Raw genomic sequence first — 72,089 nt, forward strand, 5'->3', positions numbered from 1 at the left:
CACAGTGGTGGGGCAGCACGGTAGCACAGTGACCGGGCAGGACGGTAGCACAGTGGTGGGGCAGCACGGTAGCACAGTGGTGGGGCAGCACGGTAGCACAGTGGTGGGGCAGCAGGATAGCACAGTGGTGGGGCAGCAGGATAGCACAGTGGTGGGGCAGCACGGTAGCACAGTGACCGGGCAGCATGGTAGCACAGTGACGGGGCAGCACGGTAGCACAGTGGCGGGGCAGCACGGTAGCACAGTGACCGGGGCAGCACGGTAGCACAGTGACCGGGCAGCACGGTAGCACAGTGGCGGGGCAGCACGTTAGCACAGAGACGGGGCAGCACGGTAGCACAGTGGCGGGGCAGCACGGTAGCCCAGTGGAGGGGCAACACGGTAGCACAGTGGTGGGGCAGCACGGTAGCACAGTGACGGGGCAGCACGGTAGCACAGTGGCGGGGCAGCACGGTAGCACAGTGACGGGGCAGCACGGTAGCCCAGTGGAGGGGCAGCACGGTAGCACAGTGGCGGGGCAGCACGGTAGCACAGTGACCGGGCAGGACGGTAGCACAGTGACGGGGCAGCACGGTAGCCCAGTGGTGGGGCAGCACGGTAGCACAGTGATGGGGCAGCACGGTAGCACAGTGACCGGGCAGCACGGTAGCACAGTGATGGGGCAGCACGGTAGCACAGTGACCGGGCAGCACGGTAGCACAGTGACCGGGCAGCACGGTAGCACAGTGGCGGGGCAGCACGGTAGCCCAGTGGAGGGGCAGCACGGTAGCACAGTGGTGGGGCAGCACGGTAGCACAGTGACGGGGCAGCACGGTAGCACAGTGACGGGGCAGCACGGTAGCACAGTGGCGGGGCAGCACGGTAGCACAGTGGCGGGGCAGCACGGTAGCACAGTGGCGGGGCAGCACGGTAGCACAGTGGTGGGGCAGCACGGTAGCACAGTGACGGGGCAGCACGGTAGCACAGTGGTGGGGCAGCACGGTAGCACAGTGACGGGGCAGCACGGTAGCACAGTGGCGGGGCAGCACGGTAGCACAGTGACCGGGCAGCACAGTAGCACAGTGACGGGGCAGCACGGTAGCACAGCGGTGGGGCAGCACGGTAGCACAGTGATGGGGCAGCACGGTAGCCCAGTGGTGGGGCAGCACGGTAGCACAGTGACCGGGCAGCACGGTAGCACAGTGACGGGGTAGCACGGTAGCACAGTGGCGGGGCAGCACGGTAGCACAGTGGTCGGGCAGCACGGTAGCACAGTGACCGGGCAGCACGGTAGCACAGTGGTGGGGCAGCACGGTAGCACAGTGGCGGGGCAGCACGGTAGCACAGTGACGGGGCAGCACGGTAGCACAGTGGCGTGGCAGCACGGTAGCACAGTGACCGGGCAGCACGGTAGCACAGTGGCGGGGCAGCACGGTAGCACAGTGGTGGGGCAGCAGGGTAGCACAGTGGTGGGGCAGCACGGTAGCACAGTGACCGGGCAGCATGGTAGCACAGTGGGGGGGCAGCACGGTAGCACAGTGGCGGGGCAGCACGGTAGCACAGTGACCGGGCAGCACGGTAGCACAGTGGTGGGGCAGCACGGTAGCACAGTGACCGGGCAGCACGGTAGCACAGTGGTGGGGCAGCACGGTAGCACAGTGACCGGGCAGCACGGTAGCACAGTGACCGGGCAGGACGGTAGCACAGTGGTGGGGCAGCACTGTTGCACAGTGGCGGGGCAGCACGGTAGCACAGTGGTGGGGCAGCAGGGTAGCACAGTGGTGGGGCAGCAGGGTAGCACAGTGACCGGGCAGCACGGTAGCACAGTGGTGGGGCAGCACGGTAGCACAGTGACCGGGCAGCACGGTAGCACAGTGGCGGGGCAGCACGGTAGCACAGTGGTGGGGCAGCACGGTAGCACAGTGGCGGGGCAGCACGGTAGCACAGTGACCGGGCAGCACGGTAGCACAGTGACCGGGCAGCACGGTAGCACAGTGGTGGGGCAGCACGGTAGCACAGTGACCGGGCAGGACGGTAGCACAGTGGTGGGGCAGCACGGTAGCACAGTGGTGGGGCAGCACGGTAGCACAGTGGTGGGGCAGCAGGATAGCACAGTGGTGGGGCAGCAGGATAGCACAGTGGTGGGGCAGCACGGTAGCACAGTGACCGGGCAGCATGGTAGCACAGTGGCGGGGCAGCACGGTAGCACAGTGACCGGGGCAGCACGGTAGCACAGTGACCGGGCAGCACGTTAGCACAGAGACGGGGCAGCACGGTAGCACAGTGACGGGGCAGCACGGTAGCCCAGTGGAGGGGCAGCACGGTAGCACAGTGGTGGGGCAGCACGGTAGCACAGTGACGGGGCAGCACGGTAGCACAGTGGCGGGGCAGCACGGTAGCACAGTGACGGGGCAGCACGGTAGCCCAGTGGAGGGGCAGCACGGTAGCACAGTGGCGGGGCAGCACGGTAGCACAGTGACCGGGCAGGACGGTAGCACAGTGACGGGGCAGCACGGTAGCCCAGTGGAGGGGCAGCACGGTAGCCCAGTGGAGGGGCAGCACGGTAGCACAGTGGAGGGGCAGCACGGTAGCACAGTGACGGGGCAGCACGGTAGCACAGTGATGGGGCAGCACGGTAGCACAGTGACCGGGCAGCACGGTAGCACAGTGACGGGGCAGCACGGTAGCACAGTGACCGGGCAGCACGGTAGCACAGTGACCGGGCAGCACGGTAGCACAGTGACCGGGCAGCACGGTAGCACAGTGGCGGGGCAGCACGTTAGCACAGTGACGGGGCAGCACGGTAGCACAGTGGCGGGGCAGCACGGTAGCACAGTGACGGGGCAGCACGGTAGCCCAGTGGAGGGGCAGCACGGTAGCACAGTGGTGGGGCAGCACGGTAGCACAGTGACGGGGCAGCACGGTAGCACAGTGGCGGGGCAGCACGGTAGCACAGTGACGGGGCAGCACGGTAGCACAGTGACCGGGCAGGACGGTAGCACAGTGACGGGGCAGCACGGTAGCCCAGTGGAGGGGCAGCACGGTAGCCCAGTGGAGGGGCAGCACGGTAGCACAGTGGAGGGGCAGCACGGTAGCACAGTGACGGGGCAGCACGGTAGCACAGTGATGGGGCAGCACGGTAGCACAGTGACCGGGCAGCACGGTAGCACAGTGGCGGGGCAGCATGGTAGCACAGTGGCGGGGCAGCACGGTAGCACAGTGACCGGGCAGCACGGTAGCACAGTGGCGGGGCAGCATGGTAGCACAGTGACGGGGCAGCACGGTAGCACAGTGATGGGGCAGCACGGTAGCACAGTGACGGGGCAGCACTGTAGCACAGTGACCGGGCAGCACGGTAGCACAGTGACCGGGCAGCACGGTAGTACAGTGGCGGGGCAGCACGGTAGCACAGTGACCGGGCAGCACGGTAGCACAGTGACCGGGTAGCACGGTAGCACAGTGGAGGTGCAGCACGGTAGCACAGTGGTGGAGCAGCACGGTAGCACAGTGATGGGGCAGCACGGTAGCACAGTGGTGGGGCAGCACGGTAGCACAGTGGTGGGGCAGCACGGTAGCACAGTGGTGGGGCAGCACGGCAGCACAGTGACCGGGCAGCACGGTAGCACAGTGATGGGGCAGCACGGTAGCACAGTGGTGGGGCAGCACGGTAGCACAGTGACGGGGCAGCACTGTAGCACAGTGACGGGGCAGCACGGTAGCACAGTGACGGGGCAGCACTGTAGCACAGTGACCGGGCAGCACGGTAGCACAGTGACCGGGCAGCACGGTAGCACAGTGGAGGTGCAGCACGGTAGCACAGTGATGGGGCAGCACTGTAGCACAGTGGCGGGGCAGCACGGTAGCACAGTGACCGGGCAGCACGGTAGCACAGTGACGGGGCAGCACGGTAGCACAGTGATGGGGCAGCACGGTAGCACAGTGACCGGGCAGCACGGTAGCACAGTGGAGGTGCAGCACGGTAGCACAGTGACCGGGCAGCACGGTAGCACAGTGGAGGTGCAGCACGGTAGCACAGTGACCGGGCAGCACGGTAGCACAGTGGAGGTGCAGCACGGTAGCACAGTGACCGAGCAGCACGTCTCTGCTGCACAGTGAGGCGCCCTCCTCCTGCCACTGTCCATGGAGAGCTCTCTGCAGATCCCAGTAAATAGTGGGAAAGGTCAAAAGCGAGATGCATGCCGGCGCGAACCAGTTTGCAATTCACCCGCACTGCTCTCAATGACGAGTTCCAGATCTCATCCAAAAACCCTAACCCTAACCCTAAATCATTTCCCCTCATTTGCATTCATTTTAATCTCATAGGAACATAGAAATTAGGAGCAGAAGTAAACAATCCAGCCCTTCGAGCCTGCTCCCATTCAATCAGGTCATAACAGATCTCTTCCTGGCCTCAAATCCACCTCCCTGCCTGTTCCCCATATCCCTTTAACATATTTTTTAAAATCGGAAATATATCTATTTCCTTCTTGAAGCCATTTAACGATTCAGACTCCACCGCACTATGGGGCAGCGAGTTCCACAAATTCACCACCCTCTGCGAGAAGTAGTTCATCCTCATCTCAGTTTTAAATCTACCACCTCTCATCCTATATCTGTGAGCTCTTGTTCACATCGAGACTGAAGTGGAATGCAGCAGAGTATTTGCATAGTTCTTAGCACACCATCTTAGAATGAATATATTAGCTCTGGAAGGAGTGAGACCAGTTTCACCTGAATGGTAGCAGTGCTGGAGGGATTACAGGCTGGATTCACCACCACTGGTAGTGCAGTTCCCGATGTGGCGGAGAATCCAGCATCGGGCAAAACAGAGATTGGTGCTGGGTGCCGATCCCGTTCCAATGCTCCTGTCCCCCACTGGCATTGGCACTGAGGTTCACACCATGCACCAACAACTATAAACCAGGCTGGGCACTAGATTCTCCAAGCATGCATGAATCTGTGGCCCTCTTCAAGTGGGAGAGATTTGGGGCAGGTATTTACAAGTATGGCCATAACCTGATAGGTGTCGCGGTGGGCTAAAGGGGTAACTCTTTAAGGGAGTTGCCCCCAAAGTCCATCGAAAAGCCACCCGCCCTCACAATGCAAATCCTGCCCACCCCCACCAACCCCTCCCATCGCATCCTACCACCAGAGACCCCCATGAGGCAGGCGCCACCAGAAACCCCACCTCTTCATTTCACTTCCTCATTTTCTCTGCAGAAAGCAATTAACGGTCTTTGATGTGGTCCAGGAGCTCTCAATCGTAGCTGGATGTTTATTTTTTATTTTTAAAAAAAATTTAATGTGCCCAATTCCTTTTTTTTTCAATGAAGGTGCAATTTAGCATGGCCAATCCACCTACCCTGCACACCTTTGGATTGTGGGTGTCAGACCCACACAGACATGGAGCAAATGTGCAAACTCCAAACGGCCAGTGACCCAGAGCTGGGATCGAACACAGGTTATCAGTGCCGTGAGCAGCAGTGCTAACCACTGCACCACCTTAGCTGAATGTTTATAAACATTGTGGTTAATTTCACAGCTGACTACTTGAAATCAACTCAAGCTTGAAGGGAGATGAATTAAACAATCCAGCTGGTGGGTATGGAACCTGTCAACCACAGCCTTGTAAAATCAATTTCACATGAATGAAAGGATTACAAGTCAAAGATCTAAGGGCGTTTAAACCCAGTTGGTTTTCGCTTTCCAAGAATTGACAGGTGCTGCTTCTTCTGCCTGAGCCAGCAGGTGTATTGCACAGGTGTGTTTTAAAGCAGTGATTTTTTATTTTTACTGTCTCTGTCTGGACTTCTGTGTAGCTTCCAGGCAGGACTTCTCTTATCAGGGGGTTTGCAGGCAGGAATCTCTTGGAAGGGGCTGGTTTAGCACACTGGGCTAAATCGCTGGCTATTAAAGCAGACCAAGCAGGCCAGCAGCACGGTTCAATTCCCATACCAGCCTCCCCGAACAGGTGCCGGAAGGTGGTGACTAGGGGCTTTTCACAGTAACTTCATTGAAGCCTACTTGTGACAATAAGCGATTTTCATTTTATTTTATAGAAGGACTTCTAGGCAGGAGTCTTTCTCCAGGCAGGGGTTTCTTGTGGGGGTCTCTCTTATGGGAGGGCTTTCTCATGGGTATCTCTGTAATATGGGGGGGGGGGGGGAGGGGTCTTTGTTGGTTTTTAGAATTTTGATATCAATTGCTAGGATAGAGAGAAATAAACAATTTTCAGAGGAGCCCAGGAGAAGGGGATATAACCTCCGAATCAGAGCGAGGCCATTCAGGAGCTAAGTTAAGAAACACCTCTTTGTGAAAAGGATGGCAATAGTGTTACTCTTACACAAAGCAGTAGATCCTAGTTCAGCGAATATTAAATTGAAGACCAATAGATGTAGACCAGGAATATGAAGATAAATGGAGCCAAGTTGGACGAATGGATTGATGCACAATCAATTACTCTCGAGACAAGGAGAGTCATACTAATCGGCTTTAATCAGCTAGAACTGTACCCAGCAGCTTCGATACAGAAAGTGAAGGCTGCTGGGACGGCATTGGTTCTTATACCCCGCCTCTCAGGGCAGAGCTATGTGCGTTAGCCAATGGTAGACTCCTAGGTCTAGCCAATGGGCATCCACCTCTCAGGTACTGCAATACCTGGTATTACTACATTCAGCCTCTGTTAATAAAAGGACCCAGCGGGGTGATGGCCAGTGTTACTATTGCCTTTTGCATGGTAGGAACAGGTATTGCAGGTACCGTGATGTCGAGGGTAACAGAGAAAGTTTTTATTGTTTCATGATGCAGCAATCAGACGATCGGGTGGCCTGGTCGTCCTACTGGAGCGCCTGGGCTTCACCGATGATCTTGGTGGGGGCCCCGGCGGTTGTGGGTCCGGGAATGTGGTGTCTTCCTCCCTGGCAGCTTCGTCACCCCTAGGCGGCGCTGTTGGGGCAAAAAGTGGGCAGGGAGGAGGGGTGTCTGTAGGCGGCGTTGGTGCCTGTTCGGCGCTGAGTAGGGGCGGCGGCAGTACGGTCAGGTGCTGCGGGGAGGGTGGGGGAGGGGGCAATGGTGCGGGTGCACGTGGGGCTCCAGCGGGCGCCAGGTCCCGAAGGGAGACCATGTCTTGGCGGCCGTCGGGGAACGCTACGTAGGCATACTGGGGGTTGGCATGCAGCAGGTGGACCCTCTCGACCAACGGGTCGCCCTCACATGTTTCCGCATCAGGACGGGTCCGGGTGTCGCTAGCCAGGTTGGGAGCGAGGTCCCGGAGGAGGACTTCCTGGGGAAAACAAGGAGACGTTCGTGAGGTGTCTGGTTTGTGGTAGTACAGAGCAGCGACCAAATGGTGTGAAGGGCCACTGGGAGGACTTCTTGCCAGCGGGAGACTGGGAGATTCCTGGACCGAAGAGCCAGCAGGACGGTCTTCCAGACCGTTCCGTTCTCCCTCTCTACCTGCCCGTTTCCCCGGGCGTTGTAACTGGTCGTCCTGCTTGAGGTGATGCCTTTGCTGAGCCGGAATTGACGCAGTTCGTCGCTGATAAAGGAGGACCCCCTATCACTGTGTATGTACGCGGGGAAACCGAACAGTGTAAAAATACTCTGAGGGCCTTGATGACGGTGGTCGCGGTTATGTCCGAGCAGGGGATGGCGAATGGGAACCGGGAGTATTCGTCAATCACGTTCAGGAATTACGTGTTGCGGTCGGTGGATGGGAGGGAGCCCTTGAAATCCATGCTGAGGCGTTCAAAGGGACGGGAAGCCTTTATCAGATGCGCTCTCTCTGGCCGGTAGAAGTGCGGTTTGCACTCCGCGCAGATACGGCAGTCCCTGGTGACTATCCTGACCTCCTCGATGGAGTAGGGAAGGTTGCGGGTCTTAACGTAATGGAAGAAACGAGTGACCCCCGGGTGGCAGAGGTCCTCGTGGAGGGCTCGGAGGCGGTCCACTTGCGCGGTGGCGCAAGTGCCGCGGGACAGGGCATCAGGAGGCTTGTTCAGCTTCCCGGGACGGTACAAGATCTCGTAATTGTAGGTGGAGAGTTCTATCCTCCACCGCAAGATCTTGTCGTTCTTAATCTTGCCCCACTGTGCGTTATCGAACATGAAGGCAACCGACCATTGGTCCGTGAGGAGAGTGAATCTCCTGCCGGCCAGGTAATGCCTCCAGTGTCACACAGCTTCTACTATGGCCTGGGCCTCCTTTTCGACCGAGGAGTGGCGAATTTCGGAGTCATGGAGAGTGCGGGAGAAGAAAGCCACGGGCCTGCCCGCTTGGTTGAGGGTGGCCGCCAGAGCTACGTCGGACGCATCGCTCTCAACCTGGAAGGGGAGGGACTCGTCGATGGCGCGCATCGTGGCTTCTGCGATGTCCGCTTTGATGCGGCAGAAGGCCTGGCGGGCCTCCGTCGACAGGGGGAAGGTTGTGGACTGGATCAGGGGTTGAGCCTTGGCTGCGTAATTAGGGACCCATTGTGCATAATAGCTAAAGAAGCCGAGGCAGCGCTTTAGGGCCTTGGGGCAGTGAGGGAGGGGGAACTCCATGAGGGGGTGCATGCATTCAGGGTCGGGGCCTATGGCTCCATTCCGCACCACGTAGCCTAGGATGACTAGACGGTCAGTGCTAAACACGCATTTATCCTTATTGTAGGTCAGATTAAGGAGGTTCGCGGTCTGGAGAAATTTTCGGAGGTTGGTGTCGTTGTCCTGCTGGTTATGGCCGCAGATGGTGACGTTATCAAGATACGGGAACGTTGCATGTAAGCCGTACCGGTCCACCATTCGGTCCATCTCATGCTGGAAGACCGAGACCCTGTTCGTGACACCGAAGGGAACCCTTAAAAAGTGATAGAGCCGCCCATCTGCTTCGAAGGCAGTGTACTGGCGATCCCCTTGACGGAGGGGCAGCTGGTGGTAGGCAGACTTGAGATCCACCGTGGAGAAGACCTTGTATTGTGCAATCCTGTTTACCAGGTCGGCTATACGGGGGAGAGGGTACGCCTCCAGCTGCGTAAACCTGTTGATGGTCTGACTGTAGTCAATGACCATCCTATGTTTCTCCCCGGTCTTTACCACCACTACTTGAGCCCTCAGGGGCTGTTGCTCGCTTCGATGCCCCCTTCCTTCAGCAGCCTTTGGTGCTCGGACCTGATAAAGATCCGGTCCTGGGCACTGTACCGTCTGCTCCTGGTGGCGACGGGTTTGCAATCCGAGGTGAGGTTCGCAAACAGGGAATGTGGGTCGACCTTAAGGGTCGCGAGGACGCATACGGTGAGGGGGGGTATAGGGCCGCCAAATTTAAAGGTCAGGCTTTGTAGGTGGCACTGGAAATCCAGCCCAAGCAGGGTGGCTGCACAGAGGTGCGGCAGAACGTACAGGCGGAAATTGCAGAATTCCCTGCCTTGGACAGTGAGGTTCGCGAGGCAGAACCCCTTTATCTCCACCGTGTGTGACCTGGAGGCCAGGGAGATACGTTGGTTTATGGGATGGGTGACAAGGGAACAGCGCCTTACCGTGCTCCCGGAATCGATCAGGCACGACGTCACGTGGCCGTTGATGGCGATCGTTGTGGTGGCTTTCGCTAGCGTCCGGGGCCAACTCTGGTCCAGGATCACGGAGGCCAGCTGCAGCAAGGGGAAGGTCTGGTCAGACAGCGTGGAATCGGCGATGCTGGGGGCCTGAGGCCGGTCCCGGGTAACGGAGGCCAGCTGTAGCAAGGAGGAGTTATGGTCAGGCAGCGTGGAGTCGGCGGTGCTGGGGGCTTGAGGCCGGTTCAGGGTAACAGAGGCCAGCTTCAGCAAGGGGGAGTTCTCGTCAGGCAGCGTGGAGTCGGCAGTGCTGGGGGCTTGAGGCCCCATACAAGATGGCGTCAGCCACGGGTCGCACATGGAGTCCGGGGATACAGAAGATGGCGTCGGCGAGGGACAAAATGGCGGCGCCCATCCACCCAGCTTGGTGGCCGGAGGGCAAAATGGCCACGCCCGTGGGTCGCACGTTGCCTGGGGGTAGGAGGGCGGCGGTGGGCCTTGGACGGCCGGGACCTGGAACAAAGGCCGCTGATAGTCGCTGGCGACCGCTGCCTGGCAGACCGCGACATAGTGGCCTTTCTTGCCGCACCCTTTGCAGGTGACGGTGCGGGCAGGGCAGTGCGCGCGAGGATGATTCGCTTTGCCACAGAAGAAGCAGCGTTGGCCGGTGGTGGAAACGGGCCGTCTAGCGGCGCAGGCCTACGGGGTTAGCGAGAAAGTCTGGGTCTCTGCCGCGACGGGGTGCCACGCAGCCCAGGGGGGTGCCGTGCGCCCGGGAGAAAAAGCCAGTGTGTTTTTGTACGCAACGTCCATAGACTCTGCCAGGGCCCGTGCCTCAGTGAGGCCCAGTGTGTCCATTTCAAGGAGCCTTCTGCGGATGTCGGGAGAAGACATACCTGCCACGAAAACGTCCCGAATTAAAAGTTCCGTGTGCTCATTCCCCGTGACTGGTGGGCAGCCGCAGTTCCGGCCCAGCACTAGTAGAGCCCGATAGAAGTCCTCCAGTGTTTCTTCAGGGCTCTGCCTTCTAGTTGCCAACAGGTGACAGGCGTAGACCTGGTTCAGAGGACAGATGTAATGTCCTTCTAGCAGCTTGATAGCTGCAGCATAATTCTCCGCCTCCTCGATCAGAGGGTAGATTGCAGGGCTGACTCGGGAGCGTAGAAGGTGCAGCTTCTGCCTTTCCGTGGGGGTGTCGGCGGCTGTGTCGATGAAGCTCTTAAAACACACTAGCCAGTGCTTGAAAATAGCAGCGCAGTTGTCTGCGTGGGGACTGAGCTGAAGGCACTCCGGCTTGATGCGGAGGTCCATCCTTTCAGAAGTAATAGCTAATTAAATTGATGCACAATCAATTACTCGTGAGACAAGGAGAGTCATACTAATCGCCTTTAATCAGCTAGAACTGTACCCGGCAGCTTCGATACAGAAAGTGAAGGCTGCTGGGACGGCATTGGCTCTTATAACCCGCCTCTCAGGGCAGAGCTATGTGCGTTAGCCAATGGTAGACTCCTAGGTCTAGCCAATGGGCATCCACCTCTCAGGTACTGCAATACCTGGTATTACTACATGGAGTTAAGATTTAAATCAGCCATGATTTTATGAAACAGGTTTGTGGGGCAGAATGGCCTCCTTGTTTCTATATTGCCATTTTCCTAATTGCTTGCTCTTATTTCTAATACGTTCCCTACCTCCTTCATTTCTGTTTGAAGTTCCTCTTGTGTGACTCCTCTATTTTGGGATCAACTTGAAAACACTAAAAACTGTAAAGTAGGCTCCAGATAATTAGGCAACAAGTGCGCTCTTCTCACATTCCTACTCCTTCAGTTAAAACAAACACAGAAATTTGGGATGAAAGGTCACCACAACATAACATCTCTATAGCAACCCCTCATGTGCAAACCAAAATAACTCTAGGTTAGGACATGCAGTGCCAAATTTTGTCAACAGTCTGGAACGTGTAGTGAAATGTGTACCTGTTTAAATAAATTGAGTTACATAGGGCTATGCAATAACTACTTCATAATTGTCTGGCACCTTGATTGGTCTTTTTAGGCTGCCACATTTTTCAGAGAGAAGATTACTCACTGCACAGGCCTCTCCTTGCTTGGTTTCTGTACTGTTCCTGTGGAACTCAATGCAATTTCCAAGGACAACCCCTTACTTTCATTCTGGGCACTCTACAGTCCTTTGACCTGATCATTGACTTCCAGATCTTAACTATAGTTGTTATTTTTTTTAATACTGGGAGAATCAAGTAATATTGAATGGGCCTTTGACCCAACTTCTTGCATTGTGTGTTTTACCACTGCCTTAGCTATTTATGTATTCATTGCTTTGCAATGTCACTTATTTCTTTTGTAACTTTTGTTGTCTGATATAAAGATCACTGGCATGATTCCAAGATCTCCGATCCTTCCCTTAAGGTGGTAAACATTTATTTGACCAACACATCCTCATGTTTTTTTCCTCTTCCCAACCTCTTCGGTCTGATTCTGATAAAACGCTTGTTCGTCATTTGTTTTTTCTCAGTTGTGGTGGAGAGCTGTTTACCTGAAAACTTACCTTATCTATTTTCTACAGAGCTAAAATGAACCTGTTTGACATTTATGCACCAGTTAATCAGCTTGTTGGCTGCCCAAGCAACATTGAAGAATCAGTTATAAAGGTGTTTTGTGTTATTGCTACAGGTAATGGAATCACTTTCTTAAATGGTGAATCTTGCAAAACAATATATTCCTACAAGTCTTAAGGACAGTATTTGCTAGCGGGTCATTAAATCTAATGGAAAATGGGCATTTCATTAAAAACAAGGGAAAATAATTTCCCCCACTTAATAAGTTCAAGGCTTTACTTTACTGAAGCAAACAATACTCCGCAGTAGATGGTAACCTGCAGCGGTTCTTATTGTTGTGTAAACCTTTCTGCTTCTCTAGAAATATATTTGAATCATTACTACAGCTACATGAAAGAGTTGCATTTATATAGTGCCTTTGCAACCTCAGGATGCCCTGAAGCTCTTTATGATCAATTAGGTACCTTCAAAGCCACAGTTGTGATGTAGGGAATATAGTGGCTAATATTGCACCAATAGCTTACTTAACACAATAGTTTATTTTTCATTTTGCCCAATTAAAAGAGGAGCAAGCCTTGTGAGAAATATGGTTGAGTAGCGACAAATTAACCAGGGAATTCGTGAAAGTGACAAATGTAAGATATTCAGGGGGCAGTGACATACTGGTAATGTCACTAGACTAATATCCAGAGGCCTGGTCTAATGTTCTGGATATAGGAGCTCGAATCCCAACATGGCAACTGGGAAATTTAAATTCAACTAATTAATAAATCTCAAATAAAATCTAATCTCATTAATAATGATCTTGAAACCATTGGATTGTTATCGAAATCCAGCTGGTTCGTTAATGTCCTTCAGGGGAGGAAACCTGCAGTCCTTATCCGATCTGGGCTAGACGTGACTCCAGGTCCAGACCCATAGCAACAGCAATCAGCTTGACTCATAATGAGCCTGTGAAATGGCCTACCAAACCACTCGTCTGCATCAAATATCTGAAGAATGCATCGGCGATGTACCCACATAAAATGAAAATAACACCATCACTTTCTTATTGGAAAGTGTGGATGGACAATAAGTGCCCATAATCTGAGAACCAATTTAAAAAATACATCAAGTATAAAAGGGTTCTGAATTACAGTGTAAAAAATAAGCAGACAATTAAATTGAATGAACTGCTATTGAACTGTGAACTTTCAGTTCAAGTTACATTTGTGGCTGCAAAGATGCTTTATTCTTTTGTAGAGGCACTTTGAGCAAGTAAAAATAAAAAAATGTTTTCTGTATCTTAAGTGTGACTATTCCGAGGTGGTTAAATGTGCATATTCTGACTGACTGGGCACAATTCAGCGCACTTGTCTGCTGTCAGATGTGTTTAAAGAACAAAGAACAGTACAGCACAGGAACAGGCCCTTCGGCCCTCCAAGCCTGTACCGGTCATGATACCAACCTTTGTCAAAACCCTCAGCACTTCCTTGTGCCGTATCCCTCTATACCCATGTGTTTGTCAAGATGCCTTTTGAACACCGTTAATGTATCTGCTTCCACAACCTCCCCTGGCAACGCGTTCCAGGCACTCGCCACCCTCTGCATAAGAAACCTGCCTTGCACATCTCCTCTAGATTTTGCGCCATGGACCTTAAACCTATGCCCCCTGGTGACTGACCCCTCCACCCTGGGAAAGAATGCCTGCCCACCCATGCTATTCACGGCCCTCATAATCTTGTAGACCTCTATCAGGTCACCCCTCGACCTCCGTCTTTTTATGAAAACAGTCCAAGTCTATTCAGCCTCTCCACATAGCTGACACCCTCCAGACCAGGCAACATCCTGGTAAACCTCCTCTGCACCCTCTCCAAAGCCTCCACATCCCTCTGGTAGTGTGGCGACCAGAATTATGTGCAATAGTCCAAGTGCGGCCTTACCAAGTTTCGTTACAACTTGCCAGATTTTATACTCAATGCCCCTTCCATTGAAGGCAAGCATTCTGTATGTTTTCTTGACTACCTTGCCCACTTGTGTTGCCATTTTCAAAGATCTGTGGACCCGCACGCCCATATTTCTCTGACTTTCTATATTCCTAAGAGTTTTATCATTTACGGTATATTTTCCCTCTATGTTAGACCTGCCAATATGCATTACCTCACATTTTTCCAAATTAAACTCCATTTGCCATTTCTCTGCCCAAGTCTCCCATCTATCTATGTCCTGCTGTATCTTCTGACAATCCTCAACACTATCTGCCACACCACCAACCTTGATGTAATCCGCAAGCTTACTGATCAGACCAGCTACATTTTCCTCCAAATCATTTATGCATACTACAGACAACAGAGGCCCAAGCACCGATTCCTGTGGAACACCACGGGCGTCATTCTCCGACCCCCCCGCCGGGTCGGAGAATGGCCGTTGGCCGCCGTAAATCCCGCCCCCGCCCCCGCCGAAGTCTCCGCTCCCGGAGATTGGGTGGGGGCGGGAATCCGGCCGCGCCGGTTGGCGGGACCCCCCCGCTCGATTCTCCGGCCCGGATGGGCCGAAGTCCCGCCCAGGAATTGCCTGTCCCGCCGACGTAAATCAAACCTGGTATTTACCGGTGGGACCAGGCGGCGTGGGCGGGCTCCGGGGTCCTGGGGGGGGCGCGGGGCGATCTGACCCCGGGGGGTGCCCCCACGGTGGCCTGGCCCGCGATCGGGGCCCACCGATCCACGGGTGGGCCTGTGCCGTGGGGGCACTCTTTCCCTTCCGCCTCCTTAACGGTCTCCACCATGGCGGAGGCGGAAGAGACTCTCCCCACTGCGCATGCGCGGGAAACTGACAGCGGCCGCTGACGCTCCCGCGCATGCGCTGGGAAACTGACAGCGGCCGCTGACGCTCCCGCGCATGCGCCGCATTTCCGCGCCAGCTGGCGGGGCAACAAACGCCATTTCCGCCAGCTGGCGGGGCGGAAATCCCTCCGGCGTCGGCCTAGCCCCTCAATGTTGGGGCTAGGCCACCAAAGATGCGGAGACTTCCGCACCTTTTTGCCGGCGCGATGCCCGTCTGATTGACGCCGGCTTTGGCGCCAGTCGGGGCATCCCGCCGTTGGGGGAGAATTTCGCCCCACTAGTCACAACCTTCCATTCAGAAAAACACCCTTCTACTGCTACCCTTTGCCTTCTGTGACCGAGCTAGTTCTGTATCCATCTCACCACCTCACCTCTGATCCTGTGTGATTTCACCTTTTGTAGCAATCCGCCATGAGGCACATTGTCAAATGCTTTACTGAAGTCCATGGAAACAACTACCCTCCTCTCATCTTTGTTACCTCCTCAAAAAGCTCAATCAAGTTAGTGAGGCACAAACTCCCCTTCACAAAACCATGCTGTCTGTCGCTTATGATTCCATTTGTTTCCAAATGGGTATACGGGTGAGACGCCAATATTGGAAAAATCCATTGCCCTCGGGCGGGATTCTCCGGTCACCCAGAGAATGTGGGCGGAGAATCCCGCCCATAATTTCCAATTAATTCATGTGCAATTTTGTTGTTTCGAACTTATGTTAAAACAGGCTTGTCCTAGTTTTCTATACGATGTGACACATTTCAAACATTTTCTCACTCAAGCACCAATGGGCAAATTTCAAAAAGAAAAGGCTCAGCGCAACATCAAATTTCAATAAAATGTTGCGGGATGAAGCAAAGAAACAACTTACTGAGTAAAAATAAAAAGATGTCAAAGCAATAAACAGATAATTTTCACACACACACACACTCTTTCTCACACACACACCCTCACACACATACTTGCTTGTACATACATACATTCATTCATTCATGCTCACACACACTTGCTCACACATACATGTACGCACAAAACATTCACTCTCACCCTCACACATGTTCACATATACACACATGCGTTGACACACTCTCAGTAACATGCACACTCGTTCACACACATTCCCATACACATGCTCACACACAATCTCGGTCACACACACACGATCACACACACAAACACACTCACACGCACATAGATCATAGAATTTACAGTGCAGAAGGAGGTCATTCAGCCCATCGAGTCTGCACCGGCTCTTGGAAAGAGCACCCTACCCAAGGTCAACACCTCCACGCTATCCCCATAACCCAGTAACCCCACCCAACACTAAGGGCAATTTTGGGCACCAAGGGCAATTTATCATGGCCAATCCACCTAACCTGCACATCTTTGGACTGTGGGAGGAAACCAGAGCACCCGGAGGACACCCACGCACACACGTGGAGGATGTGCAGACTCCGCACAGACAGTGACCCAAGCCGGAATCGAACCTGGGACCCTGGAGCTGTGAAGCAATTGTGCTATCCACAATGCTACCGTGCTGCCCTATGCTCTCACATGCTCTCACACACACCAGCAGGCAGTTTCTGTCTCCCACCACCACTAGCCAGTTAATCCCCCACTCTTCCCCAATACCAGCCACTTTCTCTCCTCGCCCCCAACCAGCAGCCAGTTTCTCTCTCCGTCCCGAACAGCAGCCAATCGCTACACAACGATCACTCCCCTCTGCCCCATCCCACTTGGCAGCTATATCCCTTCCCCTCCCTATTCCTTGGCAGCCACTTTCTGACCTATCCCTCCCCAACTCCCCAATTCCCATCCCCCTTCTCATTCCTCATCCTCTCCCCCATTCCCCCTTCCCGTCCCCTTTATGGGACTTGAAGGGCAAAATTCTCCTGAAACGGCGCGATGTCCGCCGACGGGCGCCCAAGACGGCGCCAATCAGATGGGCATCGCGATGCCCCAAAGGTGCGGAATGCTCCGCATCTTTGTGGGCCGAGCCCCAACATTGAGGGGCTAGGTCGGCGCGGAGGAATTTCCGCCCCACCAGCTGGCGGAAACGGCCTTTGTTGCCCCGCCAGCTGGCGCGGAAATGACATCCCCGGGCGGCGCATGCACGGGAGCGTCAGCGGCCGCTGACAGTTTCCCACGCATGCGCAGTGGAGGGAGTCTCTTCCGCCTCCGCCATGGTGGAGACCGTGGCGGAGGCGGAAGGGAAAGAGTGCCCCCACGGCACAGGCCCGCCCGCGGATCGGAGGGCCCCGATCGCGGGCCAGGCCACCGTGGGGGCACCCCCTGGGGCCAGATCGCCCCGCGCCCCCCCCCCAAGGACCCCGGAGCCCGCCCACGCCGCCTTGTCCCGCCGTTCAAAAGGTGATTTAATCCACGCCGGCGGGACAGGCAATATATCGGCGGGACTTCGGCCCAACCGGGCCGGAGAATCCAGCGGGGGGGCCCGCCAACCGGCGCGGCCAGATTCCCGCCCCCGACGAATATCCGGTGCCGGAGACTTCGGCAACCGGCGGGGGCGGGGTTCACGGCAGCCCCCGGCGATTCTCCAACCCGGCGGGGGGTCAGAGAATGACGCCCCAGCTCTTTATCACATGTTTGGAGCAAAGCTGTAATGAGGTCAGGAGCTGGGTGGCCCTGGGAGAACCAAAACTGAGGAGCAGGGACAAGGGTTTTTGCTGATTAAGTGCCACTGGATAGCAAATCCAAGAACAGCGTCCATTACTTTGCTGATGATGGAGTGCAGACAGAAGGGACGGAAATTGACTGGTTGAATTTGTCCTGTTTTTTGTGGACACAACAATAGGCAATTTTTCACAATGCTGGGAGATGCCGGTGTTGGAACTGCATTGGAACAGCTGGGCTAGAGACAAAGCTAGTTCTGGAGCACAAGTCCATTGCTGGGCAATAGTCTTTGTAGTGTATCACATGGAGTGAATCAAATTGGCTGAAGACTGGTATCTGTGAAGTGGGGACTGTGATGATATGCGTAAGCAATCATGTAAATATTAACAGATACGACCTCCAACCAGCAGGTGGCAGTAAAGAACAACCGCGTGACACTGTTATCTCAGGGAGTCTGGAGATAGTCGTTGTAGTGGGTAGTCATATTTGTAGTAGTTCTTAGATAATTTAATAATAGTAATTTATAGTTCGTAGATTTTGATAGTTTTCTTATTGTTATTTGACCCACGTTATTGTTTAACAATAAACATTCAACTAGTCACAAACTAGACATTCTCTAGTGCGCTAATTGCAGCCAGCCAAGCACCAGAATGTAACAGGGACCTGGGGAAAGGCCGATGTTTCTGGACTCAACAACCCTAACAGTGGACTCTGAATAACAGATTTGAGGTGCTTCCATAAAGAGAAAGGGCCTTGCAGTTGCTTCATTTCCCTCCAATTCAGTCCAGACATCTGCCTGCTGAAGGTTTTGGTTTTGACCATTGACTGCTCTTCAGGGTTCTTCTGCTGTCTGAAGGATTTATGTTAGATGTTGCTGAATTCTTCTCCTTTGCACAGTGATCTCTCTTTCGATGGCAGATATCCAGCAAGAGACTGCCATGGATACTTCATGATCCCTGGCACAGGAAAATAGGTCACCACAGGAGAAAATGCAGGGAGAATTTTCCCCTCTGGATAACAAATTAAGAAATTAATAGTCCTAAACTACTCCAGGAATTCTTACAATCTCTCCTGCAATTTCAGGAGAGATTAGCAGAACCACTTGAGAAACACCAAAATGGGTGAAACAAACTTACTTGCCAGTTTTCTGGGCTATGCTGATTTCTTGAAGTTATGAACATAATCTGGATTCTTCGATCGCCGATGTCGCGTTCGGCGATCGGCAGGAGAATCCATTTTTATGCCAGAATCTAAGGCAGCATCGTTTTTCCGGTGCTCCGCCCCCTCAAAAACGGCATACTCGAGGAGTACGGCGATCACCGTCGGGACGGCCTCAGGACATCACCTGAGGCCCTCCCCCGATGCTCCGACCACGATGGGCTGAATCCCCGATGGCGTGGAGCGCGTGTCCTCTCATTTTTTGGGGACCTCATGTGGCGGTTGCGGACTGTGTCCAGCACTGCCACAGTTGCGGGGGGTGGGGAAGGGGAGCCCTTCCGCTGGCAGGGGGGGGGGGCTTCAGCGAGGGCTGGGGGGGACTGGTGGGAGGTGGTCTGTGGGAGGCGAGGGAGGTTACAGGGGGCAGCCTTTAACATGCTGGGTCCGCACGTGGCCGGCACCATGTTGTACAGTGCGGCTGTCGCAGGTCATCTTCGTGCGCATGCGCGGCCACGGACCCGGCCATTCTGCGTCCGTATCGGCAGGTAAAGCCAGGCTTCACGTGATGCGGCTGCTAGCCCCCCCCCCCCCCACCGCTGGAGCATCACTGCGGGGGGAGGCGCTGACTTTTTGTTCGTAAGTCCAGACGGATCCTGTGGACATAGTCGCAGATTCGGAGAATCCAGCCCAATGTAATAATGCAACAAAATCATGAAAACTGCTTTGTAAATTTAAAACAACTGCCTATAATCTGTGTAAGCTGTGACCTGGTGCTGATTATGAGACGATAAATATTGAATTATTGACTAACTGAGAGATAGTAAATGTAGGATAGATTGTTGTCTAATTGCCATGCATAATAAATTTGACATCATCTGGAACTGGACTCTAATTATAGACTACTTCATTACCAAACTGTGATAGACTGTAAATATTCAACCATTCATTATCTTGGAAGAGGCAGTTAATATGAAATAACTAAATATCTGAAAGAATAACGTAAACATGAAATAATGTAGGGGCTAAAATACAGAAGGCTTTCAGCATGACTGTGTCAGGAGACCAACAGAAATCTTGGAGAATTTTAGCCTGCGTTATCTAAATGTGACAGACCGTAAGAATGGAATAATAAATCAAACTATAACGGATTTTAATATAGAATAATTAAATATTTGAGTAAACCATTTACCTCAATAACATGTTAAGAAACAAAGGTATTTTTAAGGGATTTATATTTTAATTCGTAAACATTAGAAATAAGGTATAGTTTTAAGTGGGTTTAGTTTAATGTTTCTGTGCCTGGAAAGGTAAAACTTATAGTTAGATTCATGTTGGACAAAGGTTTGTATGTGTGAGGGCTTGGTTAAATTCCAACAGTATTTTTATGGTGTTTAGAGAAGGCTACTGCATGAAGAATAAATAAACCAGCAGTGGTTGCTCAGCAACTGGCGCCTTGTAAAGTAGAGAAGTGTTAACATTTTGTTTAGATCATTTGATTGCAGTTAAAGATAGATTGCAAGAGAGAAGGCAGGTCTCCCAGCTCTGCTAGAAGCAGTTGGTTCAGAGGCGAGGGAACAACTCTCTCAGCTTTTAGCCCGAAAAGTAATGGTTAAGAAAACAAATACAGAGATTGGGTGTGATTCTCCCAAAGGGAGAAAGAGTCCCGACGGTGAAGTGAAAACCGGAGTGTTTCACTCCGGCGTCAGAGCCCACCTCCCAGCCCCCTATTCTCCCGCCCCCGGGGGCTAGGAGCGGGGTTGCGTGTGTTACACGCGCTGGGCCTTGGTACCGCGTAAAAAGTGGCACCGCGTAAATGACGCGGCCGGCGTCGCGTAAATGAAGTCACCCACGCATGTGCGGTTGCCGTCCTCCCGAGGCCGCCCGCAAGAAGATGGCGGATGGATCTTGCGGGGCGGCGGAGGAAAGGAGGTCCTCCTTTAGAGAGGTCGGCCCGCCGATCAGTGGGCCCGATCGTGGGCCAGACCCCACCGAAGGCCCCCCCACCCCGGTGAAGGAACCCCCTCCCCCCCCCCAAAGGCAGCCCCCTCCAGCGTTCCCGCGCAGTTCCTGCTGGCAGCGACGAGGTGTGGATGGCGACGGCGGGAACCTGTCGTGTCGGAGCGGCCACTTGGCCCATCCGGACCGGAGAATAGCGGGGTTACCGGAGAATCGGCGTTGTGAGTGTCGCGGGTGATTCTCCGGCTGGTGCGGCACAGAACTCGACGGGGACGTTCCCGTCGGTTGGGAGAATGGCGGGACGGAGTCGGACCAGCATCGCGCGATATAATGGTGCAGCCAGCGATTCTCCCAACCGGCGCGGTCTAGGAGAATCGTGCCCCTGAAGAGCAGCCAGTTAAGGAAGCTAGTGAAATGAAGAGAGGTTTACAAGAAGTCTGAGGTTACAGGCACTAGGGGCGTCATTCTCCGACCCCCCAGCGGGTCGGAGAATGGCCATTGGCCGCCGTGAATCCCACCCCCGCCGGTTGCCGAAGTCTCCGGCACCGGATATTCGGCGGGAGCGGGAATCGCGCCGCGCCGGTTGGTGGGCCCCCCCGCTGGATTCTCTGGCCCGGATGGGCCGAAGTCCTGCCGATAAATTGCCTGTCCCACCGGCGTGGATTAAACCACCTCTGGAACGGCGGGACAAGGCAGCGTGGGCGGGCTCCGGGGTCCTGGGGGGGGGCGCGGGGTGATCTGACCCCGGGGGGTGCCCCCACGTTGGCCTGGCCCGCGATCGGGGCCCACCGATCCGCGGGCGGGCCTGTGCCGTGGGGGCACTCTTTCCCTTCCGCCTCCGCCACGGTCTCCACCATGGCGGAGGCGGAAGAGACTCCCTCCACTGCACATGCGTGGGAAACTGTCAGCGGCTGCTGACGCTCCCGCGTATGCGCCGCCCCGAGATGTCATTTCCGCGCCAGCTGGCGGGGCAACAAAGGCCGTTTCCGCCAGCTGGCGGGACGGAAATTGCTCCAGCGTCGGCCTAGCCCCTCAATGTTGGGGCTCGGCCCCCAAAGATGCGGAGCATTCCGCACCTTTGGGGCGGCGCGATGCCTGTCTGATTGGCACCGTTTTGGGCGCCAGTCGGCGGACATCGCGCCGTTTCGGGAGAATTTCACCCTAGAATAGAGAACTGGGGCGTCATTCTCCGACCCCCCAGCGGGTCGGAGAATGGCCGTTGGCCGCCGTGAATTCCGTCCCCGCCGCCCGCCGAAGTCTCATAAGGGAGAAAGGTCGGCGGGGCGTTAATGGCGCCGGAGACCTCGGAGAATGGCACGGGTGGGCGCAAGGCAATCGATTTTGGGCCTGCCGATATTCTCCCGTCGGGATGGGCCCAAGTCCCGTCGACGTGATGACGGGTCACGTCGGCGTAAATCAAACCTCCTTTCAATCGGCGTCAACCTGTGCTCAAGGTTTACGCCGACCAGCGTGGAGGTGGGTGACGGCCTGGGGGGTTGGCCGCTGGACAGACGATGGCGTGGCCGCAGTCTGAATGTGTGGGGGAGAGGTGTGTGTAGGGTTTTGTGTGTGTGTGTGCGGCGGGGGTGGGGGGGGGGGGGTTAGAGTGGGCTGGGCTCCGGCGGAGTGCCGGGAGGGGGAATGGGGGGGTCCGTGCTGGGGAGGAGGATGGGGTCCGTGCCGGCGAGGAGGATGGGGGGGGTCCTTGCCGGGGAGGAGGATGGGGGGGTCCGTGCCGGGGAGGAGGATGGGGGGGTCCGTGCCGGGGAGGAGGATGGGGTCCGTGCTGGGGAGGGGTGATGGGGGGGACCGTGCTGGGGAGGAGGATGGGGGGGTCTGTGCCGGGGAGGGGGTTGGGGGGGTCCGTGCCAGGGAGGAGGATGGGGGGGTCCGTGCCGGGGAGGAGGATGGGGTCCGTGCCAGGGAGGAGGATGGGGTCCGTGCCGGGGAGGGGGGATGGGGGGGACCGTGCCGGGGAGGAGGATGGGGGGGTCTGTGCCGGGGAGGGGGGATGGGGGGGTCCGTGCCGGGGAGGAGGATGGGGTCCGTGCCGGGGAGGGGGGATGGGGGGGACCGTGCCGGGGAGGAGGATGGGGGGGGGTCTGTGCCGGGGAGGGGGGATGGGGGGGTCCGTGCCGGGGAGGAGGATGGGGGGGTCTGTGCCGGGGAGGAGGATGGGGGGGTCCGTGCCGGGGAGGAGGATGGGGTCCGTGCTGGGGAGGGGGGATGGGGGGGACCGTGCCGGGGAGGAGGATGGGGGGGTCTGTGCCGGGGAGGGGGGATGGGGGGGTCCGTGCCGGGGAGGAGGATGGGGGGGTCTATGCCGGGGAAGAGGATGGGGTCCGTGCCGGGGAGGAGGATGGGGTCCGTGCCGGGGAGGGGGGATGGGGGGGACCGTGCCGGGGAGGAGGATGGGGGGGTCCGTGCCGGGGAGGGGGGATGGGGGGGTCCGTGCCGGGGAGGAGGATGGGGGGGTCCGTGCCGGGGAGGAGGATGGGGGGGTCCGTGCCGGGGAGGAGGATGGGGTCCGTGCCGGGGTGGAGGATGGGGTCCGTGCCGGGGAGGGGGGATGGGGGGGACCGTGCCGGGGAGGAGGATGGGGGGGTCCGTGCCGGGGAGGGGGGATGGGGGGGTCCGTGCCGGGGAGGAGGATGGGGGGGTCCGTGCCGGGGAGGGGGGATGGGGGGGGACCGTGCCGGGGAGGAGGATGGGGGAGTCCGTGCCGGGGAGGAGGATGTGGGGGACCGTGCCGGGGAGGAGGATGGGGGGGTCCGTGCCGGGGAGGAGGATGGGGGGGTCCGTGCCGGGGAGGAGGATGGGGGGGTCCGTGCCGGGGAGGAGGATGGGGTCCGTGCCGGGGAGGAGGATGGGGGGGTCCGTGCCGGGGAGGAGGATGGGGTCCGTGCCGGGGTGGAGGATGGGGTCCGTGCCGGGGAGGGGGGATGGGGGGGACCGTGCCGGGGAGGAGGATGGGGGGGTCCGTGCCGGGGAGGGGGGATGGGGGGGTCCGTGCCGGGGAGGAGGATGGGGGGGTCCGTGCCGGGGAGGGGGGATGGGGGGGACCGTGCCGGGGAGGAGGATGGGGGAGTCCGTGCCGGGGAGGAGGATGGGGGGGACCGTGCCGGGGAGGAGGATGGGGGGGTCCGTGCCGGGGAGGAGGATGGGGGGGTCCGTGCCGGGGAGGAGGATGGGGGGGTCCGTGCCGGGGAGGAGGATGGGGTCCGTGCCGGGGAGGAGGATGGGGTCCGTGCCGGGGAGGCGGATGAGGTCCGCGCCGGGGAGGGGGGGGTGCGAGGGCAAGTGAGTTAGTCCACCTGGCCAGGTGCCAGCCTCCAACAGTTGGACCCATGCGGTCCATGCCACCTGTCCGGGGGGAGGAGGGGGTATGGGCAATGATGACATGTCGTCGTCGTCCCCCCCCCCCCACCAGGCCGTCATGTTTTCCGATCAGCCAGCGATGTTGGCCGCCGAGGCGGCAGCCGCTAATGTCTATGTTGCCCTGGATGAGGGGAAGTAGGAGGAGAGTGCAAGAGAGGCGGCGCAGGCTGCCGCAGAGGGGCAGGTGGCAGCCGCCCAGGCTGGAGGGACACCTGACCGACAGGACGAGGAGGGGGAGGAGGACGTCGCGGCCCCACGGCAACGGAGGCACCCGAGGGCACCCCGTGTGTACCGGCCCCGGCAGTCATACCAGGACCTCACTGACCGGGAATGCAGGAGGAGACTCCGGATGAGGCGGCATACCGTGGCACACATCTGCCACCTGCTGGCACACCTGTCACTGTGTGGCACTGCCGGGGGACACCCTCCCCCCGTGTCCGTCAAGGTTACGGTGGCCCTGAACCTTTATGCAACGGGGTCATTCCAGGCACCGAGTGGGGACTTGTCCGGCATATCGCAGACATCGGTGCACCGGTGCATCCGGGCAGTGACAGACGCCGAATATGCCATGGCGCACCGCTACATCCGCTTCTCTGTGGACCGGGCCAGCCAAGATGCCCGGGCCATGGGCTTCTCTGCCGTGGCCGGGTTCCCCATGGTCCAGGGCGCGATCGATGGGATGCACGTCGCCGTGCGGCCACCTGCAGATAACAGGGCCATGTTCACCAATAGGAAGGGGACCTATTCGATTAACATACAGGTGGTCTGCGACCAACGCATGATGATCCTGCACGTCTGCGCCCGTTACCCGGGCAGTGTACACGACTCATACGTGTTGTCGCGGTCATACATCACCGGCATGTACGAGGGACGCCATCCCCGGCTGAGGGGCTGGTTGCTGGGCGACAGGGGCTACCCATTGCGATCGTGTCTGATGACGCCTGTACGGAGGCCACGCAATGAGGCGGAGAACTGCTACAATGATGCCCATGTAGCGACAAGGGGAGTGATAGAGGGGTGCTTTGGCGTGCTGAAGATGCGTTTCAGGTGCCTGGACCTCTCTGGGGGCGCCCTCCAGTATCGGTCAGATAGGGTCGGCCGCATCATTGTGGTGCGCTGCGTCCTGCACAATATAGCCCAGGCTATATAGCCAATGTGCCGCAGGCAGAGGAGGGGGGAGTGGAGGAGCAGCAGGAAGAGGCGCAGGCCTCCCCAAATGAGGGGTATGGGGGCAATGTTCAGGGCAGATGGGCTAGACACGGGCGGGTGGCTGTCCACCGTTACCGGCTGGGCCAGCGGGCACGGGACAGGCTGATAGCCGCCCGCTTCACTGACTAGATGGGCGTGGGAATCGGGTAGTATGGCCACAGACCGCACACCATGGCAACAGCCGACCACCCACACCCCCACCCATCCACCCACCCAGCACCCTCACCCCCCTCCCCAACCCCACCCACCCCACCTGCATGCACACCACCCCCCCCATTGCCGATCCACCTGCGGCACAACGGCCGGGCTCACACAGTTGCCGGTGGACGCGTGTCTATTGCAGGCCATGGAGGATGATGACAACCCGCCCTGCGATGAGCTCCTGGCTCCACATCGTTGGACTATGTCTGACCCATGGCCACAGTACCACCATCCACCCGGACCATCCCTGCATGCGGCTGTGACACTGCAGCGCACGGTCCCGTCCTCTGCCCGGGGGATGTTGATGGCGGCCCAGGGGGAAGGAGGCAGACTCAGCTGGGGCTGAGGTAAGACCACCCCTCACACACACACTTGCGCTCAACGTACATGACACCCCCGCATGCTTTGGACAGAGCACAAAGGCAGCTTCTGTAGGTGTAACATTGACTTTAATAACCAAAGGAGTTCATGCACGTGCCCTAGCCCCTAAAACTCATCTGTGCCCTGCACCCGTACCAACTTACTCAATGTCTAATTGTTTTGCCTTACAGGCCCTTTGACTACATCTACGTGGTTCCCCAGACGGCGCAGCAGAACTGGAGGTGGACTCCTGTGATTCCTGCCCTCTGACACGGGATCCCTTTGGCGGCCGTTTCCTCGGGCGTCCTGGCCTAGATGGGCCAGGCTGCGGCCCGGACGACGGGGATGGCGAGCTGCCAACCTGTCCTGCCTGTTGCCCACCCGATGCACCTGGGATGGAAGAGGGGGAGTCCAAGGTGTCGCGGTGTTCCGGGACCTCCCCTACAGGGGGACCCGGGACGGACCACAGCACCTCCTCCTCCCTCGGGGTGCCCGATGGCCCCCAGGCCTCTACATGGGTGGGGGATGCGAACGGACTGGCCATCCGACGCCCCCCCAACATCTGGCACTGCCGGTCCTGGAGGCCCGTGCTGGTATCGACAGGGGTCTGCAGGTTTGCAGCCATGGAGCTCAGGGGATTGGCAAACCCTGTCTGTGACTGTGCGATGCCGGCTCGCACATGGCCAATGGCGACGATGCCCTCAGCGATGGCCTGCAGAGACTGGGCCATGGCCTGCTGAGACTGGGCCATGGCGTTGAGCGCCTCTGCCATCTGGCGCTGGCACTGGCTCATGGCCTCCTGTGAGAGGGCAGCCATGTCCTGGGCCACAGACGCCGCCTGCACGGAAAGCCCCAGGCCTCGCAAACCGTTCCCCATGTCTGACACCGTCGCACCCATTGCCTCCACCGTGGACGCCACCCGTGCGGTTTCGGCCTGGGTGGCACGCATGACCGGCACCACTGCCAGCTCCTGGACGCGGGTGGACTCCTCCACATGCGACTGCAGCCGCCGCAAGCCGGCCGTCACCCTCTTCGCTCGTCTCCGGTTCGGTGGTTGCATCGGATCTATGGGTGGGTGTGGTAACTCCAGGAACCCGGGATCCATCTGGGCGGCAGATGTTCGCTTGGGTTGGGCTTCCCTCCGACCGCCCGGCCCCTCTGCTGCTCCTACCTCCACCTGCTGTACCGGGACGGCTGTGTTGTGCACACCAGTAAGTGTACCAGACGCCTCATCACTAAAGTGCCCAACCGAGGTGAGTGTTTCTGCGATGGTGGAGGGTGTTGGTGACAGCAGTAGCGTTGTGTCGTGCTCTTCATCCCATTCTGAGTCCATGACACTTTGGAGTGGGGGTTCGTCTGCACCCATCCACTCTGTGTCACTGTCCGGTATTTCGTTTTCCTGGGTAGTGCTGTCCCAGGGAGGGGTGTCCTGGGTAGTGGTGTCCTGGGGAGTGGTGTCCTGGGGAGTGGTGTCCTGGCTCGGCTGTGACGTGGGCCTGTGGCTGCCCCTCTCGTCGCTGGATGGCACACGCCTGCGTCGTCGCACCCGCACGAGACGGGGGCATCGTCTCCCTGTTGCTCCAGGTCTCTCCGTCTCCAATGGTCTCCAAGGGACATCCTGCGGGCGTCGCATGCCAGAGGGTCCGGGTCTCTCCGTCTCCCGTGGCCTCCGAGGGGCATCATGCGGGCGTCGCATGCTGGAGGGTCCGGGTCTCTCCGTCTCCCGTGGCCTCCGAGGGGCATCATGCGGGCGTCGCATGCCGGAGGGTCCGGGTCTCTCCGTCTCCCATGGCCTCCGAGGGGCATCATGCGGGCGGTCTGCATCTGCGGGGATGGGTGCCTCAACGTTTGCTCCTGCGATACACAATGAAGCATGCATGGTTAGACACGCAGGCAGTGATCAGGTGATATGGGGGAGGGGGATATAGGGGAGGGGGGATATGGGGATGGGCTGTCGGTGGCTCACTTGCTAGTACGCCCCCGACCTCTGCATCAGCAACCTCCCGGTCCTCAGGTCCGCCAGCCAGTTCCAGGGCCCTTTCCTCGTGTTCGGTCAGTGGCCTCTCATCAGCGGGGCCTTCTCCAGTCCTCACATGCTCCCTGGTGTTGTGTGCGCGCTTCTCCTGTGGCGGGTGGTGGCAGGGGTAAAAGGCAACAGTGTTAGACAGGTATATGAATGCACGCCATCGGTTGCGCATGTATTGCAGAGGTTAAGGTTAGGGCTGGATTCACTTGGGGAAATGGGGGAAGGCGGATATGGTGGAGGGGGGATATGGGGGATATGGGGGAGGGGGGATATGGGGGATATGGGGGAGGGGGGATATGGGGGATATGGGGGATGGGGGATATGGGTGAGGGGGATATGGGGGATATGGGGGAGGGGGGATATGGGGGATATGGGGGAGGGGGGATATGGGGGATATGGGGGAGGGGGGATATGGGGTATATGGGGGAGGGGGGATATGGGGGATATGGGGGAGGGGGGATATGGGGGATATGGGGGATGGGGGATATGGGTGAGGGGGATATGGGGGATATGGGGGAGGGGGGATATGGGGGATATGGGGGAGGGGGGATATGGGGGATATGGGGGATGGGGGATATGGGGGAGGGGGGATATGGGGGATATGGGGAGGGGTGGTATGGGGGATATGGGGAGGGGGATATGGGGGAGGGGGGATATGGGGGAGGGGGATATGGGGGATATGGGGGAGGGGGGATATGGGGGATATGGGTGAGGGGGATATGGGGAGGGGGGATATGGGGAGGGGGATATGGGGGATATGGGGGAGGGGGGATATGGGGGAGGGGGATATGGGGGATATGGGGGAGGGGGGATATGGGGGATATGGGGAGGGGGGATATGGGGGATATGGGGAGGGGGATATGGGGGATATGGGGGAGGGGGGATATGGGGGATATGGATATCGGGCAGGGGAGGCTCACCCTGGCTGCTCTGACGAGGACGTTCACCTTCTTGTGGCACTGGGTGCCTGTCCATGGTGTCAGGGCCACAGCGGTGACGGCCTCTGCCACTTCCCTCCACAGACGCCTGCTGTGGCGTGGGGCAACTCTGCGGCCGTGCCCGGGATACAGGGCGTCCCTCCTCTGCTCCACCGTGTCCAGGAGCGCCTCCACATCGCGTGACTCGAACCTCGGGGCTGAACGGCGGGCGGCCATCCGGTCGGGTGTTCCGGTCGGGTGTTCCGGTCGGGTGGGGGGGAGCAGCGCGTCCTGATGAGCCGTCACGGCGTGAAGCACGTGAGCAAGCGCGGATCCCGTCACGTCGTTGCTAGCCCATTCCGGGCCAGAGACTTTGCGACATTCGAGGCGGCGTGATGAAGCTCGGATTTGCGCCGTTTTTGGCGCCGATTGGCGGACTTTGCGCCGATAACGGAGAACTTCACCCCTGGTCAGGAAAGGCAGACCGAGTTGAGAAGAGTTTGCGATCGTAAAAATATATCTGAAATGATTTACAGGTTTGTGAAGTTTACTACAGCCTGTGGAATACGAGTTGAAATAACTATGGAAATCAATGGCTGTATCTTACAGTTGTGTTGAACTAGTTAAGATAAAAGGGGGGCAATTCTCCCAAATGGAGCACATGTGTTTGCGCCGTCAGGAGCGGGGACGACCGATTCTGGCCCCCATAGGGGGTTCACGCCGCTCCAGCCTCCCTTCCCGGCGCCAAATGATTGCCGCGCCAACCCGCGCATGCGCAGTTGGGCCGCGCCAGCCCCGATTGCTGCCCAGACGTAACCGGGATATCCGCATGCCAGCCCCGACTCAACATGGCGCGGTATTCATGGACCGGCCGCACAGAAAAGTAGACCCTACGATGCAAATGGTGCCGATTCTCCGCACCTTGGAGAATCGCACGTCGGCGTTGCGGCATCGTGGCGCGGGGCTAGGACAATCGCCCCCAAGAGACCTAAAAGGGGGAGAGGGTGATGTAAACTCCTGGGATGGATTCTCTGTTAAGAGTGAATAAAAGCTTTGTTTTAAAGTGTCATTTGTAAAACCTGGACTGGATACCGGAATGCATACTGCTAAGGGAAAACATTATTCTGAGAGAAGATTTTAAAGCATTTTTGGCTGGAGTTTGGAAACTCTCATGTGATTATCATCTGGGGGATTCTGAGGAGAAAACCACAGACGTTAACTTGGGGTCAGGGCAGAGTGCACATAGTTGTCGACAGTCATCTTGTGCACTTAAAAAGGATTAGATGTCAATGAGACCATTGCAGCTTTTGTTCTCCATGTTAATCTTTAAATCTGCACGTTAAGAGAAGGGAGGAGTAAAAAAGTATTGTATCTGTTACAACCTCAGCAGAGGTCATGGGGCGTGGACCATCCGGTTCCCCATGACCTCCACAGAGTACGAACTTCCCAGATAACAGTGTTGGGCTTCAACAAGACCCCTGCTGAGTTGCCGTTCTGATTAGCACGTGCATCCCACCTCCACCACCCACACACCAGCTCCCCCTCACACTGTCCCCACCACCCCCACAAACCCCCCAGACTGCTCCCATAACACAACCCGCCACCCCAACCTGCGGTCCAATCATGCATCTTGTTTTGTGTCTCGCAGGATCACCAGGCGATGAGATGGGTTTTTCTGGTACCCCCAACCCAGCCCAACCACAACCCCAACCCCAGGAGGAGAGCAGTGAGGAGAAGGAGGAAATAAACACAAAAGGAAGCCCTCAACCCGCAGCCTGAGATACCCAGGAGCACCAGACCGGGGACGACACTGACTTCCCGTCACAGCTGTCTCCAACACCCTCCACCATCCCAGAGACTATCACCTCAGTTGGGAAATGTCGTGAAAAGATTCCTGGGGCACCATCTGGTGTGCACCACACACGTGCTATTGCACAGCAGGTGGAGGCAGGAACCTCGAGGGGATGGGCCGACCCCAGGGATTAGCTGCCGACTGGATGGATTTCAGGCTTCTGGAAAGGGCGGTCCCATCAATTATGGAGATGCAGTCGCAGAGCCAGGGACAGCATGAACGGTTTCCGGCAACCATCCAGCACCTGCTTTGCAGTTGGAAGAGTCGAACCGCCTGCAGGGGCAGAAGGCGGTGCCGACTACGCGCGCCACCCAGACCAACACCACGTGGTTGGCGTGCACGGTGGAGGCCTTGGGGGCGAAGGTTTTGACCATGGATCAGGATGTCCAAAGTCTGGGGCACTCCTTGCGGGCGGTGACCAAGGCCCAGGACAGGGCTGCCCTATCATAGGCAGCCATATACCAGGACTACCTGGACATTGTAACAGTGCTCCGGAGCATGGCCCAATCACAGAGGGCCATGGCTGATGGCGTCAGCGGAATTGCCTGGGTACTGGCAACGTGGCACAGACCCAGAGGAAGGTGATGCAGCTGCTGGCTGGTGTGGCACAGACCCAGAAGGTAGTAGCACAATCGCAGTGTGATGTGGCGCAGTCCCAGAGGGAGATGGTCAACTCCCTGTGCTTAGTGGCCATGAGCACGAGAGCCTGTCGGGATAGGCCTGGGCCTCCACACTGTCAGTGTCAAGTGGCGGGGAGCCGCAGGGGATAGCTCCGCCCGCACCCCCATCTCATGGAGTAGCCCAGGATCCCTGGTGCATTAGGTGGGCAGTGGGCAGAACAGGGTGGCACACCGATGGAAGCTCGCTGAGTCCTACAAGTTTGGAGCGACATTGAATGAAAAGCCCTGAGAGACCATTTGGTCTGTGAAATCCACAGCACAGCAATGCAACGGACACTCCTAGTTGAAACTCACTTAGATTTACAGCGGGCGGTTGAGATAACCATCTCCCACAAAAGTGCTGAACAGAGAGTCCAGCTTTACAGCATGGCGGTCCTAAATATAGGCCACCCGATCGAGCAACACATGGTCCATCCACAGCACAAACAAGCAGGCCTCCAACCTTGGGGCCATTACCGCAGGGAAGCAGGCCGGCACCGCAGCGGCCCAGAGAACCATTGAGCTGTCTCCCCTGACCAAGAAGACCTGGACAATGAATACGGGCCAGCGACCAGCCACCAAGGCCAAGGTGACAGACAGTCCCCAGAGGGCCAACCCCCTGCCATTCCACTGGAGGCGACCACCCACTTTGTGACCGGGCATACTATTTGGACAAAGAGGACAGCTCGTATAAGCAGCATGTATAAGCAGCTACAGTGCCTAGCACTGATCCAGGTCACACTTCAGGTAAACAGGCACTTAACGCAAATGGAGCTGGATACCAGAGCGGCAGTCTCAGTGATCAGTTGCCGAATTTTCAACAAAATCCGGCTGGGCATCCAGACATTGCGTCTACCAGTCAACGACGTCCAACTGGCAATGTATACGGAGAAGCCATTGGCAATTGTAGGTACCTCAGATGTCCCGGTCACGTCTCGGCAGCAATCGGCAAGTATACCGTTGTTAGTGGTACATGGAGTGGAGCGGGTTTGCTGATCCGTGATTGGTTGCAGCTTCTCTGCTTGGATTGGAAACATGTCTGCCGCATGTACCCGCACGGACCAGACACGTCTTGGCAAAATTCCCCAACATCTTTCAGGAGGGCCAGGGCACCATAAAAGGGAGTGGCCAGGATTAGGGTTGATCCACTGGCACAGCCATGCTATTTTCGTGCTCCACCAGTCCCTATGCAATGAGGCCTAAAGTGGATACAGAACTGGATCATTTGGAGCACTTGGGCATTATACCTCTTGTACAGTTCTCCGACTGGGCAGCCCCAGTTGTACCCGTGACGAAGCCTGATGTCTCTTTTACGCCTTTACGGCAATTATAAGATGACAGTAAACCGTGTTTCTCATCTGGACCGTGACCCAGTTCCGTGGATTGAGGATTTATACGCAAGATCAGTGGTAATTGCACCTTTATGAAATGGGATAAGAGCCATGCATATCTCCAGCTAGTTTTAGACCCCGGCTCCCGACGGTTTATGATGATCAATACGCAACAAGGGCTATATGAATATATCCAGTTGCCCTTTGGGGCCTCCTTGGCTTGTGCTATGAGTAATGGAGAACATCCAGCGGGGATTGCACCGTGTGGCAGTCTACCCGGACGATGTACTGATTACAGACTCCTCCGACCAAGAGAATCTACAGAACCTGGCCAAAGTCCTATGATGTTTCAAGGAGGCTGGTGTTCATCAACACCAGGAAAACTGTGTTCCATGCGGCAGAAGTCACATATTTAGATACTGCGTTGAAGAGATCTACCATGCGGATTTAGTGAAGTCCTGCGACACTAAAACTCAGTAGAAATTTGAGTTAAACTTCTCGGATGCAAACAACAATCTTTATTGCATCTATTTGATTACAATTGAGAGAAACTTAAATCTATTCTCAATAAAGTCCGGCTAGCAAAAGGACTTGAAGAGAAGTAACTTCTCCAGAATTTAACTTTCAAAATAATACAGAAATGGTTTCTTGCTTACAGCAAACAGCTTGCGTTTACTTCAAGAGTTAGAGTGGAAAAGTGAAAATATGAAAATAAGGATAGCGAATAGTTAGATCGAAGTATAGAATGATCCTGGATAAAGATGGCCGTACGGACCATCATGTTTAAAGAGAATTTTATCAGTCTGTAGCCATCTGTCTACACCTCTATGTCGTCCTAATTGGTTTGAGTGGGAATCAAATACATTTGATTTAATGGTTAACTGTCAATTCTTAATGTGCAACATAAGTTCTGAATGTTTCATGTTTGAATATTTGTGTATGCTATGGAATACGATTCTGTGCTTTTTGCAAGTCTGGTTTCTACCGGTTTTCTGCTGACTTTGCTTTTATCCACATTCTGGACAATGGTGCCTTCATATTGCGATGGTGCCTACTTGGCCTTGATCTGATTACTGGTACAGCTCATTTCTTAATGTCAAACTGTCTTTGGAAATATGTTTATTAGAACAATAGCTTTTTCATCTTGCTTCGTGAAAATGTTGTTTTTATCTCCAATTAGTTTATGCATGTGTCAGGCTTTTGTGTTTTGTCATGACCTGAGGTTAGGAGTGCTGAAATCCTCATTTTAAAATGAGTATTAAAACTGGGTCTTAATATTTACATTAAAATAGCCTTTTTACCTATTAGATCTATCAGGAGATAGTTGATTACTATCACGTGCGGACCATCGCGACTTGTACCCCATTGAGGACAAGGTGCGAGTCATTCAACAGGCCCCCATGCCGGACGGTCAACAGAACTTCATTCTTTCTTGGGGCTCGTAAACTACTATGGGAAATTCATCCCCAACCTGGTGACCCTATTAGCCCCCCTCCATTGACTGTTGAAAAATGGGCAACCATGGGAATGGACTCAACCACAATAAACGTTTTTTTTGGAGGTAAAAAGACCACTCATCGGCCAAATTGTTGACCCATTTTGACCCAGCCAAACCACTCTTACTAACATGCGACCCACCTCCTTATGGGATTGGTGCATTCCTCGCCCATTTCATGGATGACGAGTTGGTGCGCCCCATTGCGTTCGCCTCCAGGATTCTTTCCAATGCAGAAAGAAACTATGTGCAGATCGGGAAGAAGGGTCTGGCTGTCATTTCTGGGGTGAAGAAATTTCACCAGTATGTCTGCGGGCATGCATTCATGGTGTTCACAGACTACAAGCCTCTGTTAGGTCTGTTCAAAGAGGACCCAGTGATCCCTCCTATAGCGCCCACTCGGATCCAGCATTCGGTCCTGCTACTGGCCACGTAGGAATATGGACTAGAAAACCGTTCGGGGCCGAAGATGCCCCAAGGAGATCCGTTGAGCCGCCTCCCCTTTCCCACCTGGTCGCTGATGCCTGCCTCGGCCACAAAGTCATCGCCACATTACTTTTTATGGACTCTCTGACGGTCATGGCATCTCGCATTCGGGTTTGGGCCCAGATGGACCCGCAATTGTACTGCGTCCGACACATCTTATATGGGTTCAGCACCGCGCTTTGCCAGATAACCGGAGGGCCAAACGTCAAAGATCCAAGAGTTGAGCGTCAAGGACGGCGTTATCCTGTAGACAATGTGGTTCCAGAACATGGACACGGCCCTCTCTTGCAAGAACTCCATCCCAGGAGTATCCAAGATGAAGATGCTGGCCTATAGTTACTTCTGGTGGCCAGGAATAGACGGCAACATCAAGACGTTGGCCCAACATTGTGTGCCGACATCGTCAAGTTGCCCAGCGTTGTGTGTCATGCCAAGAGCACTAGAAGTTGCTGCCGATGGCACCGCTCCACACATTGGAATGGCCAGGTTGACCCTGGTCCTGCCTCCACATTGACTTTGCGAGGTCATTACATGGCTTCATGTTTCTCATCATAGTAGTCGCCCATTCCAAGTGGATGGAGGTCTACCGGATGGAGGCAACTACTGCGAAGGCCACAATTGAATGCCTGGGCCAGACGTTGAGCATTCATTCTTGAGGCTTTAGTCTCAGATAATGGGACGGCTTCGCCAGCGCTGAGTTCAGCTCATTTATGACCTTGAACAGGATTCACTGCTCCTTACCACTCAGCCTCCATTGGATTTACAGAATGGGCGGTCCAAACATTCAAGCAAGGCATGAGGAAACAAACCTCCGAATCTTGGAGACTTGGTTGGCCCGGTTACTTTTCTGCTATCGCACTATGCCGCATGCCACGACATGGGTGGCGCCGTCCAAACAACTGATGGGATGCCATCTCTATACTTGGCTGAGTTTAGTAATCCAGGACATTGGTTGGAAGATCCGCCATGGCCAGGACAGCTCCGCTGTATGCCCCTGCGACATTACACCCTGGGCGACTCGGCAAATGTCCAGAATTCTGCCGATGGCGCCGCATGAATCCGGGGCGTGTTGTTGTAAAAGACCAGACCGGTCTTGTCTCCTACAAAGTGAGAGAACAATGCCGCGAATTGAACAGGCACATAGACCAACTTGTCCCTGATTTGCCAGACCCAATCCTGGCTACCCCGGTTCCCCATGTTTCCCGCACCCGCTGTTACTGCTACGCTGACTGTCAAACGCCAGGATGCCAGACACAGACCAGTCCAACTCCGACATGGAAATTCAGCCACCGGCAAAATCTACCGGCTCCGCCCAGGCGCTCCACGCTCGAGCGCTGGTCCACTGTTCGGGATATTCCTCCAGACCCTGCGCAGACGATGCCCGAATGCCGTTCCCAGGCGAAGTGAATGAAGGGCCCTTTCCACCAGCCCATGGACGCGGTCATCACTCTGGACAGGGGTGGGGGACGGATAGGAATGTTACAACTCCCATGGAGGTCACAGTCTGGACCATCCGGTTCCCCATGATCTCCATAGTGTATGAACTTTCCCGGTAATGGGGCGGGGCTTCCCCTTACACATGGGGAGTCCGCATAATGTAAAAACCCTGGCCTGAGTGTAGGCCAAGGCGGGAGACCCTTCGGTGAGGAGAGAGAGTTAGAGTACGTGTTAAAAAAACCAGTATGTTTGCATCCTACCCTTCGTTCCATTTGTATTCGCTCTGTGCGGATTCTACAGAATTGGATCATAATCCAATTCTTCCATATTTAATAAATGTCTCTACATTGTTGATAAAACTAATTAGTGGTCCTGTGACTCTGTTCCTCCACGTTTTACAAAAAACGTTATGGTCTTTTGAGCCAGGGTTCCATTGTGGGATTTTCCCGCTCAGTTACAACATCAAATGGGATCATAACAAACATGAGCATGACCTTTGGAGGGAATCTGTAAATATGGGGTAATTTATTTGAAGGGACAAGAAGTCCCGAAATACGTGCTTGTGAGGTGAATTGGACATTCTGAATTCTCCATCAGTGTACCGGAACCGGCGCCGGAATGTGGCGACTAGGGGCTTTTCACAGGAACTTCATTGCAGTGTTGATGTAAGCCTACTTGTGACACTAATAAAGATTATTAAGATTGATTTTATTAAGATGTTTGATCAAGGGCATGCTGATTGGTACTGTTTATTAAGTGGAGCAATGTCATGCACCACTCTTCCCAGTCACTGATAGGGCTTAATTCCTGCAAGGTACAAGAAAACACAAAAAAAAATTGACCATGTTGAGGGAATGCCCTGGCAAATTATTTTTGATGCACTCAGGCAATCAAGCAAGCAAAAGGACTCATTTCCAATTTTAACGTGATGTTATTAATGACCAAATGGTTGATGTATTTTTCTGACATGCAATGGAATGTCAGTAATTTTTGCTTAAGTATTGACCCATTTATTTTTAATTGGTTAAGATATGCACTAAACTATTGGATAAAGGAATGCCAAATAAACACTTGTACATGTTTGCTACTATTGTCAACAGTAATTTCCAGCCAATTACATATGTCACTTAATTCTTGAATAAGTGGCCAGGAGTGGGTTTGCACACTTTGCCATCACCTGTATGAACTTTGAGCAGATTTGATGAACCCACCCCCCCCCCCCCCCCCCCCCCCACCCCCCGCTACTTTCTGGCAGACCCTTAGGCCAAACTTTTCCAGCCCTTCCACCAGCAGGATATTCCGGTCCCTCCGATGGTGTCCCCTCTCGTTTGTGTTCCCCAACGGCAGAGTGTGCGGGGCACATAAAATCCCATCGGCGAGACAGAAGATCCCACTGCCGGTCAATGGGGGTCATCTCTGTCACCGTAAAGTATGCCGCGGGTTTTATCTGAAGTGAATAAAGGTAGATTTTACACAATTTCTAGCAAAGGGACAGCATAAACTGCCAGAAATTAAGAATAGGTTGCACCATAAATAAATAAATTAATTCAGAGTGCTAAATACAGGGTTCCATGTGGGAAGCGAAGAAAATACTACTTCTGCAGCAACTGGTATTTATTGAGTGTCAGAATGAGACATGTTGGTGGCCGAGGTTTTTTCTGTACATCTGTTTGCTGCTGATATTGGGGACAAAACTGAAATATGTTCCCAACCCTTTGCTTCTAAAAACATAAAGGCTCTGACTAACTGTCATGGTGCAGCCAGTTGAAGAATACCAGTGCAACATGCCAGAAAATAATTTGTTGTTCAGTGAGTCTACCATTTCAATGATCTATCAGCCAATATTAAAAGAGAGCAACTTCTGTCATTTTGGAGTAAGTTTCATTGGGGCCTGGTGGAGATGGAGAATTGGGGCAATGCCAGGTCATCCAACTTCCCGAGCTCATTTAGAACCTATGCATTCTTGTGCCCTGTGAGATATACTGCACTCCAAATAGGTGTAAGTAGGTGTCACTGGGTAGTGTTCAGGCCAGGCAAAAGTGCTCAGTTTTCTTTAATTAGTCTCAATTAGCTCCTTTGCATAAAGGGCTGAGGGTAACGTGCATGCAGCAGGATTCTCCATTCCTGAGATGCCGAGACAGGGGGCGAAATTCTCCTACCCGCCCCGCCACATTTCTGCGCCGACCGGCCGGCGGGAGTCTCCGTAACACCGGCCGGTCAATGGGGTTTCCCATTGTGGGGCACGCCCACGCCGTCGGGAAACCCCCGAGCGCCGGCAGAACGGAGACTCCCGCCGGCGGAGAATGACGCCCAGGATTCGTGGACTTCCACGAACTGCAAAACTGGTGCCGCACCTGCACTGATTCAGTGACTGTTGAGGGGCTAGTACCGGCGCCACGTGGAATACAATCGATTGCAAAGAGAAAAGGTACGGGATTCGCCAGGTCTGTGATTGACACTCGGGATGCTGAAAAGCTGCTGACGCATATAACACTCCACTCCCCACACACACTCATCCCAGCCAACAAGATGGCACTGGTTGCACTGGAGCGCGCCCATGCCACTGATGGGTCGACTGGGGTCAGAGGGCACCTAGAGCAGTGGCCGGGAAGGACACCCATACGACCTCTGGCCCTAAGTTCACAGTGGACAGTCAGCAGCGTGCCCAGCTGCATGGCTGCCCAGCTGCATGGCTGCCTTGCAGGCCGCATCCCGCCTAAGAGCTTATTGTGCAAACTTAAAGCGCATAGGATTGGGGGAAATGTATTAGAACATAGAACATAGAACATACAGTGCAGAAGAAGGCCATTCGGCCCATCGAGTCTGCACCGACCAACTTAAGCCCTCACTCCCACCTTATCCCCGTAATCCAATAACCCCTCCTCACCTTTTTTGGTCACTAAGGGCAGTTTATCATCGCCAAGCCACCTAACCTGTACGTCTTTGGACTGTGGGAGGAAACCGGAGCACCCGGAGGAAACCCACGCAGACACAGAGAGAACGTGCAGACTCCGCACAGACAGTGACCCAGCAGGGAATCGAACCTGGGACCCTGGCGCTGTGAAGCCACAGTGCTAATCACTTGTGCTACCGTGCTGCCCTAATTGAGGTGGATAGAAAACTGGTTGGCAGAGAGGAAACAAAGAGTAGGGATTGATGGGACCTTTTCAAATTGGCAGTCAGTAACCAGTGGGGTACCACAGGGATCGGTGCTGGGACCCCAGCTATTCACAATATTCTAATTATTTGGATGAGGGAACAAAATGTAACATCTCAAAGTTTGCAGATGGTACCAAATTAGGTGGGAGGGTGAATTGTGGCGAGGATGCAGGGATCCTACAGCAAGATCTGGACTGGACAGGTTGGGCGAGTGGGCAAACCAATGGCAGATGCAGTATAATTTGGATAAGTGTGAGGTTATTCATTTTGGAAGCAAAAACAGAAAGGCAGATTACTACCTGAATGGTTGTAAATTGGGAGAGGGGAGTGTGCAGCGGGACCTGGGTGTCCTGGTGCACCAGTCGCTGAAGGTAAGCATGCAGGTGCAGCAGACGGTAAAGAAGGCTAATGGTATGTTGGCCATTACAACTTCATTGCAAGTTGTATCGAGTATAGAAGCAGGGATGTGTTGCTGCAATTGTACAGGGCCTTGGTGAGGCCACACCTGGAGCATTGTGTGCAGTTTTGGTCTCCTTCTCTGAGGAAGGATGTTCTTGCTCTCGAGGGAGTGCAGTGAAGGATTACCAGACTGATTCCAGGGATGGCGGGACTGTCATATGAGGAGAGATTGACTAGGTTGGGATTGTTCTCACTGGAGTTCAGAAGAATGAGGGGGGATCTCATAGAGACTTATAAAATTCTAACATGTCTAGACAGGGTAGATGCAAGGAAGATGTTACCAATGATAGGTGTGTCCAGAACTAGGGGTCACAGCCTGAGGATTCAGGGTAAACCATTTCGGACAGAGATAAGGAGACATTTCTTCACACGAAGAATGGTAAGCCTGTAGAATTCATTACCACAGGAAGTAGTTGATGCTAAAACATTGAATATATTCAAGAGGCAGCTGGATATAGCACTTGGGAGAATGGGATCAAAGGCTATGGGGAGAAAGCAGGATTAGGCTATTGAGTTGGATGATCAGCCATGATCGTGATGAATGGCGGAGCAGGCTCGAAGGGCCAAAAGGCCTTCTCCTACTCCTATCTTCTATGTATCTATGTAATGGTGTTCCGTGCCCGTCCACCCCGACCCCACAGCACATCTCCTGGCCATCGCCTGCTACTCCCCCCGGCCCTGGAGAAGCATCCCGACCAGCGGCACAACTGTCATCAAACTATGACGATGTTGGACACTTTCCGTACCCCTTCTCTCTCCCTCAGCAGTCACAGCGTCTGTTTCACTATTTTTAAAAGCACAAGTGAACCTCACCATCATGAATTCGCCCGGTGAATGCGGAGAATCGCAGACGCCCCGAAGGACACCGGGTCAGGCTCTCTAATGATATGCCAAGTGTGCTTACTGTACATGCGGAGTGGAACGCATTGACGCCAGTGTTGGGGCACTGGAGAATTTCGATTTGGCTAGAAATCGGTGCCCACCACGATTTCGGTCTCATCCCATTCTCCGCCCAATCGTGTTTTTCGATTCCAGCGTCAGCCAATGGAGAATCCTGCCGATGGATTCTGGAAAAGGAGCAATTTTCCTCCCCTACCTCATGACCACCAACCCACCCCCTCCCGCACTCCCTATTCCAACCCACAGTGGGAAGGCACTGGATATTCTGACTGTATAAGGGTGGAAGGTGTTCGAATGTTGCAGCTACCTGCCAGCCCATGCAGAGTAGTTTCTCCCACTGTAGAAGGGTCAGTTCTGGAGAGGACCAGCAACATGATTCTGCTAGAACTGCTGAGATCACAGTTGTGGATTTTTGCAGACACACATTTCGACAAACAATGAATTGTTAGAATGATCTCTGAACACTTAGAGAAATTGAATCAATTATCTTCTATAACCCCAGTCATATAAACTTCAGATCATCCAGAATTATGTAGCCTCCTAACCATAGTCCAGGTCCAACACATCTATTACCCTTAACCTAGCTAACCGACATTGGCTGCTGGTCTTCGAACCTGTCATGTGAGAGTACCTTTAAGAAATGGGTGTTTAAGAAATGTACCTTTACGAAATGGGTGTTTATCTGTGATGTCAGAGTGTGGGTGGAGCTGGGCTTTTTACTTTTGTTTTAGGCTGTTTGCTGCAGGGTGTGTTTTAGTTTCGTTTTCAGAGCAGGATAGCTGCAGTCACAGCCAGAAGGTGTATTAGAATCTCTCTCTGTAATCTAAAGACTGTAAATCGATCCTGGTGATTTGAAACTAATAACAGTAGTGACTTTAACCTGATGTGCTTCTGGTAAAAAGTGTTTTAAGTCTTATTGACGCCACCTGTCGACGGTGCAACCCGCCGGGGATTTCCCGGCAGCAAGGGGTGCATTCAACAGGTAAGGTCCACTGCCGGACAGTGGCGGTGCACCTCCATCCCTGCGGTGGTATTTTGCGCGGAATATCCCACCCAATGACTCAATGAATCGTTGACCATGTTTCTGGCAACCTGCCGAACATTTCCTTGCTTCCCTTGGTGTCCACATTTATCTGACTATGCCTCCACAAAGTGCTTCAGTACATTGTATAATATTGTTTATAACTGTCAATGTGACATGTTTTAATTTTGGAAAAAATTATAAACTTTAGTAAATAAAACATGTTTGATTGCAATCTAAATGTTGGTTGCCCTTGACAACGGATAGATATTTCTATTGCATTTCACAAAAAGATTTAGATAAAACACTTTGAATATTCCAAATGACACAACAGGAATATGGAAAAAGAATGATCTGTAGGTGAGATGGAAGACTAAAGAATAAGGATACTGTCACTTTAAGACCCATGATCTTATGAAGAAGTATGAACACTGTTCCTGCCTTCGCCACATTGTTAGCCGTTTACTTCTGTTTCTCTATATGAGCAGATGGAGCACATAAAGTTTGCATCTGGTCTTAACTACTGGCAGGTCTTGACAATGTCATCTGTTAGATGTTGACAAATGTCTCCAGGTACAAGTATGGCAAATTGATTTTTCAAGCCAGTGCCTCTGACGTTTAATCAAGATGAAACATGCCACTGGCCAGCAGCAGTATTGCTGAATTATGAGAATTCTGTGATATTTAATCAAGTAAATTTTTTTTTTCGCTATTCATGTGATCGCAGCACGTGCTTCCTAATTTTTATAAAATAAATATTTGAAATGTCATTGTGCTATGTTTCAATGCTGTGATGATCATTTAATCTCTTTTTGTAACGTATCTGTTTTCTGTTGGAGGATCAGGGGCGAGATTCTACGACCCCCCCGCCAGGTCGGAGAATCGCCGGGGGCTGGCGTGAATCCCGCCCCCGCCGGTTGCCGAAGTCTCTGGCACCTGCGATTCGGCGGGGGCGGGAATCGCGCCGCGCCGGTTGGCGGCTCCCCCCGCTCGATTCTCCGGCCCGGATGGGCCGAAGTCCCGCCGCTAAAATGCCTGTCCCGCCGGCGTAAATTAAACCACCTACCTTACCGGCGGGACAAGGTGGCGCGGGCGGGCTCCGGGGTCCTGGGGGGGGCGCGGGGCGATCTGGCCCCGGAGGGTGCCCCCACGGTGGCCTGGCCCGCGATCGGGGCCCACCGATCCGCGGGCGGGCCTGTGCCGTGGAGGCACTCGTTCCCTTCCGCCTTCGCCACGGTCTCCACCATGGCGGAGGCGGAAGAGACTCTCTCCACTGCGCATGCGCGGGAATGCCGTCAGCTGCCGCTGACGCTCCCCCCAATGCGCCGCACGGAGATATCATTTCCACGTCAGCTGGCGGGGCACCAAAGGCCTTTTCCGCCAGCTGGCGGGGCGGAAATTCGTCCGTCGCCAACCTAGCCCCTCAAGGTTGGGGCTCGGCCCCCAAAGAGCACCTTTGGGGCAGGGCGATGCCCGTCTGATTTGCGCCGTTTTGGGCGCTAGTCGGCGGACATCGCGCCGTTCCCGGAAAATTTCGCCCCAGATTTGGGAGGAGTGTTAAGAGCCAAGAAGGAGTGGATATTCTCAGGAAAACAAAGAGAGTTTTAAGAGATTTATATTTGTATTGGTAAACAGTAGAAGTAAGTTATAGTTTAAAGTGGGTTTAATTTAATGTTTCTGGAAGGGTAAAACCTATAGTTAGATTCATGCTGGACAAAGGTGTTTGTATGTGTGAGGTTGGTCAAGTTTCAACTGTGTTTCTATTGTGCTCAGAGAGTTGTGATGTGAAAAGTAGGTAAGAACCGAGAAAAAGATAAGGCATTGCTCAGCAACAGGGGCCCACTTTCCAGAAGGAAAGGATTTCATTTTTTCTTAGTTTTAGCTAAACTTGGTGGCAGTTGGAGACAGGGGACGAGATTCTCCGACACCCCGCCGGGTCGGAGAATCGCCGGGGACTGGCGTGAATACCACCCCCGCCGGTTGCCGAATTCTCCGGCACTGGATATTCGGCGGGGGCGGGAATCGCGCCGCGCCAGTTGGTGGGACCCCCTCCCCCCCGGCGATTCTCCAGCCCGGATGTGCTGAAGTCCCGCTGCTAGAATGCCTGTTCCACCAGCATGGATTAAACCACCTCTCTTACCGGCGAGACAAGGCGGCACAGGTGGGCTCCGGGGTCCTGAGGGGGGCGCGGGGCGATCTGGCCCCGGGGGATGCCCCCCTCGGTGGCCTGGCCCGTGATCATGGCCCACTGATCCGCAGGCGGGCCTGTGCCGTGGGGGGGCACTCTTTTCCTTCCGCCTTCGCCACGGTCTCCACCATGGCGGAGGCGGAAGAGACTTCCTCCACTGCGCATGCGCGGGGATGCCGTGAGCGGCCGCTGACGCTCCCGCACATGCGCCGCCCGGCAATGTCATTTCTGCGCCAGCTGGCAGTGCACCAAAGGCCTTTCCCGCTGGCTGGCGGGGCGGAAATCAGTCCGGCGCGGGCCTAGCCCCTCAAGGTTAGTGCTCGGCCGCTCAAGGGGTGGAGGATTCTGCACCTTTGGGGCGGCGTGATGCCGGACTGATTCGCGCAGTTTTTGGCGCCAGTCGGCGAACATCGTGCCGATTACGGAGAATTTCGCCCAGGATATCAAGGAGTGAACATTTCTCAACTCTGCCATAAGAAAGGCTGGACAGGACAGGAATTGCAAAGAGACAGGCTTCAGAGAGTACTAGTTACTGTCCAGATAACCAGGGAACTGGGACAGAAAGAATGTTTAAGATGACTGGAGTTAAGTTAATGGAGACCAAGGTATTTATCGGAAGAAATCAAGGAAGAGTAAACAATGGCCGGAGTTCTCGGTCCGTTCACGCCAAAGAGATTCTCCGGTGCCGCTGCTGTGAATAGGCTGAGTGCCAAATTCTGCATGATTACTGGCAGCATTGGTGTCCAAAATGCTGGACTGGATTCGCTTTTAGAAGTGGTGTAGGAGTTTTGTTTAAAAGAGTCATTTGTAAAACCTGGACTGGATTTCGGAAAGATTTTAAAGCATGTGTTTTGGGAGTGAATTTGGAAGCTCTCACATGACAGTCATCTTGAAAGATTCTGAGGAGAAATCCGCTGACCTAACTTGGGTTCGGAGAGAAGTGTGTATTTGAACATAGTCATCTTATGTGATTAATAGGGATTTTGTGTGTTAATGATCGTAGAATAAGCATTGAACTTTTACAGTGCAGAAGGAGACCATTTGGCCCATCAAGTCTGTACCCACCTTCTCAAAGAGTGGCCTACCCAGGCTGACTGCCCTGCCCTATCCCTGTAACCCAACGTAAACTGCACTTCCCTGGAGACAAAGGAACAATTTTAGCATGGCCAATCCACCTAACCCCGAACCAATGAGACCATTGCAGCTTAAAATGTACTTTATACCCCGTGTTAATCCTAAAATTCATGTAATTGTTAAGCTAAAGGAGGAATAAACGAGTATTGTATTGTGATCTGATTTTTTTCATGTTCAATAAATGTTTTTTCTTTTTGTTAAAGCTAATTAGTGGTCCTGTGACTCTGTTTATGAAAAAACATAAACAGTGGCCAGCTCCACTTTAACATCCTGGTGTATTCTCACCAGGGTGGCCTTCCCATCTGCTATTCTGTTGCTCCTTCACCCATCGTAAAATTCTTTCTTTATCTTGATAGCTGTGGAATCGCACAATAATTGCACAAGGTGACTAATGTTATGGGCGAGGCATTTTCAGAACCCCAAAATGTATCATGGAGTTCAACTAACCTCCCCCTTTAATCTATTTGTTGCTTTTCCGAGCACATGGCTTGTTCCCTAGGAGTGGGATTACAATTATGGACACGAGGGTTTTTAAACACAAAACAATGTTTATTCCATGAACTCAACTTAACATCTGAAATAAACATTGGGTCTCGTAACACCCCTTACTTCAAAGATAACTACGGAAATATTACAACAGTAAATAATTCCTCAAAATGTTCCTTCAAACTTCCAAGAGACTTAACACCTTTTAACAGAATCACATCAGGTTAAAGACTTTACTATTATGAGTTTAAATCACCCAAATGATCCAGAGATAGTCTTTCATGGCAGAGATCACAGCTTTCCAGCTCACTACAAACACAGACACTCCCAAGCTCTTTTCAAGCTGCAAAACTAAACTGCAAAATGGCTGAACTGCTCAGCTCCACCCACTCTCTGACATCACTGTTTTCTTAAAGATACATTGCTTAAACATCCATGTCTTAAGGTACTCTCACATGACACCTTCCCCCAAGAAAAAAAACCCCATCAACTTCAAGATGATTTCATTTTTCACTTTTGCACCATCCACTAAGAAATGCACACACTAAATATACATTTTCATTGAAAGAAAACAACACACTCAAACAGATGTAATTATATAGTCCATTTTTCTTTGTTCTACTTCCTCCAACCGAAATCCTTCTCGATCGACAGTCTCTTTAAACAAGAAAGTCTCTGCACGATCCATCCATTCCTCTACTCCTCGGCAATTCTCTTTAGAATCAGATACTTTAGTTCAATCTGACCACAGAGCGCCTTGAAATTCTTCAATACAGGAACATTGGTGATCGCAGCTTTCAGGCAGTCAAATGCCTGTTGAAAGTCCGCTGTCCATTGAAATTTTTGATGTTTCATTAGCAAGTCCATCAGTGGAGTAATCATGCCACAAAACTTTTGCACAAATGTTCAATCGAATCCACTCATGCTAAGAAATCGCATTATTTCCCTTTGTCTTAAGGGTATCGGAAACTCCGCAAGGAAAGTGATTCGGGCTTCTCCAAATTCACTTTCGGCGAGGTTCATCACCAAACCCGCCTCCTGAAGTCGATCAAAGAACTCCATATGATGTTTTAAATGTTCTTTCCATGTCTGGAAGTTGTAAATAAAAGCAGATTGTCCCAATTTATCAATGCAATCCTTCAAACACGGGATAGGATAAGAGTCCGTTCTTGTAACTGCATTCACCTTTCGATAGTTCACACACAACCGTTGGGTACCGTCTGGTTTAGGTACCATCACTATGGGTGAGCTCCATTGGGTCACTGTCTGTGCGGAGTCTGCACGTTCTCCCCATGTGTGCGTGGGTTTCCTCCGGGTGCTCCGGTTTCCTCCCACAGTCCAAAGATGTGCAGATTAGGTGGATTGGCTATGCTAAATTGCCCTTAGTGTCCAAAATTGCCCTTCGTATTGGGTGGGGTTACTGGGTTATGGGGAAAGGGTGGAGGTGTGGGCTTGGGTAGGGTGCTCTTTCTAAGAGCCAGTGCAGACACGTTGGGCCGAATGGCTTCCTTCTGCACTGTAAATTCTATGATAATTCACCTCACTTAATTTCCTTTCAATCTGATACAGTCCACAAAACCTTGCTTTTAAAGGCTCACCTACCACTGGTAACAACACTAAAACTTTATCCCCACTGGCAAAACTACGAACTTTGGATTTCTTGTCCACTACTCGTTTCATCACATTTTGTGCAACTTTCAAATGTTGTTTAGCCAATTCACCTGCTCTATTTAATCGTTCCCGAAAATTTGACACGTAATCCAACAGTGTAATTTCCAATTTCTCACCCACCAATTTTTCCTGATTCAATTTAAGTGGTTCTCTTACCTCATGACCAAAAATTAGTTCAAAAGGACTAAATTTGGTCGACTCATTAGGTACATCCCTAATTGCAAACAATACGAATGGAATTCCTTTATCCCAATCCTCTGAATAATCTTGACAATACGCCCTCAACATTGTCTTTAATGTCTGATGCCACCTTTATAACGCTCCCTGATATTCTGGATGGTACACAGTTGATTTAAATTGTTTTATTCCTAAGCTATCCATAACTTTTTTGAATAACTTTGAAGTAAAATTTGATCCTTGATCCGATTGAATTTCTGTGGGTAGTCCATATCTCGTAACAAATTTAAGTAACTCCTCCACAATCCTTTCAGCTGTGATATACGTACTGGAATGTCCTCTGGAAACCTAGTAGACACATCTATTATAGTCAAAAGATATCGATTCCCACTTTTTGTTTTAGGAAGCGGTCCTACACAATCAATTATGACCCTCGTAAAAGGTTCCTCAGATGCTGGAATGGGTATTAAGGGTGCTGGTTTTATTACTGCTTGATGTTTCCCTATCACTTGACATGTGTGACGTGATTGACAACATTTAACTACATCTTTATGTAGTCCAGGCCAATAAAAATGTTTCTGGATTTTAGCTTGAGTTTTCTTTACACCCAAATGACCTCCCACTGGTACCTCATGTGCAACTAGCAACACCTCCTTTCTATACCCTACCGGCAATACTACTTGATGAATCTCTGCCCACTTTTCATCTGCCTGCATATGTACAGGTCTCCATTTTCTCATCAAGACATCATTTTTACGGTAATAACACTCTGGTATACTCTCAGATTCCTCTTCTGTATATGCTTTCTGATATATCCATTTTATTTCTACAGCTTTCTGCTGTAACTCCGCCAATTTTCCTGAACTAAAAATATCCGCCTCATCCTCCACCTGTTCTTGTTCTTTTTCAACCATCTGATCAAAAATTGTTTCTGATAATTGCACTTCAACTTCATCTTCACTCTTTGATTTCTCCTCTTGTCTTAACCTATGACTTTGCGACCTTGTTACTACACAATTCGGAAAAATCCCAGGATATTCGTCCTTCAACATTTCAGTTGTCCGCTTTTTCACTGGCTTATCCACCACAGTAGGCATCACTCCTACCTGCGATCCAGCTATATCATTATCCAAGATAAACTGTATTCCTGGACAAGATAGTTTGTCTATGACTCCTACTACCACTTCACCACTCTTCACTGGACTTTCCAACCTTACCTTATATAATGGAACGCTACTCCTCTCACCCTGAATTCCACATATCACCACCTTTTATGGCATCATTCTTCCCAAACTAAATAATTCCTCATCTCTTCCCATTAAAGATTGACAAGCCCCTTTATCTCTTAAAATTGTGACTTCTTTACCTGCTCCTCCTGATACACATGAGTAAACTTTACCCACACAAGTAAATTCTTTAAATACATCTGGCACCTTCTTTCCAATTACTTCTTGAACAGGCTGTGCAATCGTTTGCACCTCCTTCGCTTCCCTTGGGCTTTCTTTTACCACTCTAACAAACCCCACTGTCTTATCCTGTTTTACCACATCAGCCTTCCCAGTGCTTTTCTTCAACCACCAAAACTGTGACTTTACATGGCCTAGTTTATTACAGTGAAAACATCTGAAACATTACATTTCTTTTCCACCCTCCTGGATTTCTTTTTTAATCTGAGGTACACTCTCTTTATTGTCTCCCATCAGATCACCTTTACCTGTGCCACTTGAGTATTTCTCATGTCCCCAGTTTCTATCCCTCACCGGCTGAAACTGATGCCGGAAACCAATCTTTGATTTATGAACTAATTCATAATCATCTGCCATTTCCGCTGCTAATCTCGCAGTTTTAACCCTCTGTTCTTCCACATCAGTTCTCCCTACATCAGGAATTGAATTTCTCTGAGAGCTTCATACGTTTGGTCTATTTTCAAAGCCCTTATCCACCTATCAAAATTACTCTGTTTGAGCCTTTCAAACTCCATGTATGTTTGACCAAATTCTTTCCTTAAATTTCTAAACCTTTGTCTGTAAGCTTCAGGCACTAGCTCATATGCACTTAAGATGGATTTCTTCACCTCCTCATATGTTCCAGATACCTCCTTCGGTAGTGATGTAAACACTTCACTAGCCCTACCTACCAGCTTTGTTTGAATCAGTAATACCCACATGCCCTGTGGCCATTGCATTTGTTTAGCTACCTTCTCAAATGAAATGAAAAAGGCTTCTACCTCCTTCTCGTCAAACCTTGGCACTGCTTGGACATATTTAAATAGATCCCCACTACGTCTTCGACTATGACGCTCTGTTTCATTATCCTCATCCATCTCCTCCAACTGTACGTGTCCCTTTGCGTCTGTCAATTTTAACTGATTTTCATGTTTCAGAGCCATTTTCCAAAATGCAAACTCTCTCTCTTTTTCCCTTTCCTCTCCATCTCTTTCTTTGTTTCTTTCTTCTCTCTCCTTTTTTTCCCCTCTCTTTCTACTTCTCTTTCTTTTTCTGCTCTCTCTCTTTCGTATTCAAGCTGCTTTAATTCTTTCTCATGTTCCATTTGTTTAAATTGCAACTGAATTTTTGCCATTTCCCATGAGTCAAACTCTATCTCAGGCAACTTTAAATGCTTAACACCGCCATAATTACCTCATCTTTTCGCATTTTGTCAGGTAATGTTAAGTGCAATGTTTTTGCCAGACCCAAGAGTCTGCTTTTCGCCTCTGTCCGTAAAGTACTGCGTGTGACAGTCTCCACCCCCAAAAACCTCTGAGCCTCTGAAAGAGCCATTGTCCACAACACACTCCCACTTCAACTAAAATACCACACCGGAAAAGCAACAATCCTTCACTGTCTTTAAGTTCACAAAAGCCAATTCAATAGATAGACTTTTATCCCCCTCGAGCCCCCGATTGTTATGGGAGAGGCATTTTCAGAACCCCAAAATGTATCATGGAGTTCAACTAACCTCCCCCTTTAATGTATTTGTTGCTTTTCCGAGCACACGGCTTGTTCCCTAGGTGTGGGATTACAATTATCGACACGTGGGTTTTTAAACACAAGACAATGTTTATTCCATGAACTGAACGAAACATCTTAAATAAACATTGGGTCTCTTAACGCCCCTTACTTCAAAGATAACTACGAAAATATTACAACAGTAAATAATTCCTCAAAATGTTCCTTCAAACTTCCAAGAGACTTAATACCTTTTAACAGAATCACATCAGGTTAAAGGCTTTACTATTATGAGTTTAAATCACCCAAATGATCCAGAGATAGTCTTTCATGGCAGAGATCACAGCTTTCCAGGTCACTGCAAATACAGACACCCCCAAGCTCTTTTCAATCTGCAAAACTAAACTGCAAAATGGCTGAACTGCTCAGCTCCGCCCAGTCTCTGACATCACTGTTTTCTTGAAGGTACATTGCTTAAACATCCATGTCTTAAAGGTATTCTCACATGACACGAACCAGAACGAGGCCTCAGCCGCAATGATCTGTGGACTCGATCCAGCTCTGGAGGGGCTGTCATTTCCCCCTCCCCCACCATTTTCCAGAGCAACTGTGCCATAAACTTGATCGAGTTCGGGCCCTCCAGCAACCCGCCCATTCTCAGATTCTGCCTTCTCGACCGATTTTCAAGTTTTTTTTTCTTTATACGTTTCTGGAACGTGGGCATCGCTGACTGGGTCAGCATTTATTGCCCATCACTGAGGGAATTTACAGGTCAACCACGTTGCTGTGGTTCTGGAGTCCCATGTTGGCCAGACTGGGTAAGGATGGCAGATTTCCTTCCCTAAAGGACATTAACGATACAGATGAGATTTTTTTTTAGGACAATCGATAATGGTTTCATGGTCATGGATTTTTATTTCCAGATTTTTTTAATTGGCAGCATACAGACCCACGTCCCCAAAGCATTAGACTGCGTCTCTGGATTACGTGTCCAGCGACAATACCACAACGCCACCGCCTCCCATAAGGTTGTCCACCTTAGCCCTCAAACTCTTTTTATTGGCTACCATTTTTACCATTACCACCTCCAGGTCGCTCTGCCTCAAAAGAGCAACTCCCATGTCTTGCAACTCCACAAGCTGCTGTTTCACCATCTCATCCACCTCAGCCAGAGCCCCTCAAATTACTTTCTCATGGTCTCCCAAGACCTCACAATGCAGTTTCTGCAGTTCTAGAGCTAAGACTTCAATGGTCAGTGGGGTGACCCCTGGCACTGCAATCGCGTCCACCATTTTCTTCTCCATCAAGGCACTCAAAGCCTCCACTTTTGAAGCGGTTTCTTTCTTCTTTTGTTGCCTAGTTCAGTACTGATTATGCATTCCCTTACTGTGGGACACTTAAACCATCACATTTTAAAAATTTTGGGTCCAATTTTCATCACAGACCGGGCAAAAAGGGCTTAAATTGCGATCTCTGACAAGAGCCCCCACACATGTGACCATTCCATTACATGCCACACCAGATGTCCAGCTGGCCACTGAAATTATGTGAATGTTTTGGGCCTGTCCCAAACTTGTTAGGGTTCTGGACAGCCTTCTCCGAGGCAATGTCCAAGGTTCTGGGGGTGAGGGTGGAGTCGTGCCCAAGAGTGGCAATCTTCGGAGTATTTGAACAGCCAGAGCTACACATGGGGAAGAGGAGCGACACCCTAGCTTTCATTTCCCTAATCACATGCCGGAGAATCCTGCTCGGCTGACGATCAGCAGCACCACCCTGGCTGGCAGACCTGGCGGAATTTCTCCACTTGGAGGAGATCAAATCCACCATCCGAGGGTCGGAGGAAGTTTTCCTCAAAGCATGGGGCCACTTCGTCGGCCTGTTTCAGGACCTGTTCAGAGCTAACAGTGACTAGAGGGAAAAGTGGAAATGGAAGAAGACAGGCAGGAACACAAAACTCTGGGGGGATGGGGAGGGGAAGAGAGGAGGGAACTTGGGGGAACTGAGGGGAACAGCACAGAGGGAGGGGAAGGGGGCGGAAGAACCCCCCTCCCCCCGCCAACCCACAAGGCAGACATAGCAGGAAGCACAAAGGAAAGAAGGGGGGGGAAAGGGGAGAGCAGAAGCCAGGGGACGGTACACCCTGAACGAAAAGGGAGGATAACAAGGGAGGGCCAGGGCGGAGGGTGGGGGGGAGAAGGGAAAGGGGGGAGGGGAGAGGAAAGCACACCAAGACGGAAGATAACAAGATGTATAGTAGAAGATATCTTTAAGAACCACACGTACTGTAAATATTAAACTTAAAGTGCAACTGTGTAAAAACTGAAAATACCAATAAAACTATATTTCTTTAAAATGTGTTTTGAAACATCTGCTTTTTTTATTATCAGTGGCTTACTTGTTTACTTCAAATATGTTATAATTATCTACTAATTAAATGTTCTTTGATGTTTGAATAAGATATTTGTGAAGTTTAATGGAAAATATTTGCCAACAAATATAATATTATAAATACAAAGCTTTGATACTATGTTAACATTTCAGTTGCAGTATGACATGTCGTTAAATAACTACCTCAACTTTTCCAAATTTATTACAATAAAATCTATTTTTTCACTTCGACACAAGAATAAATAAAATATATATTTTTATTTCAACATAATGGTTCTTTGTATTTTATTAAATAGAGCAAGAAGGGGATGGAGGGAAGAGAGGTGAGAGAGGAAGGGAGGGAGCAGAGGGTGGTGAGGGAAGGGAGGGTGGAGGGAAGGTTCAATGCCCAAAAGCAGCAGCTGCCAGGTGATCTCAAATTGCTCTTGTGTCACCTGGAACAAGAGCTTCCTCACCCTGCCCCAGGAGGTATGTCCTCATTGGGCTCCATATCGTCCTCCTCCAGCTCCTCAATTTCTGGTGACAAGTCATCTCCTGGGTGAATGCTCAGTCCATGTTGAAGGGAAAAGTTTAGCAATATATTACAAGCTGGAATTGTCATGGGTTTTATCTTTGCTGTTGAGGCAGTGCAACATTCAGAGTACGGTTTCAGGTCTTCCTTCAACATTTCACAAAGGCATCCCATTTCCTCCTTGCTCAGTCTCCTGGCGCACATTTTCTCTGGCATCATTTCACATGACATTCATTGCTTATACATTCCCAGGGGTGGCAATTAATTTGCTTCCTCGATTCTGATCCCGGACCAGATCCCAATGGTAGCTAGGATGTTGGACAGAAACTCCAATATTTAATTTTTGTGAGAATGTGAGGAAAGAATACCTCATTCCAGGAGTGCTGTCATGCAAAATAGGGATATGGTAGTTAAAACAAACTTTATTACTAGCACAGTAGGATTGTTTTAGTATCACAAAGAAAATATCTTATAATTAACCCTTAAACAATATTTAATATTACAATGCAAACAATACTCTTATGCTATCTCTATTTTCACTTGACCACACCCATCTCAGGTCAACATCCACTTTTAAATACAGTTAGCAGACCCAGGCATACTTGCTTAAGAGATGTCCTTTGAGACTGTTTTAGGGAATAGACCTGAATCCTGTCAGAACAATACAGGATCCCTCGCTGAAACCGTCAGAAACTGTCTTCATGTATCTAATTAACTACTCCATATGGAATCCTCTTAATCCAAACAAAATTCCATTATCCCAAGCTTTTACGATGCTTTAATTCCCCCCAAAAAACAAGCTGTCATACAAACCAGAATTTTGGAAAACATGACTGCAGCACCCAAACTAACCCAGGCTTTTAACACTTATTGCACCAAATACATATAATGCAATATGGGTGGGATTCTCCGACCCCCCGCCGGGTCGGAGAATCCCCAGGGGGTGGCGTGAATCTCGCCCCGCCGCCTCGACACCGGCTGACGAATTCTCCAGTGACGGTTTTTGGGCAGGGGCGGGGATCAAGCCGTGCCAGTCGGGGGCCGTTTGGTAGCGGCCCTCCAGGCAATTCTTCGGGCCCCGATTGACCGAGCAACCGCCCATTTACGGCCAGTCCCACCGGCGTGAAATGGACATGGTCCCACACAGCGGGACCTGGCTGGTAGGCCATCAACTGGAGTCCTCGGTGGGGTGGGGGAGGATCCGGCCCCGGGGGGGGCCCCCACGGTCGGGGCCCACTGATCTGCGGGCGGGCCTGTGCCATAGGGGCACTCTTTCCTTCTGCACTGGCCTCTGTAGGGCTCCGCCATGGCCGGCGCAGAGAAGAAACCCCCTGCACATGCGCAAGAACACGCCAGCGGTTCTGCGTATGCGTGGGACCACGGCGGCCCTTTGGCACCAGTTGGCGCGGCGCCATCCCCTCCGGCGCCAGCCTAGCCCCCGGAAGTACGGAGGATTCCGGAGTAGTTCATGCCGTTCTTGGCGCTGGCGTTGGGCCATCCCGCCGATTGCAGGAGAATCCCGCCCTATATCTGAAATTCCTACATTTATCACACTGGATGAATCTGCACTGGATTCTACAATACCTGTCAAAGAGATAGTTCCCATTAGATTACAGAAGGTATGCATATGTCAACTAATGCATTAAACTATACTGAAGCATTTGAAGTAATCGCTGAGGCTTGTAAGGATGAACATTACATCAGGGAGACTTTTGAACACAGCTTAAAATATTTTTCAAAATCCAAATGTGCTTTAGCTTCTCATCAGTTGGGAGGACAATCGTACTAACGTCAGAGTCCTCGAAGAAGACAGGAGCACCAATACCGAGGTCATGATCATCGAAAGCCAACTCCGTTGGGCTGGACATATGCTTCTGCTATCAGATTCTGTAAATCTTCTTCACCCAGCTCAAGGAAGGATCCCGAAGAAGAGGAGGACAAATTAAGCACTTCAAAGACACCCTGAAGGCTTAACTTAAGAAATGCAACAAAGGCGTCAATGCCTGGGAGACCTTGCTCGGAGGAGACCTACTTGTAGGAACCTCCTGATTGAAGGACACAATTATTTAAGGTCACCCGATGGCAAGAGGAGGCTCGCAAAAGGGGCCTGAGAAAGGAATACCAGCGATCTAAAGTCTGAGGACTGATCCCACCTTCAGGAAGATGCAGCTCTGGGATTGGGCTCATCAGCCATGCAAGGACACAGAACCCATGACCAGTTAAATGAAGTTTCTTAGGTGGATGATTGTAATTGTTAGTGAGTGATCGCCAAAGATTACATGCACTCCAAAACCACTCTATCCATTATAGTTCCTTTAATGGAATTAACAGCCTCATGACAAACCGAGGTGAAAAAGAAAATATAGCTTTGTTTCACATTCAGCCACTGCAGCACGGCGCAGGCACAAAGGACCTGAAAAACACAGGAGGGGAAGTTTGAATATGTCACGCTTTCAGTATGAATGGTTATGTGTTGGGACGTCTGCACAGTCCCAACGTGCATGTGCGGTGTACGATTTTTGTATGCCAGAAGATTGTATGGATGTTATGGACCATAATGTTATAAATAAATGTTAGTTGTTTCATACCTAGCCAGTTATTTACAGAACTATGTTGCCACATCTTCACTATCGCTGTGATAAAATCTTAAACTGCCTTCCTAACAGCATCGTGGGTGTGCTTACACCACATTGACTGTAGTGGTTCACAAAGGGGGCTCACCGTCATCTTTTCGAGGACAATTAGGGATGGGCAATAAATGCTGGCCTAACCAGCGATGCCCACATCCTGTGAAATAATTAAAAAGATGAGGGGAGTCAGTGAGAACTGTTTACATGCCATGAGATGATGGTTATTGAACCATTACAAAGTCCTCAGGCATTAATTACCTATAGTCTTTGAAAGGAAGATAAGTTAGTGTGTTTTGCGTGCACTGTAGCAAGTTGAGCACTGTCACAGTAAGACAATTGTATCTTTGACAATAGATTGATGATACACTGGATACACTTGTTGCCTCTTGCTGAACCTCGTAATTGATCAGTACTTTCTCCTACCACAGATCACCAAGCCACAAATTGTCAAATTGCTGGATTTGATGCAACAGACTGCAATGTCTGCAAAATATGTTCTTGATTGATTTGCCCAATGCGTGCTTGCAAATGTTGAAGGAGATCAGCCCAAACCTCTGTTCACCATAGCAAGGGGTTTATATCAGTTCACAATTGAGCTGCTTGGGTTCTGTAATGCACCAACAGTTTTTGAACACATCAATGCCCAGATAACAAATATCTTCCTTGGTGGAATGGATAGAATTATTGGAAACTTAGAGTTTTGCTTTCAGTAATAACAATCAAGTTATTTGGGAGGTTTTATGGTCTGAACTCAAACTAAGCTGGGGAAGTTGTTGGTTTTGCAAAGGTCCTGTGGAGAATGTGACCCTAGAATGGTATTAGCTTGATGAAAACTTGGACTGAGAAACAAACCAACACAGCAAGCATTTGTCTCAAATTCATATAATGTATGTCACTTTGTCAACTGACAGAGGTAGGATCCCAAATTGCCTATAAAGTTAAAACTTAACAAAGTATTAGAGAATACTATGTGATCACAGGCAAATTATCTAAGAGCAGGAGTAGGCAATTTAACCTCCCGAGCCTAAACACCTTCAATGTGACTGTGGCTGATCCCATCCTGGCCTCAGCTCCACTGTCCTGCCCAGCCTCCATTACCCAGTCTTCAACCCATTACCAATTAAAAATCTGTCTAACGTCTTAAATTTACTCACTGTCCCTGCAATTGTACTGGGTTAATGTTCAGCGCCACAGACGTTGGTTGGCAACAATGAACAGTTCTTACATCATTAGACGAAAATGCATAAGATTTAATTTTTTTTGGTGATATTAGCTCTTATCTACAATGGAAATACAGCAACGTCATGCCATTCAATGTATTTCAATGGGAAACCACAGCTAGATGACATGTTCACAAAACTAATGGGCAATGGATCTTGAACAGCAACTGTTGAATTTTTGAGTTTAGCTGCACATCTGCTCCTTGCCTGAAGTTACTGGACCATTTCTGTATAAGTAACAGTAAGTGTTATTAACTTCACCACTTTTATTTTGAAAGCAAATTACAGCCCAATGTTTGAATGTGAAAGCATGAGTCCTTCTTCTGTTTATGAATCGTGTTTGAAATTTAGGTTCTGCCAAATCCCTGGCAGCTGACAAGTAGCCGAGGACAGTGACCTTCTGTGCTTCTCCAGCCCCCTTTTTCAACTGCCCTTCAAAGGGCTGCTGCTGAAGAAGGACCATATTAATGCATCTTCCTATGATGATGTGCAGAAGGTAGCAGGTGACAATCACCTGGGTTTGTTTGGCTGGTTTATAAAGCTGGACACACTGATTTATCCAGGGACAAGCAGCACTCTTGCAGAAGGCTAATTGTATTTTCAATGGTAAGCCTTGGACCTCATTATATCTTGCTTGAATGCTGCAGATGGACATGAGCCAGGACAGCAGTGGGTTTTCCTATCCCCCAGGAGATAGCTCTTCATTGTTTTTGTGTATCAAAGAGTTGAAGAATGGAAGATTGCCATAAAATAATTATGACTGCTGCCTAGAATTGGCAATAAATTGCATGATGTAATCCAAGTGGTCATAGCAAAATGCATATTGATAGAGAAGTGGTCCTTGTTTTTTACTTAGAGACAGTCCTTTTGTCCAAAACAAAAAGGGCAATATGCATGCAAATTGTAATGTCCCGCCACTTTGAACAATTATATAGTTGTGGAGAAACTAACAGGTTCCTTGAGTCCGTGGAGAACTTGAGACTGGATGTCAGACAAGCAGTCTGACAACATCGATGCAGTAAAAGTATGGAGTAAACTGAAAAGGATGTCAAGCTGAGTTGTATCAGTTTCCGTGTGGAATCTGACCCCATGCCTGTGGATGATAATAATCTTTATTAGTGTCCCAAGTAGGCTTTCATTAACACTTTAATGAAGTTACTGTGAAAATTCCCTAATCGCCACACTCCGGCGCCTGTTCGGGTACACTGGGGGAGAATTCAGAATGTCCAATTCACCTAACAAGTACGTCTTTCGGACTTGTGGGAGGAAACCGAAGCACCCGGAGGAAACCCACGAAGACACGGGGAGAACGTGCAAACTTCGCAGACAGTGACCCAAGCTGGAAATTGAACAAGGGACCCTGGCGCTGTGAAGCAACAATGCTACCCACTGTGCTACAGTGACACCACCCCAAATGGCTAACGTGCAGATAAGGAACAACCAGAAAGAAAAAATAACTTGCAGTTAATGGTACCTCAGGAAGTTCAAAATGTCTTACCGCTAATGAAGTACTTTTTGAAGTTTAACCACTTTTGTACTGGAAGAAATGTAGCAGCCAATTTGCATATAGAAAGTTTCATAAACAGTCATGTGATGATGACCAAACCACTGTCCCCAGGCTCCTGATTGGATTCTAGGTAGGCCAGGAATGGATCTTTGGAGGTCTCTAGAGGTGATGTCAGAGAGTATAAACCATCAGTACAGAAGCTCTGATTACGGTCAAGTAGGTAAGTGATGGACAATGGAAGGAAGGCTTTGGAGGAGGATGTAATGGTTGACTGTATGAACAATCAAGGAGGACATAGAATAACGTAAATATCGAAAGGAAATCAAGTCAAAGCTCCTCTTCTTTTTGGTCCAAACAATCCATTAACAGCTTCATTATTCTACACAAAAAAGTCTATGAATTAGCTAAGCTCGATAACATAGAAAGAAGAAAGGTCGGGCAAAATTCTCCCGAAAGGGCGCAATGTCCGCCGACTGGCGCCCAAAACGGCGCCAATCAGACGGGCATCGCGCCGCCCCAAAGGTGCGGAATGCTCCGCATCTTTGGGGGCCGAGCCCCAACATTGAGGGGCTAGGCCGACGCCGGAGGAATTTCCGCCCCGCCAGCTGGTGGAAACGGCCTTTGTTGCCCCGCCAGCTGGCGCAGAAATGACATCTCTGGGCAGCATATGCGCGGGAGCGTTAGCGGCCGCTGACGGCATTCCCGCGCATGCGCAGTGGAGGGAGTCTCTTCCGCCTCCGCCATGGTGGAGACCGTGGCGGAGGCGGAAGGGAAAGAGTGCCCCCATGGCACAGGCCCGCCCGTGGATCGGTGGGCCCCGATTGCGGGCCAGGCCACCGTGGGGGCAACCCCCGGGGTCAGATCGCCCCGCGCCCCCCCCAGGACCCCGGAGCCCGCCCATGCCGCCTTGTCCCGCCGGTAAGGTAGGTGATTTAATTTACGCCGGCGGGACAGGCAATTTATCGGCGGGACTTCGGCCCATCCAGGCCGGAGAATCGAGCGGGGGGGCCCGCCAACCGGCGAGGCGCGATTCCCACCCCCGCCGAATCTCCGGTGCCGGAGACTTCGGCAACCGGCGAGGGCGGGATTCACGCCAGCCCCCGGCGATTCTCCGACCCGGCGGGGGGTCGGAGAATGTCGCCCGTCATCTTTCCTTAGTAATCCTTGTACTTTCCAGTTGAACATGCATTTGAAAGAACCTGCAATGCACTGAACATCAAGTTAACGGTCTGAATCTTCAAAGAAGTGGCAATGTTGGGCTGATTGCCACTGCACTCAATGATTCCTCCGACCCAATGCTGCTTCATATTCCTTCCACGTTTGCCCAGCTGTCACAGAAATGCACCGTGACAGCAGAGTGACTGTCTGGAAACTCCATCAGAGCAGTGTAGAGTCAATGGAAGTCAGGATACTCCCACTTTTTACAGCACTAGCTGCCCCCTGGTAAATTCATTGATCCACGGCAGGATTCCCCATTTGTGAGATTATGTTCTACCACCAGAGCTGAATTTTCCTAGCTTTACGATCCCTTTGTGGTCGTAAAGAGGGATGCAATTCAGTGTTCCATGCCATGCAAATTTACGCGTGGCGTGGAATATGAGGGATTTCAAGGGGAATCCCAATATCGAGCTGCCAGTTTGAGTGGGCAGCCCAATAGCGGACCTGCACCTAGCACCTTCTCCTCACTCCGCACATCAGCCCCAACCACCCTCCCCCATTTCATGGCAGCCCCCCAGCCCCAGATTGACTGTGTGCCCCCCACCCCCAAGTACAGGGGTGACCCGATCCCCCCCGGGGATCCATGTGATAGGGGGACCCCCCACAGGAACCCCCTGCCAAAAGGAACTCCTCTACAGATCCCCCATACACAGAATTCCCCCCCCCCCCCACACACACACAGATCACTCCCCCCTCCCCCAAAAAGGGACCCCTGTCTGGAAGCTAGAGAGCAGTCCAGACAGGGGCTGTGGGAAGCATTATAGCTGCAATACTTACCTTATAGTGAGCGGCACGGTAGCACAGTGGTTAGCACTGTGGCTTCACAGTGCTAGGGTCCCAGGTTCGATTCCCAGCTGTCTGTGATAGTCTGCACGTTCTCCCCGTGTGTGCGTGAGTTTCCTCCGGGTGCTTCGGTTTCCTCCCACAGTCCAAAGATGTGCAAGTTAGGTGGATTGGCCATGCTAAATTGTCCTTAGTGTCCAAAAAGGTTAGGTGGGGTTATTGGCTAACGGGGATAGGGTGGAAGTGAGGGTGGAAGAGGGGGCTTACGTGGGTCGGTGCAGATTCGATGGGCTGAATGGCCTCATTCTGCATTGTATGTTCTATGTACAGGTCCGTGAGTCCATTTCTCAAAGGAGGAATGTTGGGCGGCATAATGGTTAGCACTGCTACCTCAGCTCCAGGGACCTAAGTTCAATTCCAGCCTTGGGTGAATGTCTGTGTGTAGTTTCCATGTCCTACCCGTGTCATGATGGGTTTCCTCGGGGAGCTCCTGTTTACTCCCAAAGATATGCAGATGAGGCGGATTGGCCATGTTCGATTTCTCCTTAGTGTCCAATAGTTCAGTGGGGTTACTGGATTATGGGGATAGGGTGGAGATGTGGCTTATGTAGAGTGCTCTTTCCAAGGACCGGTGCAGACTCAATGGGCCGAATGGCCTCCTTCTGCACTGTAAATTCTATGATTCAATGAGAGCAGCTGTGCCTGCCTCTGGTTCCCACAGATCCACTATCTGCAGTCCATTCATGGCTTTCCAGTAGTTGTTTGTGATTGACAGCTCGTAAAATCAATCTGCTGCTTTGATTCATTCATCTCCCTTCACACTTCAGTGGCCTAAGTGGTGAAACCTCAATGTTTGTAAACATTGACCACATCAAAGAGAGGTAAGTAGTGAAATCACACACTTGAGTGATTGGAATGCAGGGAGTGCTTGGAATACACTTCATCTCTTTTGCATTTATTTCCATTTTCCACTGGTGTGTGGCGTGGAACATTTACACGTTGCCAGCATTCGGCGCTAATCCCAATTTTGCCACTAGGGCCAATTCTCTGTCCTATCGGGGAACGGACACTGACATCCCGGGGACAGAGAATCCGGCCATCAATCTTTGAATGTTAGTGAAGGATGAACAAATAGATGAGGGGGTAGGTGAGTAGGATGGGTGAGGTGGATGCGGTGGGAAGATGATTGGAGGTGGTTATTGCCTGCCACTTGTTCACAATGTTTTTGCCATCTACCATTCCAAGCCTGAATATTGTTCTGGTTTTGTTCCCTGTGAACGTGAACTCTTTCAGTACCTGAGGAACAACGAAGGGTGCTGCACAATGTGCAATCATTAGCAAACATTCCCAACTTTAACCTTATGATGGAGGGAAGAACAGCTGAAGATGGTTGGGCCCAGGAAACAGTCCTGACGAATTCCTGCAGCGAAGTCCCAGGACTGAGATCATTCATCTCCAACCACTACAACCATCTTCCTTTGTGTCAGGAATTACTCTAAACAATGGTGAGTTTTCCTTCTGATTCACATTAACTTCAGTTTTGCTCGGGCCCCTTGATGCCACACTCGGTCTTGATGGCACTCTCGCCTAACCTGTTGTGTTTTGTCCATTTTTGACCAAGACTGTAATGAAGTCAGGAACAGAAAGCCCTGGTGGAATCTAAACTAAGCGTCAGTGAGCAGGTTATTGATAGCACTGTTGATGACACCTTCCTTCACTTTGCTGATGATCAAGAGCAGACTGATGGGGCAGTAATTGGTTGAATTCGATTTCTCCTGATTTTTGTGGACAGGACATACCTGGGGAAATTTGGAGCACAAGTTTTCAGGACTATTGCCGGAATATTTTCATGGTCCATAGTGTTTGCATTATCCAGTGCCTTCAGCTGTTACTTGATATGATCAGGAAAGAATTGAATTGGCTGAAGACTGACATCTGTGATGCTGGAGACTAGACGAGGCTAAGATTGCTTCAGTCTTGACTTTTGCGCTGATGTGTTGGGCGACCCCATCATTGAGGATGCGGATATTTGTAGTGCCTCCTCTTCCAGTGCATTGTTTAATTGCCTACCATCAATCACCGCTGGATTTGGCAGGACTGTTGAGCTTAGATCTGACCCGTTGATTGTGAGATTACTTGGCTCCGTCTATTACTTGCTGTTTATGCTGTTTGGCAAACAAGTAGTCCTGTGTAGATTCACTAGGTTGACACCTCATGTTAGTATACTTTGTGCTGCCCCTGGCATTGAACCATGGTTGATCCCTGGCTTGATGGTAATGGTAGAGTGGGGGATATGCTCAACAATGAGGTTAGAGATTATGATTGAGTACAATTCTACTGTTAATTGCCCACAACACCTCATGGATGCTTGGTTTAGAGTTGCTAGATCTATTCAAAATCTATTTCATTTCGCAAGATGGTAGTGCCACATAACATGATGGAACAGATTTGAAGCTCAATAATCCAAGTGATTTCCCTGCTAACTACCCTTAATCCTCCTGTTACCCCCTACTCACCTGACCACCCCTGACCCAACTACCAACCCAGACTACCCAGCTAGCCCTCATTTTACCTGATTACACCCTGACCCTACTAACTGCATGACCACCCAACCTCCCAGTCTACCTGATCTGATTATCCCCTAATCTGATTGCACCCTCCAGCACAATTCCCCCCTTGTCCTACTAGCCCCAATCACTTGCTTACCTCTGACCCAAATACTACTGCCCACCCCCCATCCACCCCCACACCGCCCACCAGCTTGATCAGATTACCCCTTAACCTGACTTGATACCTGATTCGATTTGAGTACCTATTGACTAACTGATGACCTACGAGTAGACCTGACTGTCCCCCTTATCACCCAATTAGCCCCAACTTGACCCAACCAGACCAGAGCTGATTAACCCCCTGACCCAACTAGCCGCTTGACCATCCAATGAACTACCCTGACCGCCCTAATACCCCTCCGACTACCCGACTACTTCTCTGACCAGACCTGACGCTACTGCCACTCGACAACTTTACAACCCCCTCCCTCCCCCCGGGCTTGACTATCCTTACCAGTATCCCTGATCCAATCCGTCTCTCCCCTCACCACCCAACTGCTCCCCATCCCTAATTGGCTACCACCTGACTCCCACATGACTAGCCCTGACTACACACCTGGGGAACAGGAGAATTGCCCAATGGAAGGTTAAACCTCCCAGGCAATTCCCATGTAGGTCTATGCATCAAGATTTCCACAGGAGCCTGGCATGCATCTTCAGTCATACAACCTGGAAACTGGAGGATTTGACCCACTATAACATTGTCTGAATGATAAATTCTTGCTAGAATTTTACAGATTTTTTGTTTCTCTTCAAGACAGTGTCATAGAATCTTTTGAATCAATCTGACCAACTCTTATAATTGAATATCCCCTCAGCACTCCATTGAACCATCAATCTAAATTTACTGTGAGCCTTAAACCCACAATCAATTGCCTCAAAAAAGAAGTGATGCCACTGAACCTAGCTACACCAATATCATCTGGACCTCTGGGTGCTGTTTTGTCCTGCCTTAATGGAACCACACTATTAACCAGATATTAAATTGGGACAGCAACGTTAATGAAGTGGCATTAAAGGTTGGGCATTCTGTGGCGAGTGGCTCACCTCCAGACGCCCCAGAGCCTATTCACCTCTTACTAAACACTAACCAGGAGTGTGATGGAAAACTCTATGCATATCTAAAAGAGTGAAACTCCAATAATGGCAAGAAGCTTAACACCATGTAGGATAAAGCAGTCTACTTATTCAGTGAACCAATGTATGGATTAAATCCACACGTTCACTTTCTGGCTATCGTATGGAATAGTTACAGGATGCACCACAGCAACATGCCAAAGTTGTTTCTTTTCCCACAACCATGGCCTCCACCACCTAAAAGGACAAGGGCAGTAGATGCATGAGAACACCATATTTTCCAAGTTCCCCTCCAAATCTCACACCCTCCTTATGTGGACAAGAAATTGTCATTCCTTCATTGTTACCAGGTTAAAATCCCAGGAACTTACCACCTAATAGCATTATAGAAGTGCCTTCACCACACAAACTGCAGCAGTTCAAGAAGTTACAACAGTCCTTCTCAAGGGCAACTAATGATGCATAATAAATGTGAGCCTTGCTCACTGTCATGTTAAGCACACTGAGATAACACGGGCTGCAGCTATAACTGAAATAGACTGCACGGGCGGGATTCTCCGACCCCCTGCCAGGTTGGGAGGTGGCACAATAACAGATGGAAACAACGAAGAATGTGGTTGCGGACGGGCAACTGTGCGCAGTGCCCGTCTGTTTCGCGGAACAACAGAGCCATCAGCCATAGGCACAACGTACGATCGAGGAGCAGCCAGTCGATCGGCAACAGCTGGAGCTGACCAGCCTCCGTCATGTAGCTTGATCTGAACAGCATCCGCCGGGGATAGCACAGGCAAATCGGTGGCATGAGCATCATAGCCCTGCTTTTGCCGGTCTCTGAGTTTCTGCACCTTCTGCAGCACCGGGAGGTGATCCAGATCAGGCAAGTGTATGGCTGGAAGAGTTGTCCGCAGGTCCCTGTTCATCAGGAGCTGAGCCGGTGACATTGGATTGGATTGGATTGGATTGGATTGGATTTGTTTATTGTCACGTGTACCGAGGTACTGTGGAAAGTATTTTTCTGCGAGCAGTTCAACAGATCATTAAGTACATGAGAAGAAAAGGGAATAAAAGAAAATACATAACAGGGCAACACATGCCGGTAGACAGAGGGGTTGCCCTGTACGCAAGCAGCACAAGGTTGATGTCAGAAGCAGAATCCGCAGCCTTGCAGATGAGCTGCTTCACTATGTGCATCCCTTTCTCAACCTTCCCGTTGGACTGCGGGTAATGCGGGCTGGAAGTGATGTGATGAAACTGATATAGCTGGGCAAATCTTGACCACTCTTGGCTGCTGAAGCAAGGACCGTTGTCACTCATGACAGTGAGTGGGATACCATGCCTGGAGAACGTCTCCTTACAGGCCTTGATGATGGTCTTGGATGTGAGGTTCGAGAGCTTCACGATTTCTGGGTAGTTGGAAAAATAATCGATGATGAGCACATAATCATGACCATTGGCGTGAAAGGTCGATGCCCACCTTGGACCACGGGTAGGTCACGATTTTGTGCTTCTGAAGCACCTCCTTGCTCTGTGCTGGCTGGAAGCGTTGACAGGTCGGACAGTTGAGGACCATATTTGAGATGTCCTGACGAATCCCAGGCCAGTAGACAGCTTGCCTGGCTCTGCGCCTGCAGTTCTCGACACCCAGGTGTCCCTCATGGATTTGTCGGAGCACCAAGCTCTGGAGACTGAGTGGAATGACAATGCGGTCCAGCTTGAGGAGGATACCATCAACCACCGTCAGGTCGTCCTTCACATTGAAGAATTGAGGGCACTGCCCTTTTTGCCAGCCATTGGTGAGGTGGTGCATGATACGCTGCAGAAGAGGGTCTTTGGCATCTCGTCGCGAATGCGGATCACCTTTTCATCCGACGCCGGGAGGTTGCTGGCCCACAGCTGCACCTGTGATTCGATCTGTTGGATGAATGTCGGCGGGTCGGCAGCAAGGTTATGGAGCGGGACAAGGCATCCGCAATAATGAGCTCCTTGTCAGGCGTGTACACAAGCTCAAAGTCATACCGTCTGAGTCTGAGGAGGATGCGCTGCAGCCGGGTCGTCATGTCATTCAGGTCCTTGTGGATAATGTGGACCAGAGGCCTGTGGTCCGTCTCGACAGTGAACATCGGCAGGCCGTAGACATAATCGTGGAACTTGAGGATTCCAGTGAGAAGGCTCAGGCATTCCTTTTCAATTTGGGCGTACCTCTGCTCGGTGGGTGTCATCGCCCGTGATGCGTAGGCAACCGGTGCCCAGGATGAGGTGTCATCGCGCTGGAGCAACACCACGCCGATGCTGTCCTGGCTCGCATCTGTCGAGATTTCAGTTTCCCTGTCAGGGTCAAAAAATGCCAATACAGGTGCCGTGGTGAGCTTGGCTTTCAGCTCCAACCACTCTGCTTGAGGAGCTGCCTGCCACTCAAAGGCAGTAGACTTTTTCACCAGTTGACTGAGGGCTGTGGTGTGTGAGGCCAGGTTTGGGATAAACTTGCCCAAGAAGTTCACCATTCCTAGGAAACGCAGCACCGCCTTCTTGTCTTCAGGGGTCGTCATGGCTTCGATGGCCTTGACCTTGTCTGTATCTGGGCGCACGGCCTGCTGAGATATTTGGTCACCCAAGAACTTCAGTGCCGACATGCCAAAGCAACACTTTGCCCTGTTCAGCTTGAGGCCATTGGCATGGACACGGCGGAATACCTGCTGGAGATGAGAGATGTGTTCTTCGGGGGTTGTGGACCAAATTATAACATCATCCACATACACACAAACCCCTTCAATGCCCTCCATTATCTGCTCCATGATCCTATGGAAGATTTCCAAGGCCGAGACAATGCCGAACGGCATACGATTATTGCAGTACCTGCCAAACGGTGTGTTGAAGGTGCAGAGCCTTCTGCTGGACTCATCCAGCTGGATTTGCCAGAACCCGTGTGATGCATCTAACTTTGTGAAAACCCGGGCGTGTGCCATCTCACTTGTTAGTTCCGCCCGCTTCGGGATGGGGTAGTGTTCCCGCATTATATTCTGGTTGAGATCCTTGAGATCAATACAGATGCGCAGCTCCCCCGAAGGCTTTTTTACACAGGCCATTGAGCTGACGCAGTCAGTTGGTTCTGTGACTTTGGAGATGATGCCCTGGTCCTGAAGATCTTTCAACTGTGCCTTCAGGCGCTCCTTCAGTGGAGCCGGGACCCAGCGTGGAGCGTGGACCACAGGCGTGGCATCAGGCCGCAGCAAGATCTTGTACCGATATGGCAGAGTACCCATCCCGTCAAACACATCCAGACACTGAGCGAGGATGTCGTCAATGCTGGCTTGAAGATCCATGTTGGGGGAGGTCATTGTGTAGACCCGCTGCACAAGGTTTAGCTGCTCGCATGCATGTGCGCCGAGCAGGGAGGCCCTGTCTGGCTTGACGATGCGCGAATGCTGCTGTTGGAGACAAGCAGATGGCAGGATCCCAGTGCTGTGATGGCATTGCCGTTATAGTCCAGGAGCTGGCAGGCTACTGGAAGGAGCTTGGGTGGCTTCTTGATGCGGTTGAAATCTGCCTGTGAAAGGAGATTGGCAGAAGCACCTGTGTCCAGCTTGAACTGGAGAGAGCATTGATTTACTTGCATCACCGCACGCCATTCGTCCGCAGAATCCACAGTGTGGATGGGCAGGCTCTGTGCTGATGTCGGTGAGGCATGTTCATGTGTGGTGATGATGCCCACATGGCAGGGGGACTCCAGACAATCGTCCTCTGGATCCGTAATGCTGCCAGGATCAGAATCCTGTAAACCTTGTTGGACACTCCGAACGCGCCTGCGTTGGAATTGGGAGGGCTGGCCCTTGACTGGTGGTGCAGACCTGCACAAGGTGCATAGTGTCCAGGCTTCCCGCAATTTAAACAGTGCCTGCCTCTTGTAGGGCAGTGTTTCTTTAAGTGGGCGGTGCCACAGTTCGGGCACGTCATGATGTTGTTACGCTCCGTGCGTCGTCAGGCATTTGCACCTGCGCAGTGTGGTGATCGGCCGCTTCGTTATCCCATTCGCATTGAGCATGCGTAGGGCTCCGGGAAGAGCGCGCAAAATGGCCGTTTTCATCAAGGCTGAGGCGCTGCATCCGTGCAATGGCCTGCACACTCTCTGCCTCGTGGGAGGCAAGCTTTTTAGTTTCAGCCGATTTGTAATGGGAATACCGATTTTTGGCGTGCTCATGCACTGTACACGTTTCAATCGCGACTGACAGGGTCATATGCTTGCTTTTTTAAAAGCTGCTCTCTCAGAGGATTAGAGTGAACGCCAAAAACGATTTGGTCCCTGATCATGGAGTCAGCAATATCACCAAAGTTGCAGGATAGCGTTGCTAGATGGAGATTAGTTAGGAAGGAGTTGAAAGATTTATCTTTACTTTGTAGGCACTGTTCAAATATATAGCTCTAGAAGATTTCATTGGTGTCCACTTCACAATGACTATTGTTATGGGAGAGGCGTTTTCCAAAATGTATCATGGAGTTCAACCAACCGCCCCCTTTAATGTATTTGTTGCTTTTCCTAGCACACGGCTTGTTCCCTAGGTGTGGGATTACAATTATGGACACGTGGGTTTTTAAACACAAAACACTGTTTATTCCATGAACTCAACTTAACATCTGAAATAAACATTCGATTTCTTAACACCCCTTACTTCAAAGATACTCCAAAAATATTGCAACAGTAAATAATTCCTCAAAATGTTCCTTCAAACTTCCAAGAGACTTAACATCTTTAAACATAATCACATCAGGTTAAAGGCTTTACTATTATGAGTTTAAATCACCCAAATGATCCAGATATCGTCTTTCATGGCAGACATCACAGCAAATCCAGCTCACTGCAAAACACAGACACACCCCAAGCTCTTTTTCTCCAAACTGCAGCTCTCTGGAAACACACAGACACACACAAGCTGCTTTTTCAAACTCAGACTTAAAACTGCAAAATGGCTGATCTAAAGCCCCGCTCCACCCACTCTCTGACATCACTGTTTTGTTAAAGGTACATTGCTTAAACATCCATGTCTTAAAGGTACTCTCACATGACACCTCCCCCCAAGAAACCCCCCCCCCACATCAACTTCAAGATGGTTTAATTTTTCACTTTTGCACCATCCATTAAGAAATGTACACAGTAAATATACCTTTTCATTTAAAAAAAAACAACACACGCAAACAGGTATAATAATATAGTCCATTTTTCTTTGTTCATCTTCCTCCAACCAAAATCCTTCTCAATTGACAGTCTCTTTGAACAAAGTCTCTGCACAATCCATCCATTCCTCTACTCCTCGGCATTTCCCTTTAAAATCAGATACTTTAGTTCAATCTGACCACAGATTCCGTTGCAATTCTCCAATACAGGAGCATTGTGATCACAGCTTTCAGGCAGTCAAATGCCTGTTGAAAGTCCGCTGTTCATTGAATTTTTTTACGTTTCTTCAGCAATTCTATCAGTGGAGAAACCACGCTACAAATCTTTTGCACAAAGGTTGGATCAAATTCATTTATGCTAAGAGATTGCATTATTTCCCTTCGTCTTGCGGGTATCAGAAACTCCGCAAGGAATGTGATTCGGGCTTCTCCAAATTCACTTTCGGCTAGGTTCATCACCAAACCCGCCTCCTGAAGTCGATCGAAGAACTCCATACGATGCTTTAAATGTTCTTTCCATGTCTTGAAGTTGGAAATGAAAGCAGATTGTCCCACTTTCTCCATGCAATCCTTCAATGGTGGGACAGGATAAGAGGCCATTCTTGTAATTGCATTCACCTTTCTATAGTCCACACACAACCGTTGGGTACCATCTGGTCTAGGTACCATCACTATGGGTGAGCTCCATTGGCTGCAACCCACTTCAATTATGTCATTTTTAAGCGTACTCTCAATCTCTCTGTTAACCTGTGCCAATTTTAAAGGATTAAGTCTATATGGATGTTGTTTGATATGAACAGCATTTCCCACATCTACATCATGTATAGCCATTTTAGTACTTCCCAATTTATCTCTACAAACTTGCCCATGTGATATCACTAACTCTGTCAGGTCAGTTTGTTTTTCCTCTGGAAGGTAACTTAACAATTCATCCCAATTTTTAAGAACATCCTCATTTCCCAATTAACTTTGAGGTATGTCAAATTCACAGTCACCTGGATTTGGTTTGTCACTTTGAGTTCGAATCATTCACTTTCCTTTTTCTCTCCTTCCCTTTCAAAGTACCTTTTAAGCATATTCACATGACACACTCAGTGAGTCTTCCTTCTATCTGGTGTTTTTACCACATAATTCACCTCACTTAATTTCCTTTCAATCTGATACGGTCCACAAAACCTACCTTTTAAAGGCTCACCTACCACTGGTAACAACACTAAAACTTTATCCCCACTGGCAAAACTACGAACTTTGGATTTCTTGTCCGCTACCCTTTTCATCACATTTTGTGCAACTTTCAAATGTTGTCTAGCCAATTCACCTGCGATATTTTATCGTTCCCTAAAATTTGACACATAATCCAATCGTGTAATTTCCGATTTCTCACACACCAATTTTTCCTTAATCAATTTAAGTGGTCCTCTTACCTCATGACCAAAAATTAGTTCAAAAGGACTAAATTTGGTAGACTCATTAGGTGCATCCCTAATTGCAAACAATACAAATGGAATTCCTTTATCCCAATCCTCTGGATAATCTTGACAATACACCCTCAACATTGTCTTTAATGTCTGATGCTATCTTTCAAACGCTCCCTGCGATTCTGGATGGTATGCAGTTGACTTAAATTGTTTTATTCCTAAGCTATCCATAACTTCTTTGAATAAATTTGAAGTAAAATTTGATCCTTGATCCGATTGAATTTCTGTGGGTTGTCCATATCTAGTAAAGAATTTAAGTAACTCCTCCACAATCCTTTTAGCTGTAATATTACGTACTGGAATGGCCTCTGGAAACCTAGTAGACACATCCATTATTGTCAAAAGATATTGATTCCCACTTTTTGTTTTATGGAGCGGTCCTACACAATCAATGGTGACCCTCGTAAAAGGTTCCTCAAATGCTGGAATGGGTATTAAGGGTGCTGGTTTTATTACTGCTTGAGGTTTCCCTATCACTTCACATGTGTGACGTGATTGAAAAAATTTAACTACATCTTTATGTAGTCCAGGCCAATAAAAATGTTTCTGGATTTTAGCTTGAGTTTTCCTTATTCCCAAACGACCTCCCACTGGGACCTCATGTGCAACTCGCAACACCTCCCTTCTATACCCTACCTGCAATACTACTTGATGAACTTCTGCCACTTTTCATCCGCCTGCATATGTACAGGTCTCCATTTTCTCATCAAGACATCATTTTTACGGTAATAACACTCTGGTATACTCTCAGATTCCTCTTCCGTATATGCTTTCTGATATATCCGTTTTATTTCTACAGCTTTCTGTTGTAACTCCGCCAATTTTCCTGAACTAAAAATATCCGCCACATCCTCCACATGTTCTTGTTCTTTTTCAACCATCTGATCAAAAATCGTTTCTGATAATTGCACTTCAACTTCATATTCACTCTTTGATTTCTCCTCTTGTCTTAACCTATGACTTTGCGACCTTGTTACTACACAATTCGGAAAAATCCCAGGATATTCGTCCTTCGACATTTCAGTTGTCCGATTTTCCACTGGCTTATCAACCACAGTAGGCATCACTCCCACCTGCGATCCAGCTATATCATTACCCAAGATAAACTGTAATCCTGGACAAGACAGTTTCTCTATGACTCCGATTACCACTTCACCACTCTTCACTGGACTTTCCATCCTTACCTTATATAATGGAACGCTACCCCTCTCACCCTGAATTCCACATATCACCACCTTTTCTGGCAACATTCTTCCCAAACTACATAATTCCTCATCTCTTACCATTGAAGATTGACTAGCCCCTGTATCTCTTAAAATTGTGACTTCTTTACCTGCTCCTCCTGATACACATAAGTAAACTTTACCCAC

This window comes from Scyliorhinus torazame, chromosome 3 (genome assembly GCF_047496885.1).
Source record: "Scyliorhinus torazame isolate Kashiwa2021f chromosome 3, sScyTor2.1, whole genome shotgun sequence".
NCBI lineage: Eukaryota > Metazoa > Chordata > Chondrichthyes > Carcharhiniformes > Scyliorhinidae > Scyliorhinus > Scyliorhinus torazame.